The sequence below is a fragment of the Pleuronectes platessa genome, chromosome 10, assembly GCF_947347685.1.
Source record: "Pleuronectes platessa chromosome 10, fPlePla1.1, whole genome shotgun sequence".
Lineage (NCBI taxonomy): Eukaryota > Metazoa > Chordata > Actinopteri > Pleuronectiformes > Pleuronectidae > Pleuronectes > Pleuronectes platessa.
In genome coordinates, this window is record NC_070635.1 from 9,227,998 (window position 1) to 9,278,508 (window position 50,511).

General features: G+C 43.4%; 5 protein-coding genes across 9 annotated transcripts; 2 read left to right on the top strand and 3 right to left on the bottom strand.

Moving 5' to 3' along the window:
• Positions 1-426: 426 nt before the first annotated feature.
• Positions 427-9,521, bottom strand: gnl1 (guanine nucleotide binding protein-like 1). 2 transcript variants are annotated; one of them, XM_053431627.1, is made up of 12 exons: positions 9,226-9,521; positions 7,837-7,984; positions 7,492-7,628; positions 7,225-7,376; positions 6,110-6,181; positions 5,054-5,246; positions 4,834-4,932; positions 4,567-4,749; positions 4,155-4,333; positions 3,659-3,845; positions 2,872-3,012; positions 427-2,762 (listed from the first exon to the last, which is right to left on the bottom strand). In XM_053431627.1, exons 1-12 carry the CDS (start codon positions 9,296-9,298, stop codon positions 2,497-2,499), a joined length of 1,830 nt encoding a protein of 609 aa, XP_053287602.1. In that variant the 5' UTR covers positions 9,299-9,521; the 3' UTR covers positions 427-2,496. The 2 variants fall into 2 exon arrangements, with proteins under 2 accessions (XP_053287602.1, XP_053287603.1); XM_053431628.1 differs by lacking the exon at positions 9,226-9,521 and having other exon boundaries at positions 7,856-7,986.
• A 1,452-nt stretch (positions 9,522-10,973) lies between these two features.
• znf384b (zinc finger protein 384 b) lies at positions 10,974-19,279 on the bottom strand. 3 transcript variants are annotated; one of them, XM_053431630.1, is made up of 11 exons: positions 18,967-19,266; positions 17,179-17,246; positions 16,780-17,008; positions 16,206-16,319; positions 15,484-15,629; positions 15,161-15,252; positions 14,192-14,416; positions 12,909-13,076; positions 12,711-12,789; positions 12,433-12,591; positions 10,974-12,294 (listed from the first exon to the last, which is right to left on the bottom strand). In XM_053431630.1, exons 2-11 carry the CDS (start codon positions 17,242-17,244, stop codon positions 11,893-11,895), a joined length of 1,680 nt encoding a protein of 559 aa, XP_053287605.1. In that variant the 5' UTR covers positions 17,245-17,246; positions 18,967-19,266; the 3' UTR covers positions 10,974-11,892. The 3 variants fall into 3 exon arrangements, with proteins under 3 accessions (XP_053287605.1, XP_053287604.1, XP_053287606.1); XM_053431629.1 differs by having other exon boundaries at positions 10,974-12,591; positions 18,967-19,279; XM_053431631.1 differs by lacking the exon at positions 14,192-14,416 and having other exon boundaries at positions 18,967-19,239.
• A 1,703-nt stretch (positions 19,280-20,982) lies between these two features.
• si:ch211-154o6.3 (uncharacterized protein LOC563854 homolog) lies at positions 20,983-27,925 on the top strand. The gene is made up of 13 exons (XM_053431632.1): positions 20,983-21,257; positions 22,688-22,806; positions 23,251-23,456; positions 23,801-23,924; positions 24,221-24,342; positions 24,879-24,965; positions 25,144-25,233; positions 25,647-25,735; positions 26,476-26,698; positions 26,827-26,949; positions 27,093-27,258; positions 27,457-27,545; positions 27,771-27,925. The coding sequence occupies exons 1-13, from the start codon at positions 21,168-21,170 to the stop codon at positions 27,878-27,880; spliced, it is 1,638 nt and encodes a 545-aa protein (XP_053287607.1). The 5' UTR covers positions 20,983-21,167; the 3' UTR covers positions 27,881-27,925.
• A 1,366-nt stretch (positions 27,926-29,291) lies between these two features.
• Positions 29,292-34,479, top strand: pianp (PILR alpha associated neural protein). Its single transcript, XM_053432303.1, has 4 exons — positions 29,292-29,302; positions 29,505-29,917; positions 30,296-30,374; positions 33,979-34,479. Exons 1-4 carry the CDS (start codon positions 29,292-29,294, stop codon positions 34,127-34,129), a joined length of 654 nt encoding a protein of 217 aa, XP_053288278.1. The 3' UTR covers positions 34,130-34,479.
• Positions 34,480-37,736: 3,257 nt separating this feature from the next.
• Positions 37,737-49,891, bottom strand: cops7a (COP9 constitutive photomorphogenic homolog subunit 7A). Of its 2 annotated transcripts, none has more exons than XM_053432962.1 (8): positions 49,766-49,891; positions 44,822-44,944; positions 42,395-42,470; positions 41,579-41,667; positions 40,621-40,823; positions 40,425-40,530; positions 39,686-39,847; positions 37,737-38,317 (listed from the first exon to the last, which is right to left on the bottom strand). In XM_053432962.1, exons 2-8 carry the CDS (start codon positions 44,942-44,944, stop codon positions 38,282-38,284), a joined length of 795 nt encoding a protein of 264 aa, XP_053288937.1. In that variant the 5' UTR covers positions 49,766-49,891; the 3' UTR covers positions 37,737-38,281. The 2 variants fall into 2 exon arrangements, with proteins under 2 accessions (XP_053288937.1, XP_053288935.1); XM_053432960.1 differs by having other exon boundaries at positions 39,678-39,847.
• Positions 49,892-50,511: the final 620 nt, after the last annotated feature.

Consider the following 50,511-nt stretch of genomic DNA (forward strand, 5'->3'; position numbering starts at 1 on the left):
ATATTGATTTATTTATTTTCTGCGCCTCCTACACTGGTTTGAGTCTATCCCATAACCTCTTCACCATAACAGAGATAATGATAGTGTGGCTATGTGTAGAAATATTTAGAACAGCATTACTATATTAATTATATCTCAACATCTACTTGACATTCAGGCTGTACAGCAAGTGCAGTTATTAGTTTAACAAAGCTCATCCACTTCACAAACCCCCCTTTATGTCTTAGTCAAATTAATTAAAGGAAAAGTACAGATCCTAAAATTGAAACCGGGATTATGTGCAATAGAAATTAATTAAAGTTACTTGAGGCATTCTGTGTGCTTGACTTTTGTCTCCAGTAAAATGAGTTGCAGACAGCCCGTCCTTGAAAGATCAGACTTTCCCTGACAATAAACAAGAAATAATTAAACACAATAAGAGCCCACTTGCAAACCCAAAGATTTTCTCGATGATTATTTTCTTTTATTGCAGAAAGCAGTCCAGTTCATCATCAGGTATGGTGGGAATGAAATGAGGAATGCAGCAAGTAGCCTGAACACACCTCAAGCCTTCACAGCATAATCTCCAGATACAGTCACTTTTAATAGTTCAAAACAACAAAAGAAACTCCACATCAACACGGCCAAACATCTGTCGTGTTTATAACATTATGGTAGTGTTGAGTATCTGATTTAACATTGTACCAATGGTAGACATGATTGCATGTGGCTGCAGTGTGATGTATTACATAGTAACACAGCACTGTGCTATAGACTTCCCATGTGAATGAGGTACGACAGCAGCACACAATAATAATAATATTACAGCACTCAGGATTGTAGCAGGGCCATAGCAGATCACAGAGAGATAAAGAGAGAGAGACTGGTCCAACTCGTCTTTAGAGATGAGATACCAGCATCAGAAATGCTTCTGATACTACTGAAGATATCCAGTTGGGCGTTGGCGACAAAATACACACAATCTATGTAAAGATCCGATAACAGAAATCACTTCTTCTTCGTTGCTGCTCTACTTGTTTTTTTCAAAAGAGAAAGTTAGATTAAAAAAATATGAGAAACATTTGCAGGTGTTGCAACAGCGTTACAGGACCAGAGCTTCAATCTGACCACTGTCTTGGTTACATTTTCACAAAACAACTGTGTGTGTAATGTTATTATATAAAGATAAATTGAAGCTGTAGAGTCTCTCTCTCTGTTGTTAAAGTAACTGTTCAACATGTTGGTAAATGCACTCATTCACTTTGGAGCTGAGATTTAGATGAGAATATTGATGCTACTCTCGTGTCTGTATGGGTAACGTTCAGCCACAGCTTTCAGTGCTTCTAAGGCTCAGTCACGTGAAGTTAATACCTGGATGCCTGGTTCCAAGAAACAGTTTCGCCCATAAATGCTGAGCTTAACTAACTGTCTCCTGTCTCTATCCTCACTTTTACCCTACAGACACGAGAATGAGATCAATGTTCTCATCTAACTTGGTAAGGAAGTCAATAAACACATACACCAAAATGTCAAACTATCCCTTTAACAAATGTTCTATCAGTTCCACTGTGCTGCCATTAGCTATTAAACTTGTTGAATGGTTGCAGCCAAATCCTGCACTAAATACTGTAAACCTCTGTAAGCATCTATGGATAATATTTGTAGTAGTTAAAACACTACAGGTTAAATTCCTGAAACGGCCTCGTCCAACAACACACCACTCCTTCCCCTCCCCGCATCCAAGAAATGTATTGAAATGACCTGTGTATTGTCTAGAATTACACCAAATAAAATATCAATTTCAGATACAGCATAATCTAAATCAAAACCAAGGTAATTAAAAAAATAATGAATAAATGAACGTCTAACTGAGCCGTAATACTGCTAACTGAAAAAAGTGTAATTAAAATTGTTTTCATCTCCCGGAATCCACCCTTTAACCAAAGTTGAGACATAGCATGTTCAATAAAGATGATTTAGAGTTGTGGTCTTAAATCTCGAGCTGCTGTGAGAGCCAAACGGCTGCTCAAATCAATGACATCATGTTGACAGTGCCTCGGATTAATTTACTTTTTTTTTATTCTCTCTTGAATTTTGGCATCTCAGCTGTGAGGTCACTTATCAACAAAGAGGTTGAAAATTGGTTGGTTGATTATTTCAGGCTGAGGGAAGTTACTTGTTCATTTGTCTTATCAGAAGTCAATGCAAAGAAAAAATATATAATCAAACCAAACAAAACTCAATCATTGAAGCAACATTTATGAAGAAGCTTCATCTATGAACAAGCAGAGCATGGGCAAAACATGGAATACATGAATATGCTCTGTTTACTATAGGGACGAGACGGGGAATTCATTAGAATCGATCATGTTAATGTACAGAGAAGGTAATGGAGTGGATGCGCAAGAAATAATGAGAAGGAATGCAGCTTTTGGAAAAAGAAGGAATGAGAAATTTACTGGGGTTGCCGGGGAAAAGTCAGGAACTCATTTCTTCTGTTCATCTTTCCTTTCGGTATCACTCACACTCATTTTCTCGAAGGACGTTGTACATGTTGACAGTGAAACCAGATGGCTTTTCTTCCTTCGGTTTTGGTTGTCCAATCCCCTCATCTTCATCATCCCCATCCTCATCATCGTCTGCATCCCTGTCTCTCTCTTCCTCTGGCTCGGAGCTGGACTCTCCATCCTCCTCATCTTCCTTGTCTCCACCATCTTCCTCCTGGGTCATCCTTCCCAGTAGAGCCATTATTTCCGGTAGGTCTGGGTGATTTTCCCAATGCTCTGTAGACCATAAATAATCATCATGATAAATCAATTCTACCCACCTACTGTTTCACTTTGCAAATACACTTGAAGCTGAAACCATTAGTCATGGGAGAGCATCCTTTACCTTTCAGGCAGCTGTAGCCAGGTGGCCTGAGGCAAAGGCACAATCTGCCGTCAACTGCCAACCGCAGGAGACTATTGGCTGCACGGTAAACGTCGTGGCGAGCTGCTTTTGCAGTCTTGTATCCTCTCCTCTCCGCCCAAGCTAAAGAACGCAACAAGTGATGGAAGAGACAAGTCTTGGTGACAGTTTTACACATGGGGGACATTCTACCAACAAGTATTATCTGTGTTACCAAACAATAATATGGCTTATACCTGTGTGCGATTGAGTAATGCATCCAAATGAGTTTACATTCAAATGAACATGGGAACTTAAGTTTATTTTAAGATAATTTCACATAAACTGCCATTAACACAAAATCTGGGGCAGACAATTATGCAAAAGATTTCAAGATTTACACCTGTTTCAATAACAACTATTGTTTCCAGCAATTCTAGAATATTTTTAACACTTTTTTTGGTGTAAGTACATATTTGTAACTAAAGACATACACCAAACAGACTACGTGCTGAAGACAAGCTGGACGTGTCAGATACCATTGAAATAAAGACTAATTGTTTGTTTTGGTTTTTCAACAGGATTTTTTAATGAGACGAAAAAAGATAGAATGACAAAACTCTCTTCACTGTCTCATAGAGGGGATTTTCTATTTGGTGTGTATGGTAAATGTAATGATATTCTACAATCGATAATGGGCCATAACTTGGGGGCTGGTAAGAAGTGGTGGCACAAACTTTTAAAACCTAACACAACAGTAGATGTTTAGTGTGTCAGTGACTCATCTTACCTTCACACACATCCCAAGCAGTCCATCGAAGCCCCTCTGATCCCTGGTCTCCAAGATGGGGTTTATTATCCAGCAAGCTGGGATGCTTGAGTTTCAGAACAGAGAGGAAGGGGGTCCTCTCACACAGATAACCCACTGAGCTGTAGGGCTCCTGCAGCTGAGACACTGGGTAGATGCCTGCCAGAATCTAGCAAAGCATAAAACAAAGGCCGAGTTCAAAACAAAAAAACATGAGCTATAAAGAAAAGGCTCAATGAGGAAATTCAAACAGAGATCTAAAATCATTTTTGAACATGGCAAGGTTGTATCCAAAAACAGAAAAGAGTCATTTTACAAAACAAGCCTGGTATAAGGTGGTGGGGGGGGCATAAAATCAATAACCAATTTACCCAGAATTGTGTGAATGCTCTGTTCAACACAATTACGATTCCACTGAGCCTAAACAGGTGAGTAAACTCAGAGTCACATCTGCTTTCTAGAACACAGAGTTTCGTACCTGTAACTGTTTGTTGACACGCGAGGGAAAGACCAGTCCGGGGCAGTCGCACAATTTCACTGTCGGGGTGAGGTAGTACGTCTGGAAGTATTTGGTGTGGCCTGGTGTTCGAGACACACTCACCACCTTCCTCCCCACCAGGGTGTTTATTACAGACGACTTACCAACATTTGGAAAGCCTAGAAAAAAACAGGATGAGGCTATGTTTAATGACAACCTGGATTGTATGACTTGCTTTACATCTTTTGTCAGGCTGTAATTATCTGGTGTTACTACCAAACGACAGTTGAGAAATCCCACTTAACGTCTTCATATTCGTCTTTCGTCACAAGAGACTCTCTTTAGAATTGTTTGAATAATTTGCTCAGTCAACCTGGTTACACGGCTCAATTAACACAGGGATGTCTCATACCTATACAACCCAATGTGAGGATGCCATCTTTGTAGAGCTCTTGTGATGGGCTGCTCATCTCCATAGCGCTGTCAGTTTGATGCTCCACCAGCACAGACTCCGCTCCCTCATCCGATTGGTCCCCATTCGGTCTCTCAGAAACAGCATCTCTCTTAATCTTCTTATCCCAGCTGGAAAGGTCAACTGTGACGAAATGTGGACAACTTAATGCCTGCGCTGTTATAAACGCTTAATGATAAGTATGCTAGATGAAGAGCACATGCCCACCTCTCCCTGCTGTGATCTCCTGACAGGCTTTCAGGATATCTGTAGGACCTCCACCATGCCTCCAGTCAGCCTTCGTTCTCACCCTCCTCTTCTGGAGGACTATAAACCAGCAGAGTTAGAGAGAGATAAATGGGTATTCTTGATACTGTCTGATGTCGTATTTTCCGGGGCTTAACTACAATCCAGTTTTTTCCCTACCCTGTATTCTCCCTCTCCTCACCTGTGTTGTAGGGCTGCCCAGGGTGGGAGGTGAAGCAGACTATTTGCAGGTGGGGGAACTGAGAGGTCATGTAGTGTTTCCAGGCGATCACTAGTGGAGGAGGACAGAGGTCGGCTTTGTTCAACACCAGCATCACCTGCTTCTGCAGCTCTCCTGTGATGTAGTGGTACACGGCTGGAGGGAACTGCAGCACCTAGGAGGTTCACATGAGGACACACCTCGTTAAAATAGTAATTATGAGCCATTCGACAAATAAACCACTACATCATGTCATTATTAATAGCTCAAGATGAGCTTTGCCGTTTTTAACTTAGTAATGAAACTGGAAACTGGAACTAAATTCACGCCACATTAAGTAGATCGAGAATAAGACTTGGAAATAAAGTGACAGAAGCACGAGTCTTGTGATTTGTTGAGAAGAAATTACTTTCTGTTTAACACACACACACACACACACGCACACGCACGCACACACGCACGCACAGAGCAGAGCAGGCTGTCAAACCATTTTCCTCACTTCATTAACAAAATCACAACAATAAATGTATGCAGTATATAGTAGTTTATAGAATAAACAGTGCTTGATTAACAGTCTATAACATATGAGACGCTGCTGCATTGAACTGCTGATTGAACGGTCGAATTTTTCCAAAACACTTTAATTTGTCATTAAACATTACAGGCCAAGTTTTGCTCTCACTAAACTCAACTTGTTGTTGACAATTTGATTCTATTAATTCAGATCCAACAACATTTCCGTTTACATTAATAAAAGGAGGGATAATATTCTCCTTTCCTCTAGTTTATTTGCCTGACTTACATCTTTGGTCAAATGTGTTATTACTTTTAGATCTACCCAGGGTACAAGATTATATACATGTCCTCTCAGCACAAAAATAAGCATCTAAAAATGTTGACAATTATTTTAGTACCTGAAAAAACCTGAAAATTTAAATTATGAATAATAAACACATCAGGTTTGGAGATGGATCTTGACTGTGTCTCCATCTAGTGGCCGGATCCATTATGAAGGCTTATGGTCAAACAATCACCTACCGGGTGCCTGATGTCCACAATGAGCAGAATAACATCAGACATCTCCAACACTCTCCATAACTGCCTCCATGTCTGAAACAAAGGAAAAGGAGAAGGAAGTAGGGTTAGGTTTAGTGTTGCTATAAACAAAGTTAAGTTCATGAATTTACAAATATCTGCTGTGCTTCTCAGCATCACAGTTTTATTATGAAAGAATGGTCAAAGAAAAAACTACTTGAAGTTGATATTTATCATTACATTTAAAGTATTCTCTATGTTGATGATATAAAATCAATGGTCGGCCCTTAAGACAAAACAACCTGTTCAAATAAGCAGTGTATTCATATGTGTTCTACCTGATATCATGTTGATCCTCTGCACCACTTAAATTCCCCAGCGTCTCGAGAATAATCAGTCACTTATTACATCACCAACTGATACAGCACTGCGTCTGCTGTGATGTGCTGCCTGAGCTCAGCCCACACACAATTAAATGATCAGCAGGGTTTACTTTAGTTTTGAAAAACAATGTTATCATTTCACAGCCTGAGCAATGGAACAGCATGGAGATACGATTTGATGATACTTTGTTCCCAGAGGAAAACAAGTCATCTAATTTTTACCATTCTCCTCATGATGCAACCGGAATGACACATTCAGTTTATCGTTCACCCTGGAGTTATACGCTATATAACATTTATATCTTTCAGATTAAAGTAGCAAAGTGAGTCTGCAGGCTGATTCAGTTTTTAATTCAATTATTTAGTTAGCAGGCATCTCTTTTTAAACTTTTCTCCACCAAAAAAAAGACAAAGGGGATAAAAAAAAAATGGAAGCAGGTACACTGAAGAAATGATGAACTTAACTGATCCTGGTTCACCAGAAAATTGGTAAGGTCTGATCTGTATTTTATTCCTTGTCATTTAATGCAAAAGATGGAGTTTTGTAGTAAGTGCCACGTTTCCTAAATTAAATGTATAAGTTATCACCGTTGTCCTTATAATTTTAGGTCCCTGAGACAATGTTGGAGCTTGAAAAACCCCAACATGTCGGTAGTCCTACAACTGTTTCCCCAGTCTAGGACTTTAGTAATCAAAATGTCCTTAAGAGTGCATCCTGTTTGTTAAGTTACTTACCTCAAGATTGTGCTCAAAGTGGCTGAGGGAGCCAAGTGGGTTCCTGGAGTGAAGATCTTCAAGATATTCTCTGTACGACTTCTCCTCTTTCCTCAGCAGGTTCTCTCGTGTCATTTCATAATTCCAGGGCGGCCGTCGTGGGAAACCAAGACCTAGCAGTGGATAATCAAGTTTCAGCGTGTCAAGCGGTGACCCACACTCCATTCACCTACTCCGCTCATCTGCTTGAGTCTTGTCATGTGGTAAGCATTTGAAAAACAGCAAGACCTTTATCTGAGGGATAGATGTCATCGATGTTGATTTCTAGTTCTTTATCTGACACTGGCGTCAAGAAGTTCTCCATGGCCACCTTCTTTCTCTTTTCCACCTCCTCTTTACTTTCTCTCTCAAAGTGAAGTCGGAACCTGAAGAGAAAAGTAAGAAGGGGGTATTAAAACTTTGTTAGACTATGGGTCACAGATCATAAAAGCAATAATATTATATCAATTTCATATGTGTGGTTTGCTGCAAAGCATGTACGCTTTTTTAGGTTTATATATAAAATAAATCATAACAATAGACACAGATGAAAGTGAATCAACGTGAGTATTAGTAATGGTTCTGACAACTCACCTGTTGGGATCATATCTACCTTCTCTGCTGGAAGGCTGCTGGTTCATTCTTCTAACATCAGTGGTCTCACTGTCTGAGGTATCCGACTGTCGTTCTCCTCCTCGTTCCACGCTCGCATGACGGCTGCTCGGCCCAGAACCTGTGTCACCTGGAAGTGAGGGGCAAATACCAAGAATCCCAGTCAGACACAGGCATAAAGCACACATCGATACCAAGATCTACATCGACATTTGACATGGTTGCCTTTTACTCTTGAAAAACGATCAGGCATTTTCCAAGTTTTAATGTACAGGTATGGGGCATTGCCCAGGGTAGAACCCATAAAAATGTGGTGTGGATCTGAAACAGGGGGCAGATTCAGGATCGTTTATTGACTGTCTTTAACATTTCAATATAGGGGTTTGTTTGTTGTGTATTGCCTATAAGATAATCGTTCATGGATCTTGAAAAGGCAAGTTTAGGGGACTGATATTTATGAGTGTGTGTGATTTGGTGCAGATCCAAATAAAAATCTGGATGTAGTGAATTTAAATGTGTTTAAAAGGGTCATTGGAGGATGAATGGACTCTACTGAGTCCAAATCGAGTCTGGGTTCAAATCAAATTTTATATAATCTTACATAAATTAAGTCTTTACTAAAAACTTCTGCTGAGAAAAACAATTGACGGCTTGTTTTAGTTTTAACAACTGCATTCCAAATGGATCATTGTCGAGGTATAACTGGACACATTAACGAAATGCTGAAATATGAATTCTAAGTAGCATTAAGTCTGCAGTTTAAGAAATAGGAAAGAATATTTCAAAGACAATCAAAGTTTTTTTTAATGAAATGTATAAAATGAGGGAACGTTTATTTGTATAGCAGCTTTCATGGGCTTCATAGCACAAAGCAAGGGAAAGGTTAAGAACATTAAAATGTTAAACTCAATAAAAGCACTTTAACACACATTCAGCTCCTGGGAATCTCTTAATCAACATATGATCTCCATTAAGTGGTTTAAGAGGTGAACATAACGTGATGGTGACAGTTCACTCGCACAGTGCTGTCTCTCTGTCTACTGTCTACTTGTATCGTTAGCTAACAACGATCATTTGAACGCTTCAACCAACACGCAGGCAGGTCCGTGTCATCAACTCAGCGCAGGTTCGAGTAGTGTCATGCGGCTTGTTTTCACCGCTAGCTAACAGTGAACCTGCAGCGATGGTTTACGTGTTAAACTTTCTCGTGCTTCGGCTGAACGTGTCAGTTAAATCACGAATCAGCCCCGCAGACACACACACACACACAAACAAATAGCCAGCGAAGCACGTTTGGTGTCAGCCGTGCTCCGTGGACCGTTAGCTAAGTGCTAACGCTAGCAGGGTGAAGCTAGCGGCAGATGTAGTTACCTCTCTTCCTCTCGCGCTTCACTTGGAGCTGTTTCTTCTTTTGCTTGTTGCTAAATGGCTTTTTTCGGGGCATATTTGAAAAATAAAACTACCTGTCTAATATACACGTATACTTCTCTCTGAACTGAGTGACGCTACCTACAGCTTCGCGCTGACGTTATTTACATGGGTGAAGTTTCTCGACTCCTACACTTTCCAGTGACGCCATATCCACTGCAGAGAATGGTGGGCGACACCAAAGTGACTCGTCTCCGACCCCGTACTCATTCGACTCATTCTGGCTTTTTTTAATCCTCCCTGTGTGTAACGAGGTTTTTTAAGAGTTAAATAGCTTCACCTCGAGTGTCGCTGCAACAATTTACCGTGCACACGTACTATTAATCTAACAGTACCCCCCCCCCCCCCCCTACTCTTTGGTGGTACGGTCCACTTTTGTAAACACCTCACACATTCGCACATTCCTGTACAGCAGACAGGCTGAAGGGCAGAAATACACCTGAGCACCAATACATGTAATCAAGATCAACATGCATCACATAAACAACATGATTTTCACCTCTCGGTTTAAGGTCAAATATATGTGAAAGATCATTTTAGTTCTACTTTGCAATACCACCCACTCACCGCCGGTGTTGTGCATGAACGAATGCGTTCACTTTTATGAGAACGATGAACTGAACGCAACTCAATGACAAATAATGAATTTAAACGATGAACACGTTCATATTGTAGCGTCCTCGCGTATAAATTTGAAAGTGGTGAAAATGTACTTTTCATTTATTTTCTGTTATATATATATATATTTATTATTTATTTACCTCCTGCGCAGTCCGCTTCTGTGCACATCCTGCTCAGATACGGACTGCGCACATCCTGCGCAGAAGCGAACTGCGCAAGATTCATTTTTGTTATTTATGTCTGTAAAGTTACATAGTGTAAGATATTGGGAGTTAATTTACATAGTGTCTGATATTGGTAGTTGAAGTCCTGCCAATGTTAGAGGTTCAGTATCTTGGAAAGGACACTTGGCAAGATGCAGTGGCAGAAGAGTGGGGATTGAACCTTCTTGTTGGAGAACGACCACCCTACCAACTAGGCCACGCCGCACTATAAACATTAAGGATTGGATTACCTCATACTTCCCATGAGAAACTAAGCACAGGAAGAAGATGGAAAAATGATTGTGTGTGTCTTTGTTATTCTAAGCTGCTTTTGATACACATTTGATACACATTTGTACTTTACTACATATATTTGACAGCCTTAATTAAAAGTTACTTTTATTTGTATGTATTTCCTGCTCCTGCTTAGTTTTTAGATGCTGGTGTTCTTTGCTGCTTACTGGTACCTCATGTTTTGTAATGACCATAAAACTAGAGCTTTTGGAAACTGTGATTGGGATTTTTTTTTATATTTCACCAACATAATACCAACAGGATTACCACAGAACTTGGTGGAAGGATGAGGTATGGGTCAGGGAAGAAGCCATTTAATCGTATGAGTCTTATCTTGTTGAGTGCAGATCCAAATAAATTTTTTTGATCTAGTGAATTCAAATGTTGGCTCATTTTTATATGCAGATTAGCAATACAACAGATGTGTCAGGAACGAAAAAGATAATTTGATAAGTCGAAAACAGGGTGCAAACAACAGGACAGATAAAGTCAAAGATGTGGGTGTGAATGCATGACAGTAACAATTGTATACTGCAGCAAACTGGGACAGACGGAAAAAAATATGCTGATGAGAAAATTTCAGAGGGTTTATTGTATTAAAAGCAGAAAATCCCCATAAACTTCAGATGTGTCAGTATGTCTATAAAGAAGTATTATAAATGTTATTGTGGTAGTATAATAGCAAGTACACATGTTTGTAACATAACTTTTAGGACATACACACAAAGCAGTACAATAGGATAACATGAAACGTGAACTGGCGCATTGCTCCCCTGAATGTCATGTGAAGGCCTGCCAGTAGGTCTGAAAAGGTTCAATTGATTTAATCCCAGAATCAATATTTATAAACTGGTAGTGTGTATATATACCTACACATGATTGATATTTTTCTTTCCTTAAAAAGAAATAACCTCTACATCCCTTTTCAGGTCAAAATAATTCATTGGAGTCGTATATTTCTTAACAAAATAACAGTAACGACACCGAGTAAAAACTGTAAGGACTGTATGAAAGTATAAAAATTTACCTTCACAGTTAACTGCCAGTTTCATCAACAGAGAGACCATAAACTGCTATGGCCAAAGCTGTGTTTGTAGGGAAGAGTGGGAGGTGATAAAACAACAGAGGAACTGTTTCTTTGACTCCCTTCCTATTGTAAAACCATCACTGTGATGGACTGAATCATACTTTATTGCAGCTTTTACATGCATTTTATACTAAGACAGGGCGGCTAAGCAAAAGGAAAACAAATCAAACAAGGCAGAAAGAAAATAAGAGACAAACTTAAAAAAAAAAAAATCAAAATTATAGCCTCCCGTATTCTGTCCCAATTATAATGTGTCCTGTCTGCCTCAAACCATCTTTCAGGCACAGTCACATGACCAAAAGTTCTTGTTTCATCTTAGTATTGCTTTGATCCTTTGACTCGCCATCCTCCATTTCTGAATCATTCTAATTTCCACATCTCCACAACTCCCTCGTTTCATCACCTCTAAGAGTTGAGGTGCTCTACTTGAATGGTGGATGCTGACACAGTGAGACATAAGTCCTTGTGAGAAGTAATGTCAGCCACGCTGACTGGTTTGTACTGGAGGTCACTGGCAGACACTGTCTTATACTGGTGAAGGTCAAACGGACAGGGGATGTTTTCTGTCTGAGGGTAGTTACTCTGGCTCAGTCCCTGCTGGCCTCCACCCGCTCTTCCGCTGCCAGCTCCCCCGGAGCAGCTCGATCCCCCATCTGCGCTGTCTACCCGACTCTGAGCTCCAGCCTGGCCCTGGCCCTGGCCCTGGTTCTGGTTCTGGTTCTGTTGTGCCGACTGTGCTGCCACGACTGCCGATGCGGTCAACTGGTCCGGGTTGTGTTTCTCCATGTGTTTCACCAGATACGTCTCCTGAGATGAGGGGAGGAGAGGTAGAGGAGAAACAGTGTACACATGACTACACGGTGTAAAGTAGCAGCCAGGTGTCTGATGCCAGTGACAGGATTCATAATGTTTCATGTAGAGATGCTCTTCAGAAAGGTGTCTTACTGAGGTATAAGTGCGGTTGCAGAGACCACAGGAGTAGATCCGGGCGTGTTTGACAGTGTGTGTGGACATGTGCACCTCCAGGCTCGCTGCATCTATGTATCCTTTATTGCAGTTGGTGCACTTGTAGGGCTTGTCTTTGTTGTGCTGACGTCGGTGGGACTGAGAAACAAATGTTTCGACAAAAGATAATGGTGAAATAGTGTCAGTCACAGTTTGGTCTTCAGGAAATAACAGACATGAGGTGCAGTGCTTGACCAGACACCTAAAATCTTTCACACCTGTAAATTTGAGAGTTGCGTGAAGGACTTCTCACAGCCTGGTTGAGTGCACTTGTACGGTCGATCTCCGGTGTGAATCCTGTACGTAAGAGACAAACAAACAACTACTTGTATGTGCACCGACTCCTATCGCTTTACGGGTGATCACAACAGACATGAAGAGACAGTTGAGAGACCCAAGAGCCGTGATTGACTTACCTGTTGTGTTGCTGAAGGTGACTGAGCTGTCTGAAGCACTTTTGACAGAAGGAGCATGTGTAGGGTTTCACTCCGGTGTGGATACGGATGTGCTGGGCCAGGTAGCTAGAGTTGGCAAAAGACTTGGTACAATGGTGACACTTGTGAGGCTTTGACTCTGTGTGATTCCTGATGAGGGCAGACAGAGAGAGGAAACATAGGATTATCAGCGTAGATTGAAGGAAAGAAAACAACACATGATAATCTGGACAGATTCTGCTCTCATACGTTTCTCAAAACCTTCATGACATACATCCCTGACAAAGGAAAGCATCTAAAAACATGTTTGGACACTTTGTAAACACACAAATATAAATAAATCTACGATAACACAAACATCCGACTACATCTACAAAATTTAACTCCTATACCTCAGGACCAGCTTTTTAGAAATAGATATTTAAAATGTAAAGGCAACGCGTTCTATTAAAAATAAATATACAGATGATACTACATTTAGAATTTATTTTTGATTTATTAATTTGAATTCATGAATGAAAATCAACATGCCTCCAGAAATGAAAACTGATTTAAGGACACCACAAACAAAGCAACAGCATGAAAGCAGAGCATGGCAGCAAAGGATTTCTACTGAGCATCGTGATTCAATGGAGAAAGTCAGAAAAAGCTGACATGATGGATTTCATGGGAAGCTCAATGGAACTAAGTCTGCATCAAAGTTTTCATCTCAGCATGTATTTCTAAATGTGTACGTGTGTGTTTCTGTGGAAGAAGCACTGGCAGAGGAAATGACAGAACATGCAGAGAGAAGGCAAAGGTGTAAAGAGCAAACACTACACAAAGGCAAGAATTGTACACACACACACACACACACACACGCATACACAAATGAAAAAGTAAAGAACAGGTCAAATATTCTCATTGTTTCAATTCGTAATAGAGCGCCATGCATTTTTAATGGTCATTTTGATTAGTGTATAAATTATGAAAAATCTTTTTATGGATGAAGCCCGACTTGAAAAGGTGCGATTTGAATTCTAATTTCGCGAAAAGGTCACTTCTGGTTGGAAGTGGAAGCATGCGAGCCAATATCTACATGGCAGTGTAATATGCATCTGCACACCACTCCGCTCTCTTCCCCAGGAGGAAGGAGAAGACACGAGTGTGGGTTTCAAGAAGGAATTTGGCAGGACAAGTTAAGACGACAGGGAATATGGTAAGGGATTGGTAACAGGGAGAAAAAAAAGGCGGGGAAGGTGGGGGGGGGGGGGGGTCTGCAGTACCGTGTGTGCTGCTGTAAATGACTGAGCTGCCTGAAAGATTTCTGGCAGTAGGAGCAGGTGTAAGGCTTGGCCCCGCTGTGGATGCGGATGTGCTGGGCCAGGTAGCTGGAGTTGGCGAATGACTTGGCGCAGTGAGGACACTTGTGAGGTTTGGCCTCTGTGTGCGACTTGGAGTGGATCTGCATATCAGACTTACTGAAGAAGGTCGCCGCACACATCCGGCACCTACAGGCGGAGAGACACAGAAATGGGGGGGAAGGGGCGGGATGGAAGAACAAGAGGGGAAGAGAAAGGAAAAATATACACAAAAAAAAAAAGGGAGATACAAGAAAACAAAAGGAAGATGAGAGGAGGGGAAAGTAAGGAGGGGGCGACGGAAGGAGAGAGAGCAATGGTGGAGGTGAGACAAAAACAAAGAGGAAAGAAAAAATGAGTAAGAGAAAGAAATCGATGGAGACAGAATTCGACTCGGTCAAAACGTGAGGGACACATAAACACAGGGAAAGATGTCAGGGGAGATATCAGTGAAAATTGAGGAGGGAAAGGTACGTATATAATATATAAAGTGAAAGAGCAGGACACAAGAGTGTGCCAGAGATCACAACTGACAGAGCATGCTGTGTAAAGACAAAGAGGACAGCAGAGAGCAGGTTCATGTCCAGTGTGCGCAACAGAGCATCTACGTAGCACTGACGTATTTGTACCACATACATCAAGAGAAGAAATTTACTGTCCACTACGAAGCAGGCATGTTCTGCCACAACATGCAGTGAGGTGTGTTTAGGAGAGGTGTCTGGGTGTGTGTCAGATGCTTCTATCCAGCAGCGCCAAGTTCAATTATAAAAGCGCAACCATTCTATGCTGATTTCGACAGAACACAGAAGAACAGGTGTGCTTGCATTCCACAGCTAGAGCAAGGAGAAATGGGGATAAACAGCGGCTGTTGCTTTTATGTTTCGCAACTCGTACCTGTACGTCTTAGAGCTGTCCTTCGGGCCCTGGTAATCGTCTTCATTTGATAGGTCGTATGGGTCTCCACTGTGATGCTGCAAAGATGCCACCTAATAAGAAAAATGTATAATTAAAAAGGCTCACTTATCCGATTGCAATATGCTAAACTTTATGTCTGTGGCACTTTTAAAAACACAGTTACAAAGTGCTTCACAATAAGCAAGACAGTACAATAAATAAACAGTCCGGATGAAATCAGTGGATTGGATTGTGACGATTCAAATCCTCTTATGACTTTATCAGTTTAGTATATCTCAGATTTACATCTCTTATTTTCCTACCTGGCCTCCAGCAGTGAGATGTGCCAGTACAAGGGTTTCGTTTCCAGGACCGAGTCTGGACAGCGTCGTCACCTTCTTCTTTCTGCCTCGTTTCGAGGGCGCTGGCATCACAACCACATGGGACATCCCGTCCCCTTCTTTTTTGTCTATGACAAGATCAAAAGCGGGAACGTTACGATAAAATATTCTTGCTAAAAATAGTGTTGCCTCAATCATTTACTACTGATCTGCTGCTGCGACAATTACTCGGTAAAGGCATGTAAAAGAGAATCTCAAAATGTGGCTTCCTAGAACAAATACATTATGGGCAACCTGTAAAAATCACGTCTCTTATATTGAAGATTTTCGGTTTTACTTTAAAGGATAGAAACACAAGTTACTAACAGCCTGGATGAGAAAGTATAAGCTGCTCATACTGTGGTTCTTTTGCTCCAATATGGCTTTGAACTCAAATGAAATTCAATTTAATTTAACAACTTCTCACAGCTCTGAAGAAAAACATTTGCTCATTGAAATTTATCGGCCCAATTTTCTGGTTCTCTGTGTAAAGAAATAACAATGAACCGAAACTATAAATTGTAAAGAGAATGTGAGCTTATGCAAGGTTTTATTTAGTCGGTTGAAAGAAAGCTCTATTAAGGGTTTGACTATTCTCTGCATTACCAGCATCTTACCTACATTTTTAACATTTATACACATGTGTGCCATTTTGTGTAGCTCACCTGTAGAATGGAGTGCAGACACGATCATGGTTGTTGCCTGATGACCGGAGACAAACGACTGGGACGAGGTGGGAGAGACCAGCGTTCCCTGAGGAGTCGTGATGACTAGACCCGCTGTGAAGAAAGAAATAATCACACTTTACCACAGGAGCAGGCAGACAGGGCTGCATCCAACCATTCAGAGTTGATAATTGTGGATAATATTCTTTCTTGGTATAGAGTTTGAGATCAACATGTCCTTAAGGTTCAGGAATCTCAAGAATTCAGTTTAAAGAGGTATTAGCGACAGGTAATGTGCCTGAGTGGTACGATAAAAGGAAGTAAAGTTCCACTATGTTATTTGAGGGAAGCCCTGAGGATGTAGCACAAGTTGACACAAACAGAAGCTCATCCTACAGACAACGGTGCTTTCAGCCCATAGTGCTGCTTGGAGGTTCGATGTAGCACACATTTCAAGTTGAACTCATCAAGTAAATCCTTGTTTCAAATTATGATTCTGAATTAAAATTCTGGTTAGGATCAAACAGAGACTAACAGGCGAGCCAGAGGTTTCTCTGAGCAGCCACGGACTCACCTGCTGTCATGATGCCCGTGGAGGGGACCGGCAGCACTGTGATGTTCTGGGTGGTGTGAGGAGGGTGGAGGTGAGCCACACTACCAAGCTGCCCTCCTCCATCTGTCTTGGTCCCACTAGTGGGGAAGGTGAGAAGAGCCGTCTGGTAGTGGGATGCCGATGAAGGAGGGAAGGAAGCATTCTTTTCCTGCTGCTCCTTCACCTTGTTCAGGAACATGGCATTTTCAATCTTTCAAAAAGGGAGGAAGGAGATTTTGATTAGACATTGATTTGACCTCGCCGGACTCCTGGAGTGATGTAGTGATGGCAATGTTGTTTCAAAGGACACTTGGTCCAGCTGGCTACTGAAGTTCTGCAAAAGGTTTGAAGGTGGAGGATTTGTGTGTTTTCCAGTCTCACCTGTCCTGGCATGGTGGGGATGGGAGACCAGAAATATGACGAATTAAAATGAGAATCTTCCATCATTTCTGCAGTAACACAAAAAGAGCACAAATTAATAACTTCGCTGACTTGACAGAAATGCCAGAAGTAAAAACACACAACCAACAGGCCACAGGACAAAGCAGTTAAAGGCCCAATCGATCTGTAAACAGGAGAGAAATATCACAGAGTCTGACTTTATGACTATTTAGAAATGTTGGACTTTATGGTGCTGATGTGGTGGACAGCAATATTAGAAAAACCTTTTGGTATAAGGCCACACAACTCAACAGCGGCACAAACTATAGCTGCAAAAATTACCTTAAAGTTGAATCAGTGTGTCTGTAAAACAAAAACTGAGGTTTAGTTTAACTGCAGAGCTGTTGTATTGACTGCGTTAGCTTTAGCTAGGTGTACCTTAAAATCCAGCGACATAATATAACATTACTACCCCAATGATTTAGAAATAGTAATAAATACTCAAGTGGGCTGTTCCTCTGCAGCCTCAGCGAGTCTGGTAATGTCCCACACCTGCAGGCGTATGCTAAATGTTCTTTATCCCTTATGATCAAAATACCAGCAGGAATAATGAAAGTTACGTTTTAATATAAGGCCCCTCTTTATGATTCAAGGTAATAGGTAATATCAGGTAATATGAGGATGGGAGCTGCCTCAAGGCCTCGGAGAATATTCAGTGGTTATTGCACTTTGTTGGTGCATACTCAGAATTACAATAGGCCCTTTTCACAAGTCATGACTGTTGGGCGGTGATCAACCTGGACAAGGATCCTGCAAATGAAGCCGCTGTTGACATCTGCAATTTCACTACCATGACCAAATAAATATATGTTTTTTTTAATCAGATGACAAAAATATAATTGCAACAGACAGTTTGCCCAAATCATAGCGAGGCTCTGGGGCCCATGCTTCTCTGTTGGAGCCCACTGGAAGATTCAAATATAAAAACCAGAGATCGACAGAGGTAGACTGACTGATAAGATTTAATCTGATGAGGCATGATCAAAGGAGAGAGATCAAATCATGTGGATCTTTATCTATTATAATCTCATTAAATGCTCCTTTTTTGGTATTCTCTTATGTTGCTTTTATAATTTGTCGTACACACAAAACGGGCCTAAAACACAGAAACAAAATGTTAGTCCCTGTGATTCGGGTTATAATCGTTCTAAAGCAGTAACTCACTACCAGTCTATTAATAAATGATCATTAGAGATCATGCACCCGGATTATTTGTACCATCGTTTGTGGTCAACTTCCATTTCTGTGCATCCCCTGGTTTTGTGGTTTTGAGCGCGGACTCGCAGTAATCAAATAATGTTGTGTTATTTACATCCGGCCCAGCTACGTAGCTTTTAGCAACACAAACGAACAAAACGTGTGTAACTTTGATTAAACAGCACGCAATCGGACACATGTTTTCAGTGCAGCTCCACAGCAGGACTCCATTTCTGCTGCTCGAATGTTGTGGTTAATCAGGCCCGATCATCACAGTTAACAGGCAGCTCAGCGTGTGTGTGTGTGTTTGTGTGTGTGAGTGTCTGCGTGTGTGCGTGAGTGTGTGTCGAGAAAAATAACCAGAGGGGGAAAAAAACATCGGACCAAAAAAACCGAAGCGAAGATAGAAAAAAAAGCCCGCAGACCATCCTCACACACTTCCGGCTGTGGAGACGGAGAGAGGCGGCAGCAGAGTGGCTCGAATGCGCCTGAAAGAAGACAAGTAAGTGCGGGGAGGATGGCGGCGTTTACCGGAACCGATGAGTCTCTCTCCCCGCCCGGAACTCCTGTGCGCCGGGACGCGTCGGACCCGGTTTCCTTACGTCTCCAAATTCCTGCAAAGCGATCAAGTTTTTTTTATTTTTTTTACCCCCTCTTGGTTTTTTTTTTTTTCTCCTCCGGTCAGCGGCCTCTTCTGAGCTTCACTTCCTCCGGATAAGGTCGTCAGACAAAAGGAGGCTCTGTTGTGACGCCACTTCCGGTAGCCGATCGTTTTTTCTTTAAATAATGTGTGAAATCAATGTGTCGCGTGTCTCCGTCAGCTGATCGGAGCGAGAACATCTGCCCAGGTGTGACCGGAAGTGTTTGTTTGTGTTCTTTGTGTTTTTCTTTGGAACGTTTCAGCTTCAAGGTGTGATGGGAGAAAGCGACGATGCCTTCACGTGCTGTAGGAAATAACACAGACCCCGTTCACACCTGGTGTTCAGTTGCTGCCAATACATCCCATCACATAAATCTTACACAGTGACCTTTAAACTATGATTCACCAGATTAACCACTTGTTTATATTATTATATATTTTATATTTTCCTGCCGTTGATAATCGCTGTCTTTTTTAATATCGTGTTGTGTGTCATAATGATGATAATGATTGTTTGAAATATATTTAAATTTGAATAAAATATGATAAGAGAGTGTTCAGTTTGAAGATATTCAGATATTATGCAACTAATAGTCAAATTTGTTTTGACCTGCAAGTGTCTCTTATGCTGAGGTACATGTTTTGACATGTGTAATAGTAATAGGAAAATAAAATACGCATACATCAGATTACAAATTGAAGACAATCTTTCTTTTATAATATTTATCCATTTAACACAGATTCCTATCCGTGCAAGTCTAAGGCTAATATGCAATGCGTTACACTGTATATATTCTGCTTAAACTGTACATATCATTTCCATTATACTTCTATTTTATATTTCCTTGCTCTCATATTGACTTTCTACTTATTTATTACTTTTACCAATATATGTTTTATGACTGTTTTTATTGCTAGTGGAACACAGCAAATTTCCCCCTTGTGGGATGAATAAAGGATCATTTTATTTCATAGCTGACAAAATGTTATGCTGAAGTATATTATGTAATATGTATAATGTAACTAATAAGAAATTTTGAAATAATTTAATAAACCTTTTAAGCTCAGCTCATTTTAATGACATGCCATTTCACCTGTCTTCTTTTTGCAATTGCACACTTTGTAATTTCAATGGACTTCCAAATCTATTTTATTATGCCACAGTTTATTCTCTTACGTTAATTATGCATTTATTCAGTACACTTTTCTTTTTTCATTAAATTATGAATATGTAATTTGGATTTAGTACCAACATGGATTAATATTGTTCGATCAGCAACATAATATATGCAATACATCTTACGCATTATAATACATCAGTTAGTAATATATAACAAAGAAACATCCACATATTAGTGAGGCAAACAAGAAATGTGATGTGACCATGATGGGTGAGAAATCATACTGGTATTTCTTCTGGCTTTTTATAACAAAACATTTTATTCTGCACATTAATCAATCGTGTGAGGGAAAATGTGGCCTGCAACAAACTATACACAGATGTATGAAGTATAAATACACTTCCAACAACACCTTTTTCTCCTTTTTAAGTTGATATATGGTTTAAAGTAGCGCTTAGTCTACCCGAAGAAAAAGTTAATCGGTTTGATTTGACATTTAAGTCGCATTTACGAGGTGGAAGTTACAAATTACGAGCTGACAGAACGGCAGTTGAAGGCATCGCGGCTGCACAGTTTGTGCCTTCCAGTTATCAGCGCACGAGCCAGACTCACTTTCAGGTCCTGACTTGTAAAAAAAAACAAACCACCACCTCTCCCCAACTCACACATTTCCCGGTAAATAAATACGAACTATTTACAGTTATATCTAATATAAACCCGTTTTTCAAGGCAATACCTCCACTGATCACACGGTGGCGGTGTAAAGACAATTATACACGTCTAACGTATCGTCAACATCCGGCGACACGTCCTCCCCACACACCGCCGAGGATCTGTTTGATACATTGGACTCATTTACTCATTTACCCTTTTTTATTTATTAGTTAGTAAACCGTCATGTTGTTTATTTGACGCCGAGGCTCGGGTCATTTCAGTTGAACGTGTAGGTTCTCGCCTGTGGAGAAGCTCAGATGGGGGAAGTGAGGAAACTGCAGAAGAAGTTGAGACAGATTGAGAATCTGGAAATAAAGATCAGTCTCAGCCCAGAGGAGAGAATAAAGGTACAGGAGCAACTTGTTCTTATCATGTCGTGGACTGTGATTAGCTGAGCAGATCCTGGACATGTAACAACAGGTCAAAGCTGCAGCTCACTACACAGACCCAGTGCAAACTTCAAAGAAGATCAAAGGAGAGTTTCATAATTCAAACATTTGATGTGGTTTATAATATTTATGTGCAGAGTAGCTAAGCTCACGTGATCACATAAAGCTGATGTGTATGCAGATATCTTAAAACGAGGCTTCTTACTCGCTATAACAGTGTTAGTATCATCAAAAGAATGACGTGTGATTTAATCAAGAGGCAGGAATTTGAAATAATTTGCCTGAAGAAGTGAGACGATCCGATTCTCACAACAAAAAAGTTGATTTCTTCACCAAACAGGAAAATGGTTTCCTACACATCAGGCTCAGGAGAATGTGGCAGTGATGGATTATTTTCTCATCAAGAAGTCTAATTCAAGGGTTTACACTTCCATTAAGTTGGAGACTCACAAAGAGAAATTACCAGAAAATACTTTATAATACTGTCATCAAGTACATGTACTGTCAAGTATAACTGTGTGGTACTTTACCTGAGTATTTTCATTTGATGCCTCTTTTGTTTAGAGGGAAACTTTGCACTTATTTCTCTACGATATTAAACTGAACGCTGTTGCTACCTGTGACTTTCCAGATTAGGATTTTTTAATTTTAGTGTGATTAATCCAAGTGTAATTATGCATTAATATAGACGTTAGCTGTAATTAGCTCAGACCAACCTGAGGTGCCACAATTATGCATCAATATTGATAATTGAATAATGTTTTAACCCACGGACAGGGGTTCAAATTTATACTTTTACTTTGGATGTTTGCTTTTAAAACCAAATTTGCTTCCAATAATACGTATGTACTTTTATTTTGCAACAGGTAAATATTAAATACTTCTGCCACCATCGCTGCTGATGGAAAAATCAAAGCTAAACCAAATCCTGTATGGGTGAAACATCTGATCCTAGTCAGGGAGACAGTGTCCACAAAAAGACACCTCCTTCATAGTAAATGTCCAAATCCTATGAAAACGCCACAATCCCAGTCTCTGTTAAAAATGTGTAATCTCTCAGTCCGAGCTAAGAGAAGCCTGATGACACGAGCAGGGTTATTTTACTGAGGCTTTAAACACATCACACATTTGTTTTCACAGTCTGAGTAAAGTGAGTAGATACTGTGAGAGTGGCGGCGCGCTCCCTTCGCACAACAGCCGTTTCATATCGGGCTAACATGCCTAATTCACTCATTCATGCATATTTCATCAGTCAGGAGCACGGCTCATGCTGCCAGTTGCAGTCTAATAACTATCAAGACAAGCCAAGTATGTTGGTTGAGCACATAAGCAACTTGTGGATTGAGCAGCTTGGTTCACAACCAATCTCGTGCCTCCTTCCCTCTCAGATCTCCAGGAAGGCGGAGCTGCGTTCCAGATTGGCTGAGCTTCAGCTGCAGCTTTCTGGCCCGCAGCAAACTCGGGGGACTGTGGGAGACGGAAAAAAGGAGAAGATGAAAAGACAAGTGTAAGGAAGTGAGGGAGAGGTACTGGGGGGGTGGTGCGTGGGGTGTGTGTGTGTGGGGTGGGAGCATAATTCTTCAAAAGCAACAACATTCACTTTGAAGCTTTTGATGTTTTTGTATGTCTTTCCCGAACACACTCGAGGTCAAATACTGTCACGCTTTAAGGAATTGGCAACTGTCTACGATTCATAATGTGCCATGTAAACATCACTCGGGATGTCGTCCTCTCTGTTAAAGATACTCGAGGCCTTTGTGCAGATGACCGAAACCAGTGTGGATGTTTGTTCTCTCCTATAGAGACTCAGAGCTCATTAAGAAGTGCTGCTTTTGTCTGTGTGGGTCTTAGAGATCCTCCACAGGTTTGCTCCCTGTCACAGAGGACACTGTGTGCACTTTTTTTGCAACCTGATTCCTCATTCAGCTTTTCCCTCTGCACACTGGCTCAGGGAGGAGGCTCCTGGGGCCCTTCCATCACAAACGCCTCCAGCCTCCAAGATGCCGAAGGGAGAAGAGCGGCCCAGAGCTCAGACAACGCCATCACCTGCTGCCAGGCCAGCAGCGGAGACGGGCAGAGGACGGGAGAAGCCGCCGCCGGCCGAGGTGTCGGGAGTCTGTCCGGACTTTGACGAGGAGCAGCACCGGCGGCAGGAAGGTGGAACAATTAAGAAACACGGCTGAAGGGATCGTCATTAGGGTTGATCCCAGGCCGCTGAAAGTACCACGCGATGCCTTAATTTGCAATTAACATCTAAAATCAGATTACACATGTTTGCCCTGAGGAGTCCTAACAATCCCACGTGGCTGCCAGTATGAAAACCCCCCCGAAAGGTGGCTTTTACTTCCCTGAAGACGGGAGAACGTTTTGCATCCTCGGAGCTAAACGAGCTCCACACGTTGCAGGGGCAGACTAATCCATTTTGAAGAACTGTGTAGAGTAACAAACCGGGATGCTGATGAGTCAACATTGCTAATTGCATAAATCATTTCTTTGCACAGAAGCGGAATTCGCATCCCTCAAAGCCTCCTGGGAGAAGTCAAGGTTCCGCCTGAGGCTGCTGGAGGGTCACAACGACATCGTCACCTGCGTGGCTGTGGTTGACAACCTGGTGGTTTCTGGGAGGTAAAGAGAGTGGCTCATTTACATAATGGATGTGCAAAGGGAACATTTCAACCTAATTTATCCCTTTAGACGCTGCCGCTCCTTGTCCCTCGCGGTCTGACATGTGTTTGTTTTTCTTCCTCCGCCTCGAACGCTCGGGCTCAATCCTCCTGTGGGTTATGTCAAACGCCTTTTAACTTTGCTGGTTTTTTATTGCCTCCCCTCACCTGCTCTTTACTCCCCTTCTATCTCCCCACATCTCCTCTCTCTCTCTCTCTCTCTCTCTCGCTCTGTCCATCTGTCTGCCCCCCCCGCAGCCGAGACACCACGGTGAAGGTGTGGCACGTTCCCACGGCAACAGAGCAGAAGAACCTGGGGGGCCACACGGGTGGGGTTACCTGTCTGTCGGCACCTCCCCCTGAGTACTGCAAGAGGCTAGGTGAGGACACACACACACACACACACACTTTGTTACATGTGCGCTGACTAGAGCTGAGTAATGCCTGTGTCCCGTGGTCTGGTAATTATAGGAGCAGTTCATCAGATCAGGCCCAGTGAGCGATAACCTCACTAGACACTTGGGAAAGTTCACTGTCTGTCTGGAGCAGGCAGCCCTCCATCACCTGAGCTCCAGCGACCTCCCTGGTCCTCCTCCTAAACCCGAGACCCCAACTCAAAACACAGAGTCTATAAATGATGCAGCTCAGTGGAACTATGTACACGCGGCGCCCATTGACTAATTATTTGCTCCTTTTCTAAATCACGTCTCTTCTCTCTCTGCGTCTTTCTTGCAAGCGGTATTTTTTTTCATTTTGTGCATCATCATTTATTTACAGCTTCCTTCCTCAGCTTAATCTTTTTGTCCTCCTCCGTCTCGCTTTCTCTGATCCCTGTTCTCTCCTCCTCCTCCTCCTCCTCCTCCTCCTCCTCCTCTGTCTCCTCCCGCTCTTTTGTCTCTGTTTGCCCTCTCATCAGCCAGGTCTCTGGATTTGTCCGACAAGGAGAGGTTTATACTGAGTGGCTCGGCAGACTGCTACGTGAAGATCTGGGCCCTGAACATCGGTACGCTCAACCACAGAACACAAACACACAGATATTATATATTAAGGTGGAAGGTGCCTTAGGGCTCTGTCTGGTGTGTGTGTGTGTGTCTGTGCGTTAATTTTGTATGCAATGTATCTCTGACTGACCGGTGGGCTGTGACTTGTCAATTAAATTAGTATTTTCCTGTTACCTCCAGGGCAGTGTGTTAAGTCTATCTACACATTCAACGCTGTGACGGCGCTCTGCTTCGTGCCAGAGGGAGACGGCTACATCGTCACCGGATCAGGTGTGTGTCTGTGCGGACACTATGGCGCATGTGGGAAAACTAAGAGCTTGTGTCACAGTAGATCGAACAAGTGGCATTTGAAATCGTCCAATCACATCGTATTTGTGTCGGACATCGATCACTGTACATGTGCAGTGTGTTCTTTTAGCAGACACATGCATATTGGTATGAATGCATTAGTTTATACTGGTGTGTGTGTGTCTTATATGCTTACTAATAGGCTGGCAGAGTCTGCCACAGTGGCATCATCTGCCAGTGAGTTAGTCAGTGTAGCGGAGGGCTATCAGGCTAAATCAGAGAGATGGAGGCACACAGTTTAGGCAGTCAGGCTCAGGTGGGTTGACCGTGACCAGCTATAATGACTGCCAGCCGCCTGTCGGCACATGTTAACTTCACACTCTGTCACCCTGCAGACGGGGGGAAAGTTCAAGCCTGGAGCTGGCACACTTTTGACAACTGCCAGTCAATCAACGCTCACCGGGAAGCAGTCACCTCCATCCAGGTGGGTGGGTCACTCACCCGCTGGCTGTGACACAGTCTGCCCTGAGGATGCTCAAGCTGTTTCCATTTTCCGCCTGTTCTTAGAACAAGATGTCTGACACAAAAACACCACTCTCTCTCTCTCTCTCTCTCTCTCTCTCTCTCTCTCTCTCTCTCTCTCTCTCTCTCTCTCTCTCTCTTCTCTCTGTTAAAGCCACTAAAGTAGCCTCAGAAGTCATGATTGTTAATTTGTGCAAAAGCCTCTGCTCAGGAAATCAGACGGCTACATTCCACACGCCTCTCCTCACACACGCTGTCCTTGTTTATTGCTTTCAAAAGGAAATCAGAGATATTTATTGAGATGTAAGCTCGGCCAGTTTTAGAGAGCATACTGTACAGATTCTGAGCAAAAAGCTTTTTTTTTTTTATTTTGAATATCGAAATCCACAGCTGCATATTCACATTTTGGTTTTCAATTTGCAGTCATCAAAATATGCCTGAAGCACTAAAGCGAAGCGCATCATTGTTCTCCTCTCTGTTGTTTATCATGCAAAGCACACAATCCATTTAGAACCCAACAGCACCACAGTAATGTACATTTTGAAAAATGTTCACACACTTCTTTTCTTTTTCGACACAAACAGAGACACACTCTTGTCTATCTCTCACATGCACTCACACACTCGCACACATGTGCACACACATAAAACTGGGTGAAGACTCACATCGCCATGACAACCGTGTCTCCCGTGCCCTCCACAGTCTCAGGGTCCGCTGGCGTTCAGCGGCTCGGCGGAGGGGGGGGTGTCTGTGTGGGAGAACCGGTGCTCGGATCGAGACCCCCTGAGGCTGCTGCACCACTGGAGCGGCCAGGTGACGGGCTGTGGGGGGGGGCCGGGTGGGCGTCTGACCCTCAGCCCGCGGGGGGACAGAGTGTTCCTGGCCTATGGTCAAGCCTGGCTCAAGATCCTGCACTGGAGGACTGGTGAGCTCTGGAATGAGTGTGTGTGTGTGTGTGTGTTAGATAGGGAGCGAATTAAAGAGTGAAAATGGAAAGTAGACGGAGGAACATTTGCATAATCCTTCCACCTAACATCTGTTCAATTATCACAGGAACAACATCCAGACTGACCAATCACAGCAGCATCGCCGGGGTAACAGATTGTGTCCACCAGCCAGGGGGCCTCCTAATTGGCTCCTGCTACGATCTGGCAAATGGAGAGAGCAGTCTCAATTGTGAGTTCCGCAGTAAACCATGTGCAGCCACAAGTCATTCACTTCACTCCAAGAGCGCGACAGCACAATGGAGGACTTCAGATCAAATCGAAGACACTTTGTTTTCCTCTGTTGACCTCCTTCGTCTCCTGCTCCCTCCTCAGTGTTCTCTCTGCCTCAGTGTCGCTACCTGGCCTCTCTGACCTGGCCCGACGCTCCCAGAATCCTCTGCTTCGCGGCGTGGGCCACGGGGAGCGGAGACCACCGGTGGGTCACGGGAGGTCGCGGCCTCATCGTTTGGGAGCAGCTCCCCAGCTCCGGGAAACAAAGGTGGGTGCGACTCCCGCCAACCCTGCTCCGGAAAGTTTAGTCTAACAAATGCTGAATAATATTCGGATATATTTGAATATTCATTAATTCTTGTGAGGTCAGTTGCTAATCCTGGAGCCACGCTGGGATTTAACAGAGCTTGACACACACTTCTATTGATAATAGGTGTTTAATTAATTGTGGGTGTAAATGTTACAGGGGTGACGTCACGGTGAAGAGCGACAGTCGTTTGGACTCGTGCACGCTGGAATCAGAAGAAGAAACAGAAGATGATGAGGAGACTGATGGTAAGGACACACACACACACACACACACACACACACACACACACGCACACACACACACGCTCACACACGTGCAATTTCACACCTCCTCATGTCATCATTTCATTGACTCACACACTTGATGACTAACTGTGGGATCGCAGATTACACCATCATGTCAATTTGAGATGATGCACGCTGAGATGAATCTGCCTGAACCCCCCCCCCCCCGTCCCTTGTCATCTGTAGATTACGAAGATGACGATGATGTTGATGTCAACAATGGAGGGGCAGATGGACGGTGTGAAGGTGCGGAGGCTGGAGGGCTCGGTGCGTGGCTGCGCTGCGTCCTCCAGTGAGTCCTGGTTTCTCACACTGAGGACACCACGGCCTGCAGCCACAGAGAGGAAATGAGAGGGGGGGGGGGGGTGACAGCGAAGGAGGGTGCAGGGGTGTGAAGTGTGACAGACTGAGTGTCGTGGGGGGGGGGGGGAGCATATGGATGGAGAGAAGTGTGTGTACATATGTGTGAGGGACAGATTGTTTTCTATGTAAATATTGTTTTCCATGTACAATAAAGCCGTCCCGCTGTGACTCCGACCTCCACATTTGCATCTCTCGTTGTCTTTCTTGGATCTCGGCCTGACCAGCCCGTCACCCCCGCTCCGCCGGTGCATCCTGTGTAAATGAATGGAAATTGAATTATATTCCTTCTTTATTCCCCTCGCTCCTTCCTTCCTCCTCCTCCTCCCCTCTGCTGTCCGTTCTTCTGTCTCTCTCTAGCTCGCTCGGGTGTCCTTGCTGTTTTTTTGTAAAAACATAATTGAAGAGGTTTTTTTGTTTTTTTTTTAACCTGCCTTCAAAATCAGCTTATTAATGTCATCCTCAGTCTCATTTCTGTTTTGCTTTCGTCAGATTCATTTTCTGTTTCTCCGCGTCCATTTAATTGAACCCGTTTTTTTTCTTCATATTATAAAAACACACACATAATTAGCATTTAAATCTCTTTCCTACAGTCTCTTGCCCTCCCCGCTCCGCTCTCTCTCCCCTCTTGTACTCTAGCAGACTCTACATGTCTCAGTCGCTAAGGCAACCGATGCTTTTTTTCCCTCCTCACTTGCTCTCTGTATCTCCCCCTTTCTCTCTGCCTCCCTCTCTCATTCCCTTTCTCCACTGACAGAGGTAGGCATGATAACCGATATGTGTTGGAGAGTGTGTGTGTGTGTGTGTGTGTGTGTCTGTCTCCCGGCGGTGCTCGTGTGTCTCTTGGTGACATTTCTGTGGCATTTAGGCAGTTAGGTGCAGACGGGGAAGTTGCCTCTCTCTGCCCAAAGTGCCATAGAGAGTGCTGGCTCCGTGCACGACGCCTCTAATGATGATTAATGTGCCGTGCTCAGGTGTGTGCACTCTAAGTGTGTGTGAGGGAGCAGAACAGACAATGTACTTCAGGCTGTTTTTTTGCATGCAGATGTGGATCTGTGTGAACATGTGGCGCACAATTGACTGTTAAAATTTTAAAAGCCTGCCGTAGCCCGTGCGTGTTTGTTGTTGCTGAAAGCAGATGACAGTTTGGCTTTGTGACTGTGCCAGTGCTGGTGTCTCTGTTTACATGCTTTTTATCTCAGAACATAAAAGATGGAGAGAGAGAGAGAGAAAACAAGCTGGACCCTCCCCCTTCTCTCCCTCTCTCTATCCCTCTCCTGCCCCTCTGTCTTATCTCACAGAGAGAGATGATCGGAGGAGCAGAGTCTCAGTGAACAGAGCGAAGCGATGGAGAGATGGTAAGATGAATAGTTTGTGAGGTGGAGGAGGGATGTGTGTGGTGCAGATGCATAAAATGTCGTGGTGAGTGATGGCTGGCATGGGAATCAATGTCTGAGTGCTGGAGGTCATGCAGGGTGCCTGTGGACAGCACATTTTCTCAGATAACTTCTCTGTCACTCCATCACCTCTCATCTGTTCTCGCCTTCATCTCTCTTCCAGCTCCATCTCTCCTGTCGCACGACTGACTGCCCTCGTCTCCCTCCTCCTGATTGCTCTGGTGACACAGCCCTCCACCTGTAACCGGGAGGACGCCGAGGGCGAGGAGCAGGTGGACGCCCTGCCGGTCCAGCTGTCCGTCACCGCCCAGGTCACACCCACGCCTCTGTGGGCGGTGGTCTGGGGTCCCACACAGCAGCTGGAGGACGAGACCTACCACTTCCTCTCAGGCCACGAAACTGACCCCCTGCAGCATCACGGGAGCCAGCAGGAGACCGGCACCGCCACGTCCGAGGCCTGGCCACATCCCGGTGCAAGCGTTCAGCCCCGTGAGGAGACACCGCTGGAGTCCAGGGAGGAGGAGGAGGGAGGGGAGGATGGAGGGACGGAGGCGGAGGAGACGGAGCCTGGGGAAGGTGGGCATCAGGGGATGCACATGAAGGATTTTTAAATCAAGGTGGCCGTGAGCTGCAGTTCATATGAACACGCACACACACACACACACACCAGGAGTCCTCCAGGGAATTAGCTGTCACCGGGTGAAGGCTGACACCATGCTGAGTTTGTGGCGGGGAATGCCTAATAAAGTTCTCATCACTCACTCGGAGGAACTGGCCGTCAAACTGCGAGATAGAGGGAAGACGTCATGGGATTTGTGTTATAGTCTGAGGCCAGAGCCGTGCACATCCAATTTCATGTTTCAGCTGGTTTCACCATATTTCTTCTTTTGTTCTGGATACAATTAGAAATGGTCACGGTTTGAGATTATTAATGTGTGTGTGTGTGTGTTACAGTGGACCCTCAGTTCTACGTCACCGTGACCATCTCTTCGCTGCTCATGCTGACGGCTGTCGTCATTATAGCCAAACTCTGGTAGGAACCAAAACTCTCCTCCAAAATCTTTTTGTGTGTGTGTATGTGTGTGTGTGTGTGTGTGTGTGTGTGTGTGTGTGTGTGTGTGTGTGTGTGTGTGTGTGTGTGTGTGTGTGTGTGTGTGTGTGTGTGTGTGTGTGTGTGTGTGTGTGTGTGTGTGTGTGTGTGTGTGTGTGTGTGTGTGTGGGCAGCCCTCAACAAGTGTGAGTGCTCGGAGCTGGACACGTCCCACAGTAGGAAGAGGACAGGATACACATCTTGGTTTTTTCTAGGGTAAAAGTTAGTGACAAGGTGCATTAAATTAAGTGTTTGATCTGAAAACATTTTGCAGACCTCCTAGATTATATTTGTATGGTATGAGCCGCTTCTTAAAAATATAACAATGGATGTTCTAATTAAAGCAGGGATGTGTTGAGTTCAACTGTAGAAGGATTGTCAGAGAGGTTTTCAAAGTGAACACACAAACAAAGGCTTTTTTCCGACTTAAGATTTCTTCTTTTAATTAATAGATATTTGAAGTTTTTCGACCTCTAAAAAAAGACAAAAAAGAGAATTTTTGTTGAGCGGTTTATTAGAGAAGGAGAATCAGTGACAGAGAGGAATCAGAACTGGAGAAGTAAGGAGAAGAGGGGACTCTAATGGGTCAAGATGGGAATGTACGGACTGGGCCACAGGTGCACGTTTGTCTTGTCTTGTCTGTTACTCATGATTACGCCACGGCTCCACCACATGTATATCCGCCCCCCCGAAGTGAGAGCTGAGTAATTGCTTACTAATGACTTGTGTGTTCCTGAAAGTCACAGTTGGCACAGATGTGTCATTTAGCGCCATTAGAGTGGCAACGATTAAACATTCAGTCCGGCCATTAGGACGGTGGAGGAAAAAAACAACAGAAAAAAACCCAGATCAGTCGTCTCACTGGTGGCAACACAACCTCACTGGTGTCAATGTGCTTCAACAGCCCGGCGGCCATTAAACCTCTCAGAGCATGTGAACGTGGAGGGTTTTGGTTGGGGTTTGGGGGGGGGGCTTCTGTACATGTTGCTGTAGCGCTTGTTGCACACGCGGCCATTAGCTGGAGAATGGTTGGGGAGAGGGGGAGGGGGGGGAGGGGGGAGTCATCTCTGTGATGTAGTGGAGCACTTCCACGCTTTGCTGATCAAACCAATAACACCTGGTTTATTTAACCGCCGGGACTCTCTTGCAGTCTCATCCTGTATCTCACGCTCTCTCCTCGCCATTTATACTCCTATTACACCCCCCCCCCCCTCTCTCTCTCCTCCCCCCAATGTATTCCCCTTATCGACTCATCTCACCCACATTTCTGTTGTATCACACTTTGCCTGAGTCTGTATAATTTGTTCTCCCCCGATATCCCCCATTTTTCCACGCTCTCTCTTAATCTCAATTTTTTCTCCCACACTCCTCCATTATCTCCCTCCTCCTCCTCCTCCTCCTCTCGTGTAGGCCTCCTTCCTTTTTTCCTCACTTTTTTCTTGATTTCCCTCTCGGTATACCTCGTGTGTCCCCCCCCCCCCCCCTTCTCTCCTCCTCCTCCAGGTTCTCCACTCACTTCCAGTTATCTCCATCGCCTCGCTCTCTAACGCAGCCTGTCTTTGCACAGCCGGCGCTCCTCTTATCTCCCTCACCAGTCTCCTATCTCTCCCAGCGCCGCCAGTCCGGCTGCAGATCCGCAGATAATCCTCCAGCTTGCAGTGAGCTGATACACGATAAGCGCCCCCCCCTCCCCACCATTCTCTCTGTTCTTGAAACTGGCCTGCCACTGTTGTTTAGATTACTTACTTCACCAGGCCCCCGTGCCGATGGCCTCCTCCACAGAGGGCCTCACTAAAGTGAAAACTGTGGGGGACTCAGACTGGAGACATGGCAGCAGCTCGTCTCTATAGGCTGCCACGTGCTTCGGTGTCATAAATATGTCAATAACGCCATGTGTTAGATGGGGTTGGGGGGTGTGTGTGTGGGGGGGGTGGGGGGGGTTGCAGATGGACCGAAGTCATAGCCTATAGTGGAAATTGGCCCCCGTCCACTTCATTATGAGTATAGAGGAGCGGCATATGTGCTCAGTGATTCTCTCGGCCCTAAAATCGACAGTGTGGCTATAATGTCATCAAGCGTGACTGTGCATGTTGGATGTGTGTTCGTGTGTGTGTTTGTTGTGTGTGTTCACGCTGCACAGGGTGTGTGTGGACGTGAGCCAGGAGAGGACAGGTGTTACTGAGGGAGGACGAGGCGGCGGGAGCAGCTTTGTTGTGCATCTTAAGTATTCTTAAGGGCCTCAACCCGCCGACTCTCCACCGTGTCTCACCCCTTGAAGTGATGGCCCGCCGGCTCACCGGCGTGTCACCCCTCTGTCCACCGCCTCACCTTGTTGCATCCCTCCCCTCGCCCCCCCCTTCCCTCCCATCCCTCGCTCTGCCTCCCCCCTCTCCCCTCTGACAGTGTTTTAATGAGTCCGATGAGTGCACTAATTCTCTCTCACAGTGGCAGTGTAATGTGTTTCGCTGATGCTAAATGGCTCGGCTGTTTCTTGGTGCTCTCTCTCACTGTGTTCCTCCGTCTCTCTCTCTCTCTCAAACTCGCTCTCTCCCCTTCTGTCTTTTGTCTTTCTGCTGTTTTTTTCTTCTTCTCTGTATCTGTTTCTCTGTGTGTCTTCTCTCATTTCATCCTCTCCCTCCGTCATTCCCAGCTGTTTCTCTCTAACCTTCTTTCACTTTAATCTTTCTTTCTTTGTCCTCTGATCTCTATTTATATTCCCGTCGGTTTTACCTTAATAATCTTTTTCTTTTCCCATCCCTCTTTTTTCTCTTGGGTCTCTCTCTTCCACCTCCATCCCTGTTCTTCATTCCTTCCTGCTATTCTTTCCTTTATCATCTATTTCTTTATTCCTCTTATTTCTAATTTCAATTCCTCCCTCAATCCCCTTTCCTCACTCTTTCTCTCTCTTTTTTCTCTCTAACCTTCTTTCACTTTAATCTTTCTTTTTTGCCGTCTGATCTCTATTTATATTCCTGTCTCTATTACCTTAATAATCTTTGTTCTTTTTCCATCCTTCCGGTTCCTCTTCTCTCTTTCCCCCCTCCACCTCTCTTCTTCACTCTCTCTTATATGTATATTCCACCCTCCATCCCCTCTCTCTCTCCCTTCTTTAACTTTAATCTCACCAACTTTCCTTTTTGCCATCTGATCTCTATTTATATTCGTGTCTCTTTTACCTTTATAATTCCCTTCTTTTTAATTTCCCCATCCCTTTTTCCAATTTTAATATCTCCCTCCATTCCCTCTCCTCTTCTCTCTTTCTTTCTTGCGCTCACATTCTTTCACTTCTCCCTCAAAACTCCAACTTTCTTTTTTGTCATTTAAACTCGTCTACCTTGATAATTCACATCTTTTTCTTTTCACATTGTTTTTCTCTCTCATCTCTCTGCCCCTCCACCTCCATCCCTCTTCTTCACTCACTCTCTCTCTCTGTATCCTTTACATCTACATTTCATTCCTCTTTTCCCAAATTTCAATTTCTTCCTTCTCCTCCTCCCTCCCTTTCTCTCTTTCTCCATCTGTGCGCTGGACCACTCTTCTCTCCCAGTTATGATCGCAGTTGTTCCCAGCTTCCACCCCCGCTCTCTCGTGGCGTGGCGCCCCCCCTCACGCTCGCCCTCCCTCGCTCCCTCGCTTCAGAGGACAGCCGGCAGACGTTGCACAGCACCTCCTCCTCCTTCACCGACAGGGAGAGGTAATGAGTCGCCTGCACACAGAGAGTGTGTGTTTGTGTCTGTGTGTAGTCTATGAGTCTGATGTGTGCATGTGTGTGCGTCACTGTGCACCTCTGCATTCAGGTGAACTTCTTTATGTGTGTGTCTGTGTGAAGCAGCCTTATTACCCCTTGTGTGTGCACTGTAAGCATGTACACGGACTATAATTGGACAGCAGTGCTATTCTCTGTGGAGCATTCAGGCCTGAAGATGTATCAGTGTTTTAAACTCTCTCTCCAGATGAGTCATCGTGGGCCTGTGTAAGGCGGACAGCCCCCGTCCCCCAAATGATGCTTTTATTCCAGGGTATTTAAAGTTATTCTCAATCAGGACAATTACAGCGCTGTACTCCAGTGCCCCCCCCCACCCCTCTCTCTCCCCCCCACACCTTCCTCCTCTGTCTCTCTCTGCCGTCTCCCCCCCTCACCATCACCACCCCCCCTATCTGTCCCCTGTGATGCTGCTTTCCGTTTGCGTGTACACCACTTTTTCAGCTTCGGGCCTCTCTGCTCCACTTCTTCTCCGTCTTCCTCCTCTGTCTTTCCTCCCGTCACCAGGGCTCCAAAACATCCCAACACCCCCCCCCCCCCCTCCTACTCCTCCTCCTCCTCCTCCTTCAATCCTTCCCTGGTTCTCACTCCTCTCTGTCTGTGTCTCTTGCTGTGTCAGGATCCCAGTTGTGAACCTCTGAGGTGACTGTTTTTCCATATGGTAAACATTTCTACGGGGCCCGAGGAGGAGCATCAACACGACCAGAGGACGTGCCCGCAGTGCTGTTCTTATTTTTCTCTGAAACTGTGAAATGAATTCAGGGATCCCAGGTGTGCAGCCATGACAAAACTCCGTGGCTTCCCTGAGGTCTGAAAACCCAGAATCATCTTCCTGCTCGTCCTTCCTGCTATACTTCCTTCCTTCCTTCCTATTCCCTTTGTTGGGTCTGAATTCCTGTCCGTGTCTCTGCGTCACTGTCACCTGCTTCGTTTTACATCCTCTGAATGGCCTCGAGCTTCCCGAAGCTTCCCCACCGCTCTGTGCATCGACCTGCCATGACTAATTCACAAACAAGCCGTTTTAACAGCCATCGCAGCATCCCATTACCCCTGAAATGCCCTACCTGTGCTTCCACAACTGTTTCCAGTGATTCAGCCGCATACACCACGTTAAATCTCGTCCAGGAGACTGTTCCTTCATGAAGTGACACTCAAATTCAGTGCAGTTTATAGCAAGGCTTGTATCTGGCTTACAAATGGTAAAATAAAAAAAATAAAAAGCCATTCAAAGCATCTCCAAACACAGAACGAGGTATTTCACAAAGCTGTTTGGCACGGCTGTAGCCAACAGGCAATGCGTTTAACATGTCACGCTCCAAAAACTGCTGTTTATTCCCTGCTTCAGGCGCCTGGAATGCAAATAGTGTGCCCCCCCCCCCTGCCCTGCAGTGTAGAAGAGTCTGTTTCGTCTCAGTTTTTCCTCATGATTTGTTCTCTTAATTATCTGGCTGACGTGCACCTCTTTGTGGAGCCTCTTGCGAGCACCCTTTGTTCCCGCTGGACCGTGTAGAGGTGTGTTATAGGCGTAAAAGTACTTCCACTGGCGGAGATCAAATATCGGAAATGGGGACGGATGGAAGAGGCATTCACTGCTGCTGATAATCAATGAGTCCCAAAGGTGTCTGGATGGTGCGCAGCAAAGACAGATTGACGTCTTTACAGAAAAGAGAACTCAAAGGACTGATGTTGCCACAGCGAGGATTTCCCCCCCCCACACCTGACAGCCAAGAATCCCAAATCTGGAAAAGCCAAACCGTCATTTCCTGATCAAGTTACTGTATTTCCGCCGTCTTTCGCGGCACCAGGGGGAAAGTGGATCAAGCAGCATCGTTTCTGTCTCTCCAGTGAATCTGCATGTACACAGTTAGGACATCTGTGAGAGCTACTTCAAATCTATTATTTATAAATGTCTATTTTATCTATCAGTGAAGAGATGTCTTATAGAAACCTTTCAAAGCCAGATGTCAAGTGTGCGTTTGGCAACTTTTCTAAGCAGCTTTGAGACATGAACCCTCCACTGACACACATTTCCACAACAGACATAGTGATGGTGGCATCATGCGTGGCTCGTGCTTTTAGTAGCATTCCTGTAGAAGTGTGGTCTGTACCATGGAAGTTCAATAAAGACTCAAAACTGGTGTTTTATCTTCGCCTCTACTCTGTTTATTTCTGTGCATGCCGAGTGAATTCCCTGGGGAGCCGTGCGCTTTGCAGTGCTTTATGGGAAGGATAAAGCTTACACTGTGCATTTTAATAGCTACGGTATCCTAATCTTTCTCTGCATGAATTGAACATTTAGTCCACCGCCTTGGAATTGATTTGGAAACATGGGTTTGGCATTAAAAGGTCCCACATGTGCCAATCCTGTTTTTTTTACCAGTGAGGAGCTGCTGAGAGGGATGGGAAGGGTTTGAAGCTCTCCCTTATCGGTTAACCTCGTATGGATCCCTCTCGCTTCAGAGAGATTAACAGGATGCTAAGCAAGAATTGCCTGTGTAGTTTTTCAAACAAATGTCAATAGAATCAAGGCCGAGTGCGAGAGGAGAAACGCCACTGGTGTGTATTGAGATTCCTCGCCAGCCCACTGCACAGCCTGTGTTTCCATCTCCTGCGGGCATTTGACTGATCAATCAAAGTAATTGATTGGCTGGGTTCCACTGGCAAGTTTTAACGACTGTCTAGTTACGAGAGTCGTACCGGCAGGCGGTGCCGCAATCTGGAACCGCGACGGGCAAACAATGAAGCAGAGGTTAGGAGGTGTGAACTAACGCGTGCGGAGTCATCACTCGTTTACTCACACACGACTCACCCGCCACTTTCTCTCTACATTACACGTACAGCCCCCCCCTTCTTCTTCTCCTCTCACACACACACTTTGAAAAGGTGTACAGCTGTAAGAAGTCACAGCTCCAGTCTGCCAGAAAGAAGGGAAAAAAAGCTGTGAACCAATGTAGCTCAATCACACTGACTGAAATTAACACCCCTATTTATAGAGGTGGGGAGGGAAGTTGGGAGGGACCGGGGAGACGGGAGAGAGAGATGGAGGGTTCAAACGAATCGGGATCATAATTCCTCCGTCTGCGTTCGTGTCACTGGGGCTGCTGGTCATTTAATTGACGCCATTAATGTCAAGAGCAGAGAATTTAGAGAAAACAGAAGGGAAGGAGTGAGAGATGGACCGGGCGGGCGCGATGACGGCCATTCTGACTGAGTGATGGAGATATACGGGGGAGGGGGGGCAGGCAGTTTCAACAGGCAATTTTGACATTGAAATCGAAGCTCTGGGCAAAACATACTTGTATGAAATATGAATGCACTTGTTGTGTGTATGTGTGTGTGTGTAGCCATGCTGGTTCGCGCACAGGGGAAGCCTCAGCTCTATAATACATTAGTCTCTTTAGGGACATGCCCTAATTAATGGCTTGACCTCCTAACGGGTAGCCCCTTTCCGCGAGTTAACATTTAGCAATGCGCCCTCCAGAGATGCTCACTGAAGTGCATTTAATAAAAGATGAGACAGTGACATTAACGAGACAGTCAGGATCAGTACAGGGCGTTGTTTTATTTCCCAACTATTTATATTCTGATTTTAAACATGTCTGAATTCAGCAGAGAGAAGAAAGTACAAAGCAACACAGAATGAATCTAAACAAAAACCAACATTTTTAAACTGATAAGAGAGAAACACACACGCACACACACACACGCTTCAAATACACGGATCCTGTTTCTTGTCAAAGACTCCTTCTGCAGACTGCTCTGTCTTAATGTGTTGCAATTGCGCTGTGTGTGTATATATATATATATATATAGTGATAGTCCACCTGTTAAGTAAGTAACAACTGCAAGCGAAGATGTCCCACCCGTCCAATCCATCAGTCAAGTGTGTTTTTCCAAATCCGTCAAAGTGAAATTAGGTGATAAGAAAAGTTCCCATGAAGCTTCCTGGTTTTTAAGTGTATGTGACGAGGGTGTCCGTGAGCCTTGGTCACATTGTTTAATGTTTCCATTTGTCCATCAACACGTCCACGTGCCCAATCATCATTGACAGTGTCCCTCCGGGCCACCGTCTTCCTCTTGTCCTCAGTTAGACTTGGACCAGATCTTCCCACTGCCGCGCAGCCTGAGGGAAACAACCCCACAAAAAGTTAGAAAAATAAACACTGAATTTATGTGTTTTTTTTAGATTTATCCCAAAAATAATTTGTTGAGATACCATGTCTCCTTTCCACTTGCTCTCCTGAAGCAGCACATCACTGATGCACTCTGGCGTCTTTGTGCCACGACATCTAATGAGTTTTCAGTATTTCTTCATGGAAAATTGTTCTCAGTGGATTTCCTATTTCTTCAAATTAAAAATAATTTTTCCAAAGATCCAATTTCTTATGACTGCTGCACTATCAGTCCCATCCTTCAAATAGCTTTACAAAGAATGGTGTCAAAACTCGTTTTAATTTGAGGATTGAGGTTAAGCTATCATTAATTTGGATTTGAAAACATTAAGTGAATCTTCATTTGAATGAAGAGCACCGCTGAGTGATGGGAAATTACAGGGCTCCATGCCTCATCAAAATGTGACAGGCAGCCAGGAAATAATCACTGCTTTCTGTTCAGCATCAACAACATAAACAGCAGACGAGCAGCGCATCTCGTCTGATCGCTGGAGGGGGAAATGGTTCTTTTAGGAGCAGAGCACGCAGGGCATTTGTAGATCCAGTGACATTTTACAATCCTGGACAGATGTGAAATTAGCCATCGGTAATTGGGCCGGATGGAGGCAGAACAGAAAGCGCGTGCCTGATAGCAGGGTGAGAGTACGGCTGCAAAACACTGATGTGCTTCTGATAATAAAGACGCTTCATGCAGACACACACATGTGTTCACACGCAGACAAACCACTTACACCGGCAGCTGGTTTTTTAAATGTTTATGGAAAAATGGAAACGGCGATTCTCCGTCAAATTAACTTCACACTCTACAAGAACATTGGACTAATGGCTTTAATTTAGTGTTTGAAGTGTTTGAGTCCTTACAGCGCTGTGGTTATAACGACGTAAATTTGTATTTATAAAGCACCTTTCAAAAGCCACGGGTACAAAGTGCTTTAGAGAACAAAAGACGCAGCAGTGATGGGAAACTTAACAGAAAGAACCTCCACATACAGCTCTCTGTTCCATTTTCACATCTTAGAGGAATAAATAGAACATGAAAAAATCAACTGAACTCAAACTTGATTTCAAAGTGCAACAAGTGTGAATAAAACATTTCAGAAAATGCAGCCAAACTGTTTATTTGTTCAATTTGTGAAGCTGTTGAAAAATGACTGCAATTTCTATGCAAAGTCTCAGTGCTAGGTTTGATGTAAAAAGCTGCAGCACTGAAGTTTGAATGACGACTTCAGTTATGCAGACTCTATTTGGCTGCCTCCCATTCATCAAGCCAGGTGACCACGGTTACCAGACCGGTAAAACCACAGCACTCACCCTTTCACCTTTGAACTCTTTTTGCCGGGTTGCCGAGGTTCCTGAGAGGAGGCAGGGTCTCGCGGCTCAGCAGGCTGGTCTGCGTCCTGATTGGAGGCGGCTCCAGCAGGGGCGGGGCCTGATGAGGGCGAGGCGGCGCTGGCCTTTAACGTTTTCTGTAGGTTTGAAACCTGAGGGGGAAGCGAAGGGAGATTAAGAACGGAGGGTTGAACAAGACAGATGAGTTAGAGTTGAACATCAGAAAAAAACGGAACCAAATCCACAGTCTATGTTCTGTGTAGAACGTTTATATAGAGCTACTGTGATGCTTCAGTAATCTGAGTGTTTCATGTAGAGGGAATATCTCCTATGGTTACAGCTCTCTAGTATTAAAGTCTCTCTGAGTTTCCTTGCTGCGGTTGAAGGACAAATCGCATAAAGAAGGAATTTTATGGTAAGAAGTCCGTAACCTTGGAGGATACCAGCTTAATTCCTTCAACTCTGACTTCTTCAAGGGTGGTTTGAACAAAATAAATCATAAGAGCGAGCAAAACCTGTTTTCAATGTTTATACTGGTCCTCAGACAAAAATAACTTAGTGATATGAACACACTGCTTTAAGACATTGATTGTGAACAAGATGCAGAAAAGGAAACATGCGGTCAGGAGGGAAATACCAACAGTAGCTGGAAGCCTCAAAACAGAAAGTCACATTCACTGGATTTTCTGGAGTGGAAAATAGTGTCGGCTGAAGGGATGAAGGACTGACCTCTGTTTCCACTTGGACTTTGACCTTCAGCTGGCTCTCTCTGTACTGGTTGGCTCTCGTGACCTGCTCCTCGATACCGCACAGCACCGCCTCGCACCCTGTGCACCTGGACAGGAGCGGAGAGACTTTTAGTTTGAAGACAGACAATTAAGACATAAATCTAAAGTGCGCACAGCCACACAGTGGGCATACTGACCACTCCTGCAGCGTGTTGACTATGTTTGGGAGCTCGTTGGGGCCGAGGTCACGGCCCACGCTGCAGTCGACCTCCACCTGCTGGTTCCTCTGGTCCAGTTTACCCTGGATGATGTCACAGTAAACGGCGTCGATCAGCAGGTCCTCCAGCTCCCGCACATTCTTCAGCTCCAGCTGCTGCAGAAGGAGCGAGTATGGCAAGCACTGAGGGGAAAAATACACGAGAAATCTTTCTTAACCAAGGTAAACAGAGAGAAAATTGAATTAAACTTTAATGGGTTGATGGAAGTTGACAAAAAAAATTGTCTAAATGTCACTGCCAGAGGAAGCAGAGAGGAGAATTTGGAATTTAACAATCCTTCACAGAGCAATTAGAGAGTTCAAGAATCCACGCGGAGAATGTAGTGACATATCACAGAGAATAACAGGGGGCAGGAGTGAAAGGAGTAATGGCATTAGAAAGTGAGATTAAGTTTAAGAGAAAAAAAGGACAGTGCTGGTGAGAATAATGAATCAATTATTTATCACGAACAGAGAAAGAAAAGGGCATCTTGAGACGAAGGTGGAGCATGGACGGAAGGTGTCAAATGAGAGATGCCTTTAAAAAGGAACAGTTAATACTTTATCATGCAGTTGGGGGGAGGAGTAAGATATTTAAAATGTCAGCATCAGTAGTTGGGCTCGAAACTTTTTCTCAAGAATCCTGAGGCTCGTCGGTGGCCTTACTTCTAATTTAGCTGATATTGAAACAAATACAAAAAAATGGATTATGCATCTGAATAAAATAGCAAAGCCACATTTAGACGCAGTGAATTTAAACTGTGAATACATCATTAATATCTCGCTGCATGATGCCTGGAGCAATGTGACGGTGGCAGAAATTAGATTTTTTATTTCTATTTTTGAAACAAATGGTACCATTATACTTCCTCTGCACTTTTCTGTGGAAAAAAACTAACCTTGAGGTTGGAGGCCAAGCTGATGATGGACAGATGGCGGAGTTTGTTTCTCTGTGCGGGGGTCAGCTCTGGAAGGGAGGCTGCTCTCTCTACAGCAGACAAGACAATGAAATAAAACAAAGCAGTGAGTGTCACTTCTCTGAGGGTCAAACCGCCTCACGTTGCCGAGGCCCTGCTTATTAATTTACACATGGACATGCAGGTGAGAGTGGAGCTGTTTAAGCAGTCAGAGAACACAGCAGTGAGGAAGGCTGTCTCCGGCGACTGCGTCTTCTTCTGCCTAGCTCCCCTGGTGACAGGACACCCCCCCCCCCCCCCAAAAGATTGCAGCTTTGACAGCTACTCTAAAAAGGGCTGCACTACACAACTCTGTGAAAGTAAATGCGCTGTCTGTTGGCATGACTCAAAAGAGAAGGGAGCAATAAAGTAGGCTACAGTCTTTTTCCAGGCTATTGGTTGATATTCATTACAAAATTAGACATAATTAACATTCCACTGCTTGTTGAAGCTTCTCGATGCATTACACTGACGGCAAATCGAGTCAGGAAAGATTTGATTATTGTCCATTTGTGCCAGCAGTGCAGCTACACAGACACCAGCCAATCACGCAAACGCTTGACAGAAAGTTGCCCTAACATATATAAAGTAGTCGAGTAATTTTTCCTCCTCGTGAATAACCTGCCTGCAGTGTCTCAGGTGAGGGCGTTTAAAGCCTCTGTGTCAAGGTGCCTGCCTTGCAGCAAAGAAATACAGCTCATAATAAAAGAGTCACAGGCTGCCATATTACTTATTTACACTGTGCTGCCACTGCAATACCTTTGTAGTCGCAGTAGGTTCCATAGGCAAAGAGGTTCAGGAGCTGGTACATTGGAGCATGAGGACCATTCTCCATCTGGGGTTATAAGGAAAGATGACAGAAAGGAGAAAACGGTGTGGCAGAAAACAGAGGTATTGAGACGGTGCAAAAAACAATGCAACTGCATTTCATCTATGCACAGTGTGCAGCTCTGAGAGGTCATGCTGAGACTCAGTGTGAGTAGAAAAGAGAGACCACGGACATGGCTGCATAAATTCAGACACATTTGAATTAATCACTAAAGGATTATAATCACACACCTGGCATCAAAATATTTCCACAGTAGAGCTTCAAGAATTCTGACCCTGACACCCACACCTGGATAAAAGCATCTGCAGGACGATGGAACTGCTATAAACACACTGCAGGTGCAGCCTGGTGCGGTCTATGAGGTCCGATTGACCTTGATGGTCATTTGGACTTTGACCAACAGTCAGTGTGTTTGTGTGGGGGGGAGAGTGAGGCAAATAGCTCTTTCCAATGCCATTCTGCAGTTTCAGTAGAAACATTAACTATAGGATTGAACCTGCACACACAGCCCTCTCTCTCATAGTGGATGAGGGAATGCCTGAGAGGTGATGGCAGAATTAACAGGTTATAGAAGATTTTTGGTCTTTTGGGTTAAATCTGGGTGGCATCCTCATCCATCATAAAATAGAGACAAACTTACACATAAGTAGTTCATGGTCTTATGATTACATGTGTCACATGGCAATTTTGGTCCAATCATGAGTGTTCTCCTCCGTGGTAAAAGTAAGGATGGGTTTTATTTGTTCAAGATGAATAATGACCCTGCGTTGGAAAAACCAAGGTATGTTTCAACCTGTTTCACCTGTTCATCCGAGTGTTTACCAAGACTAACTACTTAAATGAGACTGGCTGCAATTCATCTGATTCCTCAACATGTCATGAGGGGGGTTGTCTGAAAAGTACCAAATGTTCTCTGCTGTTGAACCCGTTTGGAAAGAAGACACCTTCAGAAATTAATGCATTTATTCACCCTGAGAGAGCAGGGCTGTACATGAGGAAACACAATGTTATCAGCTCAACCAAAAGAATGTGTTGTGAAAATTAACGTGAGAGCTTTTAAACTCCTTCGAGGAGTGTATTGTTGTAATCAGTTGAAAATAACACACCTACTTAATTAGTATTAATGGCTGCTTTAATCCTATTTAACTGGACCTGCTATGAGCAATTCAAATTCAGGACAAATAAATTACATATTCAAGCAGAAAACCACAGAGGGAAACCGAGGAGATGGGTAAAGCTTTGTGTTAGAACAACAGACTTGTTTCTTATTGCTATGAGTTAATATTGTAATGCATTTTTATAATTTGGTGCAATATTACGTATCACTTAAATATTTTATTGGTCTGAACCATTTAAACATTTCCCTCCCCCATTTCTTTTTCCCTGGCTGCTTCTCTTGTAGTCAATAAATTAAATTGTTGCAAATTGTTGTTTGTCAGGGTTTGAACTTCAGATGTCATATCTTCTGCGCACACGTTTACAGCATTGCCACCTCTCTTCCATTGTACATGTAGCAAACTGTGTTGTGGTGCTTGTAACTATAATGACTAATGCAGTTACACTACTGAGCTCTTAACAAAAGCCCAAACAATCTTTCTTTAAACAGTTGAATAATGATGCTGCGGAATCACACTCTCCTATAACAGCAGTGTGTCTTTCTTAAAAAAGGGTGTTGACCGAGTATTTTCATGCAAGTTTGACACATAACCGTCACGATATGTTGGTGACGTTTGAATTTGATGACAGCATCACGCCTAAGAAGTTTTTACACAGATGTGTTAATTGGAGTTGCGACTTTGATAACATCATTGAGGGCACAGATGTAGATGCATTTTCATGTGTGCAGATGATAAATATGTTCAGATGTGGTCAGGAAACACACTTGTGTTGTTGCTACTTGAAAAATGTGGTCACATAGACTCTGTTCAGACCTGGTGTTAACAGCCTTCCTGATTGAGTCATCAGATACATGGGTAAAAACAACATCATTTGATCTTCGCAAACACTAATTATGTACATTATTATTTGCATGTTTAACAGGGAATTGAGATTCAATCACAAGTGGACATGGAGGACACATTCAGGACGTGTGAACAGACGTACTTAGAGCTGCACCTTTGTGATCGGATCTTTCAGGGTGGATGTTAATACCAGGTCTGAACAGGGCCATAATCAGTTAACCCTCTGATAGTAGTTTAGTTGATCAGATTCTCAATGTGTCTTGGACACTTCATCACTTGTAGGATTAACTGTCGGGCTCTTGTTAAAATGGACTTTTATGTCAGGTACAACAAGGTCTTAAAGGATAGGGGGTGTGATGAGGATGAAGTATCGGATGTCAGAGAGCGTGTGTTTACCTCTCTGACATTAGGCAGCTCCAGGATGTCGGAGAAGACGTACAGGCCTGGGGTCTCCAGCAGAGAACTGACAGCCTGGGCCAGTGCCGGGCCTGACAGAGACAGGAGCTGCTCCACCTCCATCTGATGCAAGCGGACACAGACAAGACAGACACAGTTAGCAGCTAAGACTGAGGTAAGCTTGAGACACACATGAGCTGCGGAGTTCCACAGTCTTCGCTTTGCCTCTGTCTCTTTATGGTGATGGAAAAATGCCATCTGTGCACAACATCTTTAATAAATATACTCTGGTAACAATCACAAAACTCTATCAATAAACACTTAGTCTCTACGGCTTCAAACACATCATGTCAAACCCTTTGAAACACATTCCAGCCACTTATGAACAAACAATACTCTCCCCTCATTTACCGTCAAACAGCCGAATAGTCTTCTCGACTAAAGCACTTAACCCTCAACTTACCTGGAGAGCCACTCAAATAGTGGAAGAATAGCTGGGTCGCAGCAATGCGGGCAACAAGGGTAATGAATGTGAAGCCGACCATGTATATTCATCAAAAAACATTTCCTGCATGAAAATCTGCTTTGGGCTTAGGGCAACACCAGAATAATTACCGAAGTAGTGAAAGGAATATGTAAGTGCCTCCAGTAGATATTTGTACTCAACCAAGTACATCCAGGAAAACAAACACACAATCACAAATACACAAAATCCTCCTATCAATGTTTTCATCACTATGTTCAAAATCTTGCTCACGCACAAGTTTTACAGGGAAATAAATTACAAAAATAGCATAGCTGGATGTCAGTTTGATTCCAATTTCCAATTCAAAACTGTGTTAGCTGACAAACATCCCAATGTGAGGAGATGTCCTTTTGACTTTGATTGGATATTTTAATATCCTAATCCCAGTGGACACTTCCCGGGACACAAGGGAAGTTGAGTCTTACAGCCGCATGATCAAATTATTGCAAATGCATCAGACCAGTTTCATTACCTGAGGCCATTTCCTAAAATTAATTCAACTGAGAGTCTGGATGTAACCCCGGCTCAATAAATGTGTAGTCTGACTGGCTCTTACTCACCACAGTCAGCTGATGTGTGGTATCATCCTAAATGGGATGGATTTAGATACACACAGTCTTCCATATGTTGTCCCACTGGACCATCATTAAGAAGGTCCAAAGAGCAGATTCCCCGGTAAGCTGAACAGCTGAGCAGGCATGTGCCGCAGCCAAACAAATTAACCTTCACTCTGTTTCAGAAACACACCCTGGTTTAATTTCCAGTGCTGTTATTTTTTTTAAGTTGAATAAAGTTAGAAATCTGAGGCTGGATCTTCTGGATTTAAAAACAAGGTCAAACCTGACTATGTCATCTCATCAGTCAAAAATTACTGGAGGAAAATGGGGCCGTGGTCATTTTTACTTGACTGTAAATCAATCGATGATGCGCTACCTCCTACTGAGCCACCATCTTGCACATTTAGAACCAGAATCTGTGCAGTATTGATCAAGGGATGGAGCCGTGGTGGTGGGGTCTCACCGATATATGCACTCAACCAATTGTGAGTCAGCTTCAGCTGTGAATCATGACATGTCAACCCATTTTTATAGGAACTACCTAGATGACAGAAATCGTCTATCTTTGATGTGGACTTTGACTTTTTAATTTGGTCCATGTACCATCCACTAACATGGCGGAGAGAGGATCTAGGATTACACTGTCATCGAGATTCTTTGCCATCACTTTAGCGGGGTGTATCGTCAATACGCTGTGTGCAGCTATCAGACACAGAATACATTGGTCACTACTGAGATCAAGAATTAAACATAAGCCATAAAAAACCCACACATTAATAAAAACTAACGAAAATAACTGATAGTAATTTAAGGTATCCCAAAGCACAAAAGGACACACAGATACTGACTGTGACTAACTGCTTTGTAGTGCAGTAATGACCACAGTCCAATTACCGAGTGTCTCCGTGGGGGTTGAGCCACCTCGAGCTGCCAGAGTAGCTTTAATGCCTCTTGACATTGATTCTACAGGTCTCTGGACGTCACTGGAGGAATAGACTTCATTTGTCTAAGAGAAATTCCCTGGTGGGATGTTTTTGCGAAGGTGGTAGAAAACAACATCTAACATGTCGGCCCGAAATCTCCCAAAGGTGTTCATTTGGTTTACGATCTGGTCATTATGAAAACCACAGCATTTGATTTACATCATTTTCATCCTTTTCACTAATGTATCCCCCATCTGTATATTTAACTGTGTATCATGTCAGCATAGTGCCAATAAAAATTATTTAAATGAAACACTCTTCGCCCCAGTATCTTCTGTTCTCTTTTCTGTGGTACAAAAGGTTCCATGTAACCTGCGGAAAACATTTTACATTGTTTTATTGTGACTTACGTATTGTTACAAGCAGCTTTATTTTTAAAATAGCTTTAGTGATTCAACAGAATAAAATATCACAAAGGAATAATGATGAAAAAGGAAGATTCAAGGCAACTAGGAGGAAAATCATTTACAATTGGATTTGGCAGCTGGAAGCTTCCAGTGTTGTACAAACGCACTAACAGCACTCACATCGATAGACTCACAGCTCCATTAAATGAGTCATCCATTTTTACCATAATCCTCTTCAACCAAAGGGACTTTAAATGGCTCAAAAAATCTCTGCGAACCACTTCGAAGATTGGAGAATTTACTGAAATGAAGTGAAGCGTGCTGAATACTTTAAATGCTAATTATGTAATGTTTCAACAGATCCGGGGACAGGTACTTTTATGTGTGGTTTTGCAATGAGCATCTTAAGACTGATATAACCAGCAATCACACACTACAGACTCATACTGTACAACTAAACATTGTTCAAACGCACAAAGCATTATCAACCTTATATTGAAGGTGTCAAGCTGTTAAAAAAATAGAAAAAACAGTGTGAAATTAGGTAGAAAACCATGCACAAGCATATGATACAGAAGATATTTATAAATACTGCACAGTCAGAGACAAAATGACACTAATAACCTTCAAGCTACTTAGGGGAACAAAATGGAAAACTGTATCTTAAGGGGTTTTAATTGCATGTGGGCAGCAGTAATGAGATTATTGCAATGTCACAGTAAAGTGAAAAGATTTTTCTTTTTTATTGTACAGCTATAAAGCTTAAGATTAAAGTATTGGAGCCAAAGAATGGTTAATTGAAAACTTTCCGAGAGTTATGTTTAACACAGGGAAATAGGGCTGCAAAAACCTGTGTGTTACAACCACAACACTAAAGGCTGGGATCAAATTAAGATAATAATCCTTTATTAGTCCCACATTGTGGGAATTTGCCATACTACAGCAGCAAAAAGAAGAGTCATAAAGTAGACATCAATAAAGTAATTATATGTAAACATTCAATACTTAAGAAATGTAAAGAAATATACAAATAAAATGTGAAAATAATCCAAACTATTATATGAACAGACTATACACATATAAATAGTATTGAAATGTCACATTATCATTGATATGATAATGAGTTATATAGATGTTAGGGCTCCGACACAATTGTTAACACTTATGGATTAATTGAATAAGTGCACTTAGTCAGAGAAGGGTGAAAAATTCTCAGCACAATTTTCCAATGACAACATTTCTTGTTTAGTCTAATACACAGTGAATAATAAATTGAGTTTCAAATGCTACAGAGCAGAGAAAAGCAGGAGTCGCTGAGATAATCAGAAAACGTTTCAATGTTGTCAGTGTTGCATTACAAATTATTCAAACTATAATTTCATAACCAAAACAATGTCAATTAACTTCTGCACTCTAAATTTAACGGTATTAATTTCAGCATCAATTGATTTAACACAAGGATTCGCAAACACAAGAATGGCTTTGATGTTTTCTGCTTTGTGAGCAAGAGTGGGGCCAGAACTTATAGAAAATGTCACGTTATTGTTTCTTACCTCAGAAACGGATTTTTGCTCCTGAGAGATGGTTGTGGTTTTAAACTCAAACACTTGATAAACAGCAAAACATTTGACCAATCTTATGTCGATCAATCATGTGTTATACCTCCTCACTGTGCTAACGCAATGCACAATCATTATATTGATATGTATTGCACTTTTTTGAATTGTTAGACATCAAATTTACGAGGCAATAACTATTGATGTTGTGTTATCGTCCAGTCCAAGTCGTGACTGCCAAAGCAGTGATGGACACCATTTCAGAAAAAGCTAAGTTAAAAATAAAAAAAACTCTGAAAGTATAATCGATTTACTACAATTTACATAAGGTTTATTTGGCAAATAGTTGCACCACTTCCACCCTTGCATGTAAACAGAGCAGTGGGACTGTGACACTACTTTAAAAGACTGAAATAGACGAATTACACAGACGAGTTTACCCATTGACTATTAAAATGTTCAATCAAACACATTATCATGTATAACAGTAGGTGAGGCTCTAAGAACATACATAGAAAACGTGAGGAAACGATGGTGAAATAAGGTAAATCGAAGCTAAAGTAAGACTCACTCAGTCAAACCTCAGGCTCCGCGTTAGCTTAGCCGCTACACCACAAGGCTAATTTGAAAGCTAATGGCCTTATTTGGCTGGAAATGCTACAATTGACGAATGAAGAGCAAAGTGCACAACACACACGTGGTTGCAGGCGGGACGCGGCGTGCACGTTTACGCTTTTCATTTAGGTTTTCGCTGCTTTACTTTATCAAAGCTCAATTCGTCATGCTAGCGCGGCTACTAAAGGCTAATGCAGCGCAAGGGTTCAGCTCACCTCCGGCGTTAGGCCTCAGACCATTTAAAGCCTCCCTGGTTGTTTAAATAGCACCAGCGCACAGTGTAAACACACCGGAAACACGACATGAGCAGTAATGTCGCCGATAAACGTGTTAAAACGTTAAACAAATGCACAGATTTACCTTGTGTGTGTTTGTAGCAGATAGACCGACGTATGTCAGAGCACGTACGACAACAAAGCGGCGTGTCCTTTGATTGGATAGTTAAGGGAAGGAGGCGGGACATGTGCCGCCGCCAATCAACAGCTGTGTCCTCCGTTGAGGGAGAACAGCGTCATCTAGCGGTAATGTGATATATATTCCAGCGGGATCGGACAACGTATTTAGAGTGGATCCAACATGAGGTTCGATGCCCCCACTCGGGCCTTAACTGAGGGGTGAGGGGGGGGGGGGCAGTGGGTTACGGTGGCCAATAGAGCTCAGAACACTGCAAATTAAAAAAACACAGGCAATTAGTTAAAAACACAATGTGATACAAAAAGTCACAAAACATGCAAATTCAGAAATGCATTGCAAATTTTGAAAACGACCACGTAGTTGTTTCCAGGGGACCCAAATAAGCCTTTTACAAAAAAGTGTTTTAACTTTCCCTGGTGCAGAATAGAATAGAATATCTTGTTTAGCCGTGGATTAGAAATCTTTGGTCTAACCCGTAAAATAAAATCATAAAACCTGACCACAATTTACCTATCTTCTGAGAAGGTGATCAGCTGCAACCTGCCATCTCTACAGGACCTGTTTGCCTCGAGGACCCTGAGGCGTGCAGGTAAGATTGTGGCTGATCCTTCCCACCCGGGTCACAAACTCTTTGAGGTTCTTCCCTCAGGCAGGAGGCCGCGGTCCATCAGGACCAAAACCTCCCGCCACAA

Coding starts and splice junctions, on each gene's coding strand:
- pianp (XM_053432303.1), top strand. Junction 29,918..30,295: donor GGAGACGGAGCCTGGGGAAG/GTGGGCATCAGG, acceptor TGTGTGTTACAG/TGGACCCTCAGTTCTACGTC. Junction 30,375..33,978: donor GTCATTATAGCCAAACTCTG/GTAGGAACCAAA, acceptor CTTCTCTCCCAG/TTATGATCGCAGTTGTTCCC.
- cops7a (XM_053432960.1), bottom strand. CDS start 44,944: ATGGAGGTGGAGCAGCTCCTGTCTCTGTCAGGCCCGGCACTGGCCCAG. Junction 42,471..44,821: donor AGCTGCCTAATGTCAGAGAG/GTAAACACACGC, acceptor TTATAACCCCAG/ATGGAGAATGGTCCTCATGC. Junction 39,848..40,424: donor AAGTCCAAGTGGAAACAGAG/GTCAGTCCTTCA, acceptor CTTCCCCCTCAG/GTTTCAAACCTACAGAAAAC.
- gnl1 (XM_053431627.1), bottom strand. CDS start 9,298: ATGCCCCGAAAAAAGCCATTTAGCAACAAGCAAAAGAAGAAACAGCTC. Junction 6,182..7,224: donor ACTTTGAGCACAATCTTGAG/GTAAGTAACTTA, acceptor CCTTTGTTTCAG/ACATGGAGGCAGTTATGGAG. Junction 4,334..4,566: donor CCTCACATTGGGTTGTATAG/GTATGAGACATC, acceptor GTTTTTTTCTAG/GCTTTCCAAATGTTGGTAAG.
- si:ch211-154o6.3 (XM_053431632.1), top strand. CDS start 21,168: ATGGGGGAAGTGAGGAAACTGCAGAAGAAGTTGAGACAGATTGAGAAT. Junction 22,807..23,250: donor GAGAAGATGAAAAGACAAGT/GTAAGGAAGTGA, acceptor ACACTGGCTCAG/GGAGGAGGCTCCTGGGGCCC. Junction 26,950..27,092: donor TGGAGAGAGCAGTCTCAATT/GTGAGTTCCGCA, acceptor CTCCCTCCTCAG/TGTTCTCTCTGCCTCAGTGT.
- znf384b (XM_053431629.1), bottom strand. CDS start 17,244: ATGATGGAAGATTCTCATTTTAATTCGTCATATTTCTGGTCTCCCATC. Junction 16,320..16,779: donor CACGGGCATCATGACAGCAG/GTGAGTCCGTGG, acceptor CTTTCTTCACAG/CGGGTCTAGTCATCACGACT. Junction 12,592..12,710: donor CGCAACTCTCAAATTTACAG/GTGTGAAAGATT, acceptor TTTGTTTCTCAG/TCCCACCGACGTCAGCACAA.